This window comes from Enoplosus armatus, chromosome 11 (assembly GCF_043641665.1).
Source record: "Enoplosus armatus isolate fEnoArm2 chromosome 11, fEnoArm2.hap1, whole genome shotgun sequence".
Taxonomy (NCBI): Eukaryota; Metazoa; Chordata; class Actinopteri; order Centrarchiformes; family Enoplosidae; genus Enoplosus; species Enoplosus armatus.
The window spans coordinates 9,982,491-10,051,775 of NC_092190.1; the positions used below are offsets into that span (position 1 = coordinate 9,982,491).

General features: G+C 40.1%; 7 protein-coding genes across 11 annotated transcripts; 3 read left to right on the top strand and 4 right to left on the bottom strand.

Moving 5' to 3' along the window:
* Positions 1–2,717: 2,717 nt before the first annotated feature.
* On the bottom strand, positions 2,718–6,614 carry asb11 (ankyrin repeat and SOCS box containing 11). Its single transcript, XM_070914981.1, has 7 exons — positions 6,518–6,614; positions 5,996–6,075; positions 5,758–5,865; positions 4,523–4,673; positions 4,302–4,436; positions 2,950–3,138; positions 2,718–2,842 (listed from the first exon to the last, which is right to left on the bottom strand). The coding sequence occupies exons 1-7, from the start codon at positions 6,612–6,614 to the stop codon at positions 2,718–2,720; spliced, it is 885 nt and encodes a 294-aa protein (XP_070771082.1).
* Positions 6,615–7,557: 943 nt separating this feature from the next.
* On the bottom strand, positions 7,558–13,743 carry piga (phosphatidylinositol glycan anchor biosynthesis, class A). 2 transcript variants are annotated; one of them, XM_070914914.1, is made up of 7 exons: positions 13,679–13,743; positions 12,369–12,851; positions 11,992–12,262; positions 11,556–11,688; positions 11,262–11,394; positions 9,659–9,865; positions 7,558–8,403 (listed from the first exon to the last, which is right to left on the bottom strand). In XM_070914914.1, exons 2-7 carry the CDS (start codon positions 12,813–12,815, stop codon positions 8,119–8,121), a joined length of 1,476 nt encoding a protein of 491 aa, XP_070771015.1. In that variant the 5' UTR covers positions 12,816–12,851; positions 13,679–13,743; the 3' UTR covers positions 7,558–8,118. The 2 variants fall into 2 exon arrangements, with proteins under 2 accessions (XP_070771015.1, XP_070771016.1); XM_070914915.1 differs by lacking the exon at positions 13,679–13,743 and having other exon boundaries at positions 11,556–11,658; positions 12,369–12,718.
* Positions 13,744–16,635: 2,892 nt separating this feature from the next.
* LOC139292427 (CD276 antigen homolog) lies at positions 16,636–20,932 on the bottom strand. Its single transcript, XM_070914763.1, has 4 exons — positions 20,759–20,932; positions 18,380–18,697; positions 17,957–18,262; positions 16,636–17,773 (listed from the first exon to the last, which is right to left on the bottom strand). The coding sequence occupies exons 1-4, from the start codon at positions 20,799–20,801 to the stop codon at positions 17,661–17,663; spliced, it is 780 nt and encodes a 259-aa protein (XP_070770864.1). The 5' UTR covers positions 20,802–20,932; the 3' UTR covers positions 16,636–17,660.
* A 530-nt stretch (positions 20,933–21,462) lies between these two features.
* On the top strand, positions 21,463–36,122 carry appb (amyloid beta (A4) precursor protein b). Of its 3 annotated transcripts, XM_070915146.1 has the most exons (18): positions 21,463–21,642; positions 24,627–24,794; positions 24,917–25,046; positions 25,137–25,249; positions 25,860–26,050; positions 26,146–26,378; positions 26,561–26,728; positions 28,481–28,614; positions 28,747–28,821; positions 29,899–30,057; positions 30,237–30,365; positions 30,483–30,582; positions 31,733–31,800; positions 32,375–32,513; positions 32,747–32,800; positions 33,506–33,597; positions 33,710–33,856; positions 33,952–36,122. In XM_070915146.1, the coding sequence occupies exons 1-18, from the start codon at positions 21,583–21,585 to the stop codon at positions 34,051–34,053; spliced, it is 2,262 nt and encodes a 753-aa protein (XP_070771247.1). In that variant the 5' UTR covers positions 21,463–21,582; the 3' UTR covers positions 34,054–36,122. The 3 variants fall into 3 exon arrangements, with proteins under 3 accessions (XP_070771247.1, XP_070771248.1, XP_070771250.1); XM_070915147.1 differs by lacking the exon at positions 26,561–26,728; XM_070915149.1 differs by lacking the exon at positions 26,561–26,728 and having other exon boundaries at positions 33,524–33,597.
* gabpa (GA binding protein transcription factor subunit alpha) lies at positions 36,008–42,415 on the bottom strand. Of its 2 annotated transcripts, none has more exons than XM_070915150.1 (10): positions 42,326–42,415; positions 39,956–40,053; positions 39,719–39,863; positions 39,523–39,607; positions 39,192–39,416; positions 38,888–39,082; positions 38,647–38,703; positions 38,146–38,271; positions 37,315–37,507; positions 36,008–37,008 (listed from the first exon to the last, which is right to left on the bottom strand). In XM_070915150.1, exons 2-10 carry the CDS (start codon positions 40,030–40,032, stop codon positions 36,786–36,788), a joined length of 1,326 nt encoding a protein of 441 aa, XP_070771251.1. In that variant the 5' UTR covers positions 40,033–40,053; positions 42,326–42,415; the 3' UTR covers positions 36,008–36,785. The 2 variants fall into 2 exon arrangements, with proteins under 2 accessions (XP_070771251.1, XP_070771252.1); XM_070915151.1 differs by lacking the exon at positions 42,326–42,415 and adding an exon at positions 41,876–42,047.
* A 2,393-nt stretch (positions 42,416–44,808) lies between these two features.
* On the top strand, positions 44,809–50,457 carry u2af1 (U2 small nuclear RNA auxiliary factor 1). Its single transcript, XM_070914520.1, has 8 exons — positions 44,809–44,867; positions 46,123–46,210; positions 47,244–47,310; positions 47,827–47,876; positions 48,493–48,591; positions 48,713–48,846; positions 49,931–50,023; positions 50,127–50,457. Exons 1-8 carry the CDS (start codon positions 44,824–44,826, stop codon positions 50,254–50,256), a joined length of 705 nt encoding a protein of 234 aa, XP_070770621.1. The 5' UTR covers positions 44,809–44,823; the 3' UTR covers positions 50,257–50,457.
* Positions 50,458–53,250: 2,793 nt separating this feature from the next.
* cbsb (cystathionine beta-synthase b) lies at positions 53,251–60,906 on the top strand. The gene is made up of 14 exons (XM_070915001.1): positions 53,251–53,558; positions 53,908–54,014; positions 55,998–56,132; positions 56,288–56,367; positions 56,449–56,653; positions 57,409–57,500; positions 57,831–57,953; positions 58,106–58,190; positions 58,316–58,421; positions 58,595–58,672; positions 58,768–58,902; positions 59,629–59,737; positions 59,864–59,948; positions 60,755–60,906. The coding sequence occupies exons 1-14, from the start codon at positions 53,251–53,253 to the stop codon at positions 60,904–60,906; spliced, it is 1,800 nt and encodes a 599-aa protein (XP_070771102.1).
* The last annotated feature ends 8,379 nt before the right edge of the window (positions 60,907–69,285 follow it).

Consider the following 69,285-nt stretch of genomic DNA (forward strand, 5'->3'; position numbering starts at 1 on the left):
TCGCTCGTCGCAAACACTGTTACAAAACATCTTTTGTTATTGCTTGAGATTTGATGGACATGTTCTCTGACAAATAAATGTGATAGAAGAAAAAAAGTCTTGATAGTTGGTAAGTTTTCTCTGTATTCTAAGTCTGTTTTGGTGTTAAACCCAAAGCCGTGTAGATGAAAAATGATCATGTGTTCTTCAGATTTTAAAGACATCAGCTCTGTTGTGCATATTTCTATCTGTACTCATTTGCTGGAGACAGAGCAGAAGGTCCCCCCTTTGAGGGTTTAATGGTTGTAAAATAGTCAAACTGAACATGGTAACTATTCTTTATACTAGAAATGTTTTATTGGTCACATAAGAGTGTTTGTCAAATGTTAAGTTACTAGAATTGTCAAATGTCACATATTGTGTATATAAAGATGTTTCTGTTAAGTGTTATGTGCTAGTTAATGGTGTGTTGGTTGACTTTAGTTCTGTATACAGTATGTATACATTTCAGCAACTATTTGTTAATTTTTAAAAATGAGTTTAATGTTGATGTGCAATATATAGGGCTGTAACTAACAATTATTTGCATTATTCATTCATCTATTCATTATTTTTATGAATAATCAATTCATTGTTTAGTCTAAAATGTCACAAAACACAATCACAATTTCCCCAAAACCCCAAATATTCAATTTACAGTGAAACAGATAAAAGCAGAATATTTTGACGTCCTGTGAATATTTAGCATTTTTAGCCATGCTAGCAGCTCGGCTCTGTGTGTCGGTCAGTCCAGACTGAAATATCTCAACTCATTTATTGAGTCAGGATGAATTTGGTCCTCTGACTTTTCATCTAGCGCCATCATCAAGTCCAATAATTTTGTTCATGACCAAATATGTGCAAAATGAATGACATTCCCATCAGCCACAACTGTTCTTTGTGTTTAGTGCTAATTAGCAAATGTTGGCATGCTAACACACTATATTAAGACGATAAACATTATGTATATATACTGTATATATTATTATAGATAATAATAAACATTAGCATGTTAGCATTGTCCAAATACACACATCACCAGGTAAACTTAATGTGAGCATGTTAGCATGCTGATAGCATTCAGCTCAAAGCACCACTGTGTGCAGATACAGCCTCACAGAGAAGCCATCGTGGCTAGCAGTGACTCGAAGTCTTGTTTATGGATAAATTACTTATTGAGATTATTGAAATTTAGCAGTTGTACTAACAGTGTAGTCACAAGGTATGACTATTAATTATGTGCAATCTACAGGACTGCAGAGTTAATTTGTTGTTGTTTTGTCTTCACCATGAATATGTGCTGACAATATTTTGATGTTTATATAGAATTAAACTGATGTATGACCCCCTGCATTTTAATGAGGGGCTACTGTGATGGTGAACTGTTAGCTGTTAAACTCAATGAATAAAAATATAAAACCTTTCAATTTGTATCAAAGAGGAGAGTCTGCCTCTCTCTCTGCAGAGTGAAATACTCTGCTGCATAGCTGGCCTTTTCCCATGGAGCAACACAAGTGACTGGAGCTCAAAGCGGAGGTATCAATTAAAAGATACTCTTGGAATTCATCATTTCATTGCACTGGACCTTCTCTTTGTATGTAACCTGGACCCTCAGTGTAAACCCACTAAGAAGTGTGGCTTCACAGAAAATGTCAACATCCATCAAGATTTTCAATGTAATGTGCCCTCTGTGTACAACACTGTCAAAGGTCATCATGTACATGATGGTGACATAAGTGAAAGATTGTGGACATTTTGTTCTAAGTGGAATTATTTTCTGACGGGTACCGCATGTAACCACTGAATCTGGGCACCAGCGGCAGAAAAATCATCAACACACACACACACACACAAATCACAACATGTATCCCTCTTTCAGAACCTCTGCTGAGGGCTGAGGCTTTTCTTTGCTGTTCAGGGTGAAGAAATGTCAATTTATATCAGCTCAAACCAGATTTTTCTGGTCTCTTCTTCGGGCAGATGTGACCTTTTGAATGAATTCCTCTTGAGCAACACCAGCTACAAAACTCAGTGGATTGTATTGTATTGTATGTAGGAAGTGCAGTGAACAGATAACAGGATGAATAAAAATGTTTGTGGTCTACAAAAGAGAACAACAACATATAATATATATGTACAAAATATGGGGATGAACATGACATTCAAAACAATACAGGTATTTACTGTAGCCCTTTAATCCACAAGCAAGCACTGTTATAGCTAGCTTTGACGATAGTCATGGAAGTGTACAAAGAAACCCCTGAAATTGAAAAACTGCACATGAAGTACTGCACATTAGGGGACATGGCTGCAAATTCCTCTACATTATTGTTCATAAAACACAATACAAATATTTAAGGCTAACAACTACAGCACAAAATAGTGACCAGGTGGTGCTCTCCACCCCAATTGGGGAAATAGGAGCCAACTGAGGCTAAAACAGTAAATAACCTCTGATAATCTCTGAAAAACCATGCAAAAAATAACCGTAATTGCTGAATGAATTCATCATGGAAACATGAAGACAACATGTTCATGCTACAATATGAGACCTCCTATAACATTTTCACCAGCTTCGATGCAGTGCAGTCTCTGAATGAATGTTGGTGTCTTTTGTTTGTCAGTGACAAGGCACATGTGAAGGGAAAAAATCAGTCTCTGTGGCAAGCAGAGAGCCATGAGAGCCGGGAAGAGACGTCTCATTGGTAGAGGAGGAAGTCCTTGATACTGTGTGGAAGGAAGAGGCTGGAGGCTCCGTGGAGACGACTCCTTCCCAGACTTCTGCGAATACGTAACCGACAGAGCTGAGACAGCGAGCAGGGACCTGGACAGGCAGGTGAGATAGTGGGTAGAGCTGTTAAGCCTTCTAGAAGATAAATAAATTTGGTTTTGGGTGTTTGTGTAACATGCATGAGTGTGAGTGTCACATACCTCTTTTCTGCAGTGCACTTCTAACTGCGCTGTTTGGCGGCGACAGATCCAGAGGAGTCTTTCCCTCTGCGTTCTTACAACACCCATCAGCCCCGAAGTCCAGCAAAAGATCCACTACATTGACTCCTCCGCCTCGAACTGCAGCATGTAAAGGACTGTCCTGCCCACATCCTATTCGAACATCTGCTCCTACAGGTGCACAACAGAAATGGTTAAACACCTGGCTGAAGTAAAAACACCAAAACCATCCGTGTGTCCTCGCAGACTGTTTGTTCCAGCACTCTGTGGTAAGAATTATTAGGAAACAATAAAGAGTTATGAGCAGAGCTAGGAATCATTTTAAATGATTTGCAGCTGTGTCTGACAGTTCTGCAAATTAGACAAATCTATAATCCAAAAAATGTGTGCTCTGAACTGTGAAAGACCTTTTCAATATTCTCTCTACTAATCCTTTGTTTTGTCTATAAAATGTCAGAAGATAGTGAAAATAATTTCCCGTAGCCCAGGGTGACAACCGGCAGTCCCAAACCCAAAGATATTCGGTTATGTTACTATCATGTATGACAAATAAAAGCCTCTAATCTTCACATTTGAGAGGCTGGAAGCAGAAGATGTTTTGTATTTTTACTTAAAAAATGACAAAATTGTCACTTCTGACTTCTGCCAACATTCATGTAGTGACCACAATGGAAGAACTGCTACATTCATGAATTTATATATATCATAATATATATAATAATATATAATTTATATAAATCTAAAAAATTGTCAGTCTTCCTACTTTGGTTTATGCTACTTGTATACTATCCTTTAACATAGTGTCCCATACGGGAGTGAATGGTCTACCAGGGGCACATGGGTCATTTTGTTGTCTACTGTTCTTATTACCTACTCGGTACAGTATGAAAATGACCCATCTCTTAAAAGCTCTGTTTATTGATTTGATCTTGTTCAATATAATATAATCAAGAATTCGTTGAAAACATATATGGTAGCTCAGGGAGAGGACAATGTATTTTCTTTAGTGAGAAAGGGTTCTTGTTGGAGTTTGGGTGTCCGCATGTTGTAGGCAAGGCAATGAGAAACTCGCCTTTTACTGCTGTGTTTGACTTAATGTCCTGTGCTGTTTTTAGTTCTCTAGGATATTTTTTACTTAATTAAATTAGAAGTATTACTACTAGAAGAAGTCAGAAATGAAACCAACAAAAGGCAACACTAAAAGAACTTGAGGGGTTTAGATGTTCAAGTTTTCCACTCTATAAAATGTCCCTGTTAGGGGGATAAACATCCCTCTGTGACTGGTGATTGTTCCTGACTTTTTGTGACATTGCAGAGTTTGCAGATTACATTACCTGAGTGTAGCAGCACCCCTACACAGGTTGCAGCCCGGGCCACGCAGGCAGAATACAGCGGCGTCCCCACCACTGGCAGCTCCATGTCGATATGACCTCCGTACGACAGCAGCAGCTCCAGACACTCTCTGTGGCCTGATGGAGATACAGCACAGCATGAGAGTCTGTGCACTGACTATGTCTGTCTATACACTCATACCTGTTTACACACACACACACACCTTTCTTGGCGGCCTCGTGGATGGGTGATGCCAGCTGGTAGGGGGTGTGGATGGAGGCACTGTGCTGCAAGATGAGCCTGACACAAGCAGCACTCCCACTGCTGCAGGAGTTGAAGAGAGGTGTGGCGCCATCTGTTGATACAGCCTCCACCTGTGGGGTGGGGGGGGTGGGGGGGGGGGTATGAAAGGAAAGACAATGATGCTACGACCAAAAGAGCTGCACATTAACAGACAGATTAACGTTATACATCAAATCATAAAAGTGTAGTTTCCCCCTGGGGATCAATAAAGTATTTCTGACTCTGACACAATGTACAGACACTGATGGAGAATAAATCAAATCAGTCATGGTGGTGTTGTTAGTTTCTCCAGTTTTCAACTTTCTACCAAAAATACCAGAGTTTATTACAAGAGTACAGAGCGGCTTTGCATCCTATAACACTGAAAAGTAACAAGATCGATGCAGGAGAGCCAGAGAAACAACAGATATTTTTAATTCAACACATTCTTCTTCCTTGTCAAAACCAGGTGCCTACATTGCCCACAATGCAACTCGACCACCGACAGATCAGTCAGAGATTCAGGTGTCATCCTAACCCTAACCCTAGCAGCAGCTAATGTAACCTTGAGCCGCTAGCCCCATGCAGAGATGAGGAGCGGGTTACAGAGGTCTGGTAAGCTTTTTTTTTTTATTTTCAGACTTGTAGTCTTCAGACCGTACTGACACTGACTCAAGTGACGTCACAAAAGGCTTTATATAACTTATTAAAGGTAACAGAAGTTGTTTTTTCAAAAAGGACAGATTTGGGTGTCAAACCTGAGGTTTTTAATAAAATGTGACAATAATGGTGATTTGGCTTTTCATTCAAGACCTTCACTTGCTTGTTTACTATCTCAGTATGCTTGAGGGTGGTTTTACTATTTCAGAGACCAGCTAGTCAAGCAATATTTAAAAGGAGGGAGAATCTTGGCTTGATTTTTTTTTACTGTATCCACAGCTTTATTTACTTGTTTTTAAAAGTAAAACTGTTTCTATAAATATGATTCCCAAATATTTGAACTCATGTACAACCTGAGGTTTCTCTCCCGGGACCTCAGGTTTGACACCCAACTCTGTCCTTTTTGTAAAAACAACTTCTGGTATGACAAAATAAAACTTGAATGGAGTCATTCCTCCAGATCATTTAAATCATAAACACAAGCCCTTAAACTGAAAATAGATGATGTGTTTTTACATTTGCACCACTGTCCAGCAGGAACTTGGTACAAGCATAATGGCCACCAAGGCAAGTTTCATGGAGAGGAGAGACTCTGTCCATGCTGAGTGTGTCTACATGAAAGCCCTGCAGAGGAGATCAGAGAGGATAACACTGTCAGATACATGTGTGTACCATGTGTGTGCTATATATATATATCTATATATATAGATATATATATATGAAGAAAGACCCATATTAAATGTATTAAATGTACCTGAGCGATGAGGCTTCTCAGGTGTAGCAGTCTGCCTTGGTAGGCGGCTTCATGGAGAGGAGTTCTGTCTGACCAGGAGTCTGAGACACAGAGAGTAAGATCAGGAAGGTAGGAAGGTCTCCACATTCAGAAAAACACACAGATACGCTCATGGCCACCTGATTTGGCACTCTGTCCATTGTAATGTTAAGATGACCTCATTTGAATACATGTTTATCTGGTTTTTCCAGGGTCACCCCAACCCTAAACACCAACTGAACAACACACACACAGGGTTTTGTTGGCTCCTGCAGAGCCCAGTAAACAATCTTTACATGCAAAGTTTTCAGGTCTCAACCAATCTGTAATCCTCATTACAAAAATATAACTTTCAAGATCCCAAAAACTAACGCTTAATGCAAAGACATGCAAAGCTAAACCACACAGAAAGTAATAACGAATGTAATCCATTCTTTGACGCTTTCTCTCATAACACAACAAAAATGGGCAGAATGGGCCAAAAAGACAAAGAAAAAAACTTACCAGCCATCAGTGAGTTGCATGCCAACCCCCCGTAGATGTACAAGGGCCTCTGCCAAGGCTGCGAGTGCAGGGAAACCTCTGTTTGAACAGCAGCCATGATGATAAATCAAACAACAGCAGACTCCTCCACGACTGTCCAGGACTCAAGCTCGCCCAGTCGGATACACAAACCTGAAGTCGGCCTTCCTCCCCCTCTTATCTGGGTCCTTGGCCACCTCCCCCACATTGCCACCTCCCGCCCACCCTTGTCCCAGTCCGTGGATATAATCTACAGTATGTGCATGACAATGGTTGTTAGGATGGGCCTGTATTGAAGATACACCTTGAATAAAGTACTTGTGCATACAAACAGATGGCAACAACAACAACACAGGCTAGGATGAGTTTCATACTGCAGATACTTGGGTGAAACAAGAGCAGTTTACTGTATTTCATGAAGTGTGGAGGTGCACTATCTTCTGGTATGACAACATATTTTCAGCTAAATGCACAGTAGACGTTACTATCAAAAGTTATGTGATTGAAATATTCACTACAGGATCTAAATGTAATGATTATTTAAAATAAAAGAGTAGAACACATCTACTTCCTCCAAAATGTGTTCTGAGTTGTCCACAGCAAAGCAAAAACACAGCTCCTTGTAACTCACTAAAATGAAGCTCTCTATGTAGACACATATCTACCGATCTGTTTAGATGTTGCACATTTAATACTTAACAAAGTTCTATGTTTTCAGTTTCAGCTCTCTCTACATGAACTCATATAACAAGATGATGTAATGTTCAAACCTCCAATCACGACGCTATGCAAATCCTCATTGTTAGCCTTGAAGAGCCATGCCTTCCCGTCTCTATCACCTCCTGTTTCACAGCTTCTCTGTGTTTTGTCTGGCACTCTTCATTCCACAGAGCCATCTCTTCTGCAAAACTAATTCTCAGAAAGTAGTCGTCTAATGTCTTCCTAGGCGTACTGTGCTCATGTGCTAGAGGATAAAACTGCTACAATGCTGTAGACAATTTGAATGAAATGACGTGAAAACATTAGAAAGTACGCTTTATTTTCCACAGTGGATTGTCTGGGAGTCACACCATCATCTGAAAAAAACTCCCAGGTTTCATATAAATTTGTAACATCTGAAAATATCAAATAAAGGAGTGGTATTCATGATATCAAAATCAGACAAAAGCTATTTGCACTGATGTACGTCTCTGCATAAACAGTGTCTAAATATGGTATGCATCCAACTGAAAATAGTTCACTGCTGTTTATTTTCCCAGTAAGTGCACAATTATCCAGCCCTTTTCCTCCCTCTGTTCAGTGCAATCGATACTGTGTATAACAAATCAGTGCTTTTTAAAGCCCCAAGGAGTGCCACAGATTCCCATTTCAATCATTAAATATAAAAGAACACTCCTTCCAAGTCTTAGATAAAAGGCTTTCACACAAGGTCCCTTTTGATAAGTAAATGTAAACAATGTTTGGTGTCCCCATGAGTACATTCAGCATTCAGTAGCCATGTTTCAAATGTCAGTTTGCACCATGAAGAGGACATATAACATCATGTAAGCAGCTATTAGTGATGCAGAGGTATAGATTGATTACTATGATGCACTTTCTGGTTCTGCCGGTCCCTTCATGGCACTTTTAGAATGAGCTCCGACTTTACTGCTCGGTTCCCGCCTCCACAGTCCGTGAGGGCCACTGGCGTCCACAGCGACGTCCATGACCTGATCTGGCACCAACCATTGCAGAAGCAGCAGGAAGAGGAAGTCTAAAACAGCCACAAATGCAAAGATGGAGCCAGCCACGGGGCCACAGTGAGCCCTCAGCCTCCGTAACCGTCTGTCCAGGGGAAGCACCTCCTCTCCAGCCACTCGGTCGTACACCTGAGAGGGAACAAACAGTCCAGCATCTATCAGTCAGTGTGAAGCTCAATCACTGAAGCCTCAGCTGTGTGAACTATCAGTGGATTTACATGCACAGAATAAAACTGGTTACTCAGAGAAATCAGGTTACAAAGGAAATCAGAAAACATGTGGTACACACTGTGGTAGCCTGGTTACTGTGTCTATGTTCAGATTCATCAGGTCAGTAATCAGATTGCTCTCCGACCTCATATCATATTTTGAAAGTCTTTCTTCTTGTAAGTGTATTAGTCATACAAGATGCTGTGTTTGTGTGTGTTTTGGAGGGTTGATGTTCTATAGCGAGAACAGTGTCAAAGTGTCTGAATTTTACAAAAACCCAACTGTTCATGTGTGGAAACTGACTTATTTAGACTTCTAGAGGCTACTGAGTGTGTCAGAATTAAATAAAATAAATTAAATAATTTTCAATACAAATATGCATCTTTAAGTGAAATTATGTTTAATTTCATCCCTCCACTCTGCTGTCACAGCGATACTTTCCCTGATTGAGGTGTGTTGTCATATTCTGTACACAAACACTTTGTGTCTTTAGAATTACAAACCTGGTTACATGTAAACATTAGAGCTAGACTGATTAACTGGCCAAGCTGATGTATTGGCCCGTCTAAGCTTATTGTTATATTTTTATCAGTGTATATGTCGGCCAATAAGTAACAAGAAACAGTGTGACCATTACATGGTTTGTCCACCAGATAGTGCTGATAAGTGGATTTTACACTAATGTCCTGCTCAGTATGTATAATGTTCACAGTTCTTTAAAAAAACAAATCTAAAGGGTCCATATCAAGATTGTTTGTTTGTTATGTGTTTATTGTAACAGTCAGAGTTCAGTAAGAAATTACGATCAGCTGATACATTGTCTGCTGATATAAGTCCCAAATATTAATATCAGTATTGTCCTCACAAATCCAGTATTGGTCGGGATACAGTAAACATGGACATTTAAGAAATACGATTTAAGATGACTGTAAACCAGTTACTTAAGTGCATGTCGACACACAGCAAAGCACAGCATAGCCTCTCAATAACCAAACTATGTAAGTCCACATTTTATCAGCATATTTGAATTTACATCCAAAAATCCAAACAAAAGCTTCAGCTGTTGCTAGCTTTGGTCTGTAAAAGAATAAATGCTGGAACAAGAACATACATGCAAATGTACTAACAGGATACGATTGAATGAAACAACATGTTTTGGTGTTGGTGAACCTACCTTTTCAGTCCTCTCTGCAACGTTTCTCCAGGTGTAGAGGTTTTTCACGGAAGCGTGGATAGAGGCGGGGGAGGGGACGGACCCTGAACGCTGCCGGGCAATGACCGTCTCCAGACCAGCACACAACGACCGCACGGTGGGCTCACACAGGGTAATCAAGTCCTCAGGTAACACCTCAGGAATGCCCCCCACACGAGTGCTAACCACCTTAGAAATAAAACAAAAACTGGATTTGTACACCTATTGTATAAAAAACACACACACACAAGTATAAATCCTTCTCAACATGAGAGAACAACTATCTGTTCTAGCATCACTTTCAGGATTTTAAAGTGCTTTTCCTATCATATAAAAAAAGCAAATGGTCTTGCTTCACCACGACAAAAGAGTAAATTAACAGCTGATAAGCAGAACTTCATTGACCTCTAATGGCTAAAAGTTTCTGCATCACTGTTGGGTGTGTCCTCTGTTACATCTGAAAATACCCAACAGTGATGTCAGAGTGCACTGACCACACAGCTAACTGTAGCTAACTGCACAGGGATCCACTACAGTCCATTCTCAGCAGACAGGCCACTTTGTTATCCCAAGAAGTGAACCAAAAAAAGAGCCTTTTCTTACCGCCTAGCCCCCAATGATTTAGAGAAACTTACAGCTGCTGTCAAGGAACACTGTGATTATCAAATCTAGACAAACATTTCTCATCATTAACTTTCTCTGTCCAACAGGTGTAAATAACTTTTAAATATAAATAGGACTGATGTTTAGTTCAGTGGATGGGGCACCATGTTCTCCTAGCATCACATTACATTAATCTGTTATTGTCACTCTACATATATCCTGATAAAGCTGTTTTCTCTTCCTCTCGAGACACATCAGACCCAACTTCCCCTGTCACATGTGAGTCTCTGGCTGCTGTCATTTGCAACTACTATTGTTAACAGTTTCTGTAATTTTTTTCTATATGGCTCCTTTTGTGCCACAAACTGTCCATGGATGTCAAATTCACTTTAAATTGCCTCTCCCATATTTTGTGCTAAGGTTTTTTAAAGCGGTGCTATTAGATGGAGTTGAGCGGCCACCTACGAGAACACACCCACAGGAAATCTGTGACAAGAACACTTCAATATCTTCATCTGCATCCAGCCAACTCTATTCAGTTGAATGGGCTGTTTGGGAAATGGTTCTGTTTGCTTTGAGTTGTGGCATTAATTAAGCTGAATGTTTGGGGCAGAACAGAACAATAACTGTTTCAACGTCAAGTGAATCTGATTTGAATTTTTGAGGAAGTGAGACTGGAACAGAGAGTGAGACACAGAGAGAGGAGAGACTGGAGGAAAGAGGAGAGGGAGGGAGGGAGAGACAGAGAGGTAGTATATCTACTCTTAAAATCTATTAAAAGCTGTAGAATACAGAAAGTAAATGTAAACACAGGAAACGCAGCTTTCACATGTATGTCTTAGATATAGGAAATATTGCACCATGTTCGGTTCAACACATGAGGTGAGTTTAATGATCAATTTACTGGAAGGTGTGTTATCAGTAAGATCACCTGGTTCTTTGCCTGACATGTCCTGGAACTATTGTACGAATAACAACAAACCTGCAGTCCACAGCTGGCTCCTTCTACAATGGCCATGCAGAATGCTTCAGTCAGAGACGTGTTAAGGAAGATGTGACCCTGCACCAGAACTCCACGAACATCTTTATGCTCCAAAGCCCCCAGCAGACGCACCCTGCAGGGACCCAATTCAAAGAAGTAAGGCACATAATAATACTACGTTCACACACTATTTTTCTTTCAAGCCTTGGTCTCATTATGAAATGCTATTACAGAGACCATGTCCTGAAAGAGGTTTAAGTGGCACCTCCCTATCATAACTATTCTCAGCAGTACCTGTCATGCAGTTGGTATTTCTCTCTCACTTCCTCCAGCACAATTCTCTTCGGTCCCTCTCCACCAATAAGGAAATGCAGATCTGGATGTTTGAGGCAGAGCTCTGGGATTATTCCACCAAGAAGATCAATTCCTTAACAGAGGAAGAGACTGTAAACACTTAATACTTAATTAATGCTTATTATAGCTGGACCAATACTGAATATGTGTGGCTGATGCAGATACTGATATTTGAGTGTTTAAATATCAGACATCAGATATTTATATCGGCTAATTTTATCATATCATATCATTTATTAAGTTTATCATAGTGTGCACCCACTGTAAAACATGAGGTGGGCAGTGTCCTATTTGCCATGCCGCCTAAAATCACAGCCTACACTGACCAGCAGAAATATGAACAAATAAGCTAAAATGTTTAACAGCTTCCTCGTACCTTTGCGGTACACAAGACGGCTGACCACAACAATAGTGATCCTGTCGTCTTGGCGCCGGGAGGGGTCAGGGGTGAAATCCGTTGGGTCAACAGCATTGGGAATGACGGACACTATCTCAGGGTTGAGTGTTGCACGGAGCACCGTGTTCTCCTTACTGGTGTATGACACGCACACAATGTGGTTGGTGTCACAGAGCGTCACAGTCAGGAGCTTGTTGGTCAGCACGGAGCTCACATCAGCAAAGCCAAACAGTGAGTGGTCAGTGAACACCTGGAAATGATAACACTCTTTAGGGTTATGTCAGCAGAGTATGTGTAGCATAGGGATAGAAACACATCACGTGATAGTGAGACCTGGCTCATAATAAGTCACATACCGTGTTAAGGCCCATGGTCTTAGCGTGGAACAGTGCATCATGGCCCATGGCAGAGAACGAGCTGTGTGCATGCACCACAGTGATGCGTTCCCTTACAAACACACAGCGCAGCAGTGGGAGACTGTGGAAGCAGGTGGTGGCTGTGGACTGGTTGTACATCACCTGCAGGGGGAGGTAGTAGACCTTCAGTCCGTTTGTCAGGTACCTGACACCCTTCCTCCTGCCATAGGCGTGGGTGGCAATCACCACCTTGTGTCCCTTTTCAATCAAACACTGGGAAAGCTGGTAAATGTGACTTTCTACTCCTCCCATGTTCGGATAAAAGAAGTCAGACACCATGCAGATGTTGTGCTTCCTGCTGGGGACCCTGGCAACATCTGCAGGAGCTCCAGTGACACTCTGAGAGGAAGGGTTAGTCACAGCTGCCGCTCTCCTTCGTTGGCCCATTGTAGATTCCTTGTGTGGCTGTGCACCCTGCGAGTGCTGAAATAATACGTTGATTCATCAGTTAGTTGGTAAACAGAAAATTAATTGATGACAAAAGTAGTACTTAGTATATAAGTAAAATATTCTTTCAAGTAAAATGCCATACATTTAGTACTGAAACGATTAAATCAATTAATTTGTTTATTAAAAAAAGCATTTTGAGAAAAATGCTCATCAAGATCAGCACATTCCTCTTTTTGTTTAACCAACACTTAAAAACTCAAAGATATTTTAGATTACACCATAGCATGATAGTTCCCAGACAATATTTGGTCTCATGTCTTATATAAACATCCACCAGCACTGACGACTCAGCTGTGAAATGATGCTCGGGTATTACAGATTACTGTAAACAGTGGTCCAGAGCGCCGATCTGATCAAACTGCCATGCTAACAAAAGTGCTTTTTGGTGAATCATGAGGATCTTCTCTTATTTTTAATGTTGACCAACATGTACACCTAATGTATCTGTGATAAGCTCATTTTGATGATGTAGGATTTAGAGCTCCCCTATATCCCAATAAAACCCACCTTTGGTGCTGTCATAGTGGCATCTGTTTCACTACTGGATGTAGCAGCTTCTCTCTTGGCAGCAGAAATGATTTATAGTGAATTGTCCCTTTAACTTGCATTCGCTATCCGTTTAACTATGGTGGGATAGTCAAGGTGTAAGGTAACTATTGGCCAACTCTTCTAAGCTACATTAACGTTTTTTGTGCCTCATCTATTTCATTACACATTAGCATCAAGATAACAAACTTTGTTCATATTTAACCGCTTGACTGACATTAAAGCAGACAGTGTCCTTCTCCAGATTACCTTACCGTGAACAAAATGTCAATCTTGTTCCAGGCTGTGAAAACACACGGGACTATTTTTCAGATGTAGATTCATTTCTACTTGCTAGCCCCGAGCTAGCCAGTTAGCCGCCCGTATCACTTCCTGGTGTTTCCGTACGTCACACGCAATGACGCACCGTAGAGCTGTTACTGCCATCTGCTGTGTGTTTGTTTTGTGTGGGAAAAGACGTTTAAGAAATGTAATATAACATTAATTCGTTGTGTTTTACTGTAAATCTCGTACTTTTACAGGGTAAGTTTCACATAAACAAAGCACTGTATGTAAGTCTTCCTCTAATATATATGGCTTTTGGATAGAAATTAACCTCTAGGATACAGGTAAGGCTAGCAAAAAATGTACATTATTGTATTGTGAAGAGTTGTTTGGAGAGTCCCACTAATTGTCTATTTAATATATTTTTAAAAAATCGTTTTCTTGGATTTACATTTTTACTACTATTACTGTTAAATACAGTTTTTAAATTTATTATTGCTTATTTATTTTACATGAACATGAACAGTGTTTATTTACACCGTAGTGCACCATGTATCTGGCTGCTGAAAGATCTGTCTGGTTCAATAAAGAAAAAAAGGGAAATGAAATGTTTTAAAGGGAAATGAGACATGACAGTTTGTCAACCTGCTTTTTCCATTGATTACTTTGCTTAATAATATATCATGAACTTATCTTGAAAATCTTGACAATAGTGGAAATGTATGAATTATGTCTGAGAAGATTTCAGGTAGATAATGAATAAATCTTTTTAATCTCTCCCTCACACACTGTGCACATATTGCTCAATGTTGCAACATTTCCTCCAGCAAGACAAAATAAGTGAATTTGTTCTCTGCTTAAGATCCATTAACAAGTCTCAACATGCCTGAAATCTGTTCAATGACAGTGGTAGCCTGTGGCCATGCCAACAAAGCTTTTAAAGTGTCTTGCAGTTCAGCACGCATCAAAACAATTTACAGAAAGTAAGCACAAGTGGCAATAACAACAGGATACAAAATGATACAAAAGCAACACAAAAACAAAAGATAATGGTACAAAAAGACATAAGGGCTAAAATGGGGTATGTGGGTTAAAGGGTTGTTCAGTTGTTCTTCCCTCAGCAAAGCATTTTCAGGGTATGTTTCATTTTGTCCCTTTGTTGACCTTGAAAAGTCCACACATTCACACTGTCACACAAGTCACCCTCTCTTCCACGTCTTTCACGTTTGCAGCTACAGAAGCAATGCTGCCGACCAAACCCAGAATATGGGACCAGCGGTGGACTGGCCATCTGGATCAATGGTATGTTTCCCCGTTCAGCATCTTTTCAGACTGGAAAAGATAAAAAGGTTTTTTTGGAAAAGTCTCTGGCTGTTTGGTTGTCCAGGTATGGATCATCCGCAGGCATCACTCTTTGGTATTATACCTCTTGAATGTCACCAAACTGTCATGGCGGTTCCCTCCAAACCTTGATGTACTACACTGTGTTCCAAATTATTATGCAAGTAGGATTTCAGTTAAATAAACATTTGTTTTTTTGTTTTTCAATGAAACATTTCGCTTGTTGTTTCTCCTGTCTGTTTAAAACACTGACATCAATTTCAGACAGGTTTGACAATTAATTTGGCAGGTGAGCCTAATTAAAGGGAAACTACTTGAGGAGGTTGTTCCACATTATTAAGCAAGTCACAGGTTTCATGCAATATGGGGAGAAAGAAAGATCCTCCTGCAGATGAAAAGCGGGAAATATTGCAATGCCTTGCAAAAGGTATGAAAACACTGGAAATTTCACGAAAACTTAAGAGAGATCATCGTACTGTGAAAAGATATGTGTGTGATTCAGAGCGCAGACGGGTTCGTTCAGATAAAGGTGTATTGAGGAAGATTTCTGTCAAGCAAATACATAGTATTAAGAGAGCAGCTGTTAAAAAGCCACTGCTGAGCAGCAAACAGGTATTTGAAGCTGCTGGTGCCTCTGGAGTCCCAAGAACCTCTCAATGCAGGATCCTTCAGAGGCTTGCAGTTGTGTATAAAGCTGTATTTCGGCTACCCCTAACCAATGCTCACAAGGAGAAACGTTTGCAGTGGGCTCAGAAATACATGAAGCCAATTTTCAAACAGTTTTATTCACTGATGAATGCCATGCTACACTGGATGGTCCAGATGGATGGAGTTCTGGATGGCTGGTGGATGGCCACCATGTCCCAACAAGGCTGCGACGTCAGCAAGGAGGTGGTGGAGTTATGTTTTGGGCTGGAATAATGGGGAGTGAGCTGGTAGGCCCCTTTAGGATGCCCGAAGGTGTCAAAATGACCTTTGCAAAATATGTGGAGTTCCTAACTGATCATTTCCTGCCATTGTATAAAAAGAAGAACCGTGCCTTCCGGAGTAAAATCATTTTCATGTAAGACAATGCACCATCCCATGCTGCAAAAAACACCACTGAGTCCTTGGCTGCTATGGGCATAAAGGGAGAGAAAATCATGGTGTGGCCGCCATCATCCCCTGACCTCAACCCTATTGAGAACCTGTGGAGCATCCTTAAAAGGAAGACCTATGAGGGTGGGCGGCAGTATACCTCAAACCTCAGGGAGGCAATTCTGGCATACGCAAAAGAAATCCAGGCAGAAACTATACATGGACTGACAAGTTCAATGGGTGGGAGAGTTGTGAAGGTGATATTCAAAAAGGGCTCCTATGTTAATATGTAACTTGACCTGTAAAGATGTTTTTGATTGAAATAGCATTTATTTTGAGAAAAACAGATTTCCGTTTTCAATTCTTTATAAACTATTGAATGCTTTGAAACTCTGTTGTGCATAATAATTTGGAACACTGTATTTTGAGTTATTTAAAAAAGAATACTGTTGTCATCCATCTGAAGTTTTGCTTAATAAAATCCTGATTATAATATAATTGTTGAGGATTAAAAAAAATTGTACTGACTGTCATTTGTATTGACTATTTAGGAAAAACGAACAAAAACAGCATATGCATAATAATTTGGAACACAGTGTATATATTACATATGTGCAGTTATTTACAAAAGTGAAAGAACTCTGGCAAAACAACAACATCCAGCATAACCAGTATACCACAAATGCAGTTACAGAAGAAGGTTACATTTGAACACACCCTAATATAAGAAAAGAAGAGCTTTGTCCAAGGACCTTCACAAGAAAATCACAGTAGATTGTCACCCTTAGACACATACATTTGATACACCTTCCATAAATATGTGTATGAACAATGCATAGTATCAACCCAGAATTCATATTTTTTCATTAAATGGCTCAGTTTTAAGCTATATTTCTGTAATGACGGACGGACTTGAAGACTGGAAGTATGATGCACTGTGGCGATAACCTACATTAAGTATATGGGAACATGTCTGAATCAGTTTAACTTTATTGTGCAATCAGGAAATGTTCCCAAACATTGCCGTTATTCTTGACTTATTTCAATATGAATAGCATCACTCTGTCTCTCTGCACATCCAACAATCTATTTTTATTGTGTGATGATTTCTATATTTTCTGTGCTTTGTTCGTTACTGAGGTGTAACTGATTACATCGAAATGTGTCACTTCATTGAAAGAAAGAATATAAACATTTGCCTGCTAACATCCATAAAAGCTCACAAAATGGCCGTCAGAAACACAACATTCCATGAGTGATGTGAACACAGGATGTAACCTGCCCGTAAACAGTCTACGTGTGGGCATGATGCCACATTCATGACCAATCACAGTTTGATGGGAAGTGATTTGACACTGGAGTTCGTCTTGTGTCTTTTAGCAGTAGGAGTTGTCAGTCTCCACTTCTTTTATCCTCGATAAACTGCTTTATCAAAGACAAAAGACAAGGAACTTCCCCTGAGAGGCCCAGTAACAATGAGCTGGTAGCGGCTTGATTTAACAACTGCAGTAAATGTTGTGCAATTCTGGTTCAACAAGCTTAAACACTTAAAACTTACTGTGAGAATTTCCCACGGCGCCACAAGACCAGGGACAATACAATCACCAAAATAATGGGAATGATTTTGACGTATCTCCAGATACATTTTGGTCCTCCCTGGAAAGGTTCTGTGGTTAAATGAAGGTAAATATAAGTCACAGTAAATAACTGAAGGATTTGTTTTACGACATGATTTGAGGTCACATCCTAAACAAGATTTTACTTTTTAAGGTGTTTTATGATATGTTGTATTATGACTGCTGCTCATTTCGTAATGCTTTCAATGTAAATAAATAAAAACAAATAGTTACCAGTCACAGGCCTGCATCCATAGCTAATTTTAGTTGAAATGCCTTTGGCCTTGACAACACATGTAGGTTCTGGGTTCGTGTTGAGTTCAGTGCCTAGTGTGCTGTGGAAATGGTAGAGGCCAGTAGGAGCGTCCAGGGTGTAAGTGTTCATTATGTTGGTTGTCGATGCATTTGCAAGAAGCTGTCCATCCAAATTCCACTGAATCTCAGTGTCTCGGTAGCGTCCATTTACATCACACTGGAAAACCTTTACGCTTAAATTGCCATTCAGGTTGTTGGCAGAGTCCTGACAAACATTGTAGCTCGCTGGTGAGAGATGACACAAGTTAAAATTGTGCAAGATTGTACTACTACTTCTGTAATTAAAAGGGAGAATGAATGAGTGATCAAATACTGTAGGCATGCATAGAATGAATAACTCACCAGAAACCTTTAGATTCACAAAGAATGCCTTGTATTGGTCTTGACTGTGAAAAGAGCATCTGTATTTCCCCTGGTCCCCCACTGCTATGTTGGTTAGGAGAACAGAGCAGTTATTTTTGGTCTCATTCAGAAATATTTTGGCCCTGCCCTCGTATCTGTCGTCTAAATTTGAAGTGTTCGAGTTGTAATTGAGGACCAGCGTCTTCTTTGGTTCTTCCATCTGCCACTGAAACTCCTTGTCCAAATCTCTCTCTGAGCAGTTGCATGGCAGATGGACACTGTCCTCTAAGACGCCTGTGACCTGTGTCTCCTCATCACCTACAGTAGAAAAGGTAAATTGGATTAGTCCACTTCTCAGACTCTCTTCAAAATATTTGTTTTTAAGAGACATTTCTCAGCACATACACTGTACAACACTCAACTAAGTTTCCCCGCTGCCTTAAAAATATGAGTTAACTGAATTTAGTTCGAAAGTGAGCTTGTAAGTTAAATTTAAAACCAACTGAGTTATGTTCACTAAACCTGAGAACACAAATTCAGCTTTTTAGTCAAATTGACAAATGTTACAGTTTGAGAGGAAAATATTGATACATTTATTTAACAGCAGTGTACAGTTCAGTGTACTTAACTCTCTCTGTATAACAATAATAATCATCATATTTTACCTTCCTTTAAGCATTCAGACACGTAGCTCTGGGCCAGTGACTGGAAACAATAGCATCTTCATTGTTTACATGTTTGCATAGAGGACTTTGAATCATCTTATGATGTCAGGTGGCCCTCTGCCCCTCTTCACTTTCTTTCCACTTACATATTGAATTGATCATATGACGTCATATCATATTAAAGAATAAATAATTCTCTTCATTCTGCTAATACTGTGCATTTTACTGACATGACCTACTTTGATAATTCTGACCCTTTCCTTTGTGCTCTGTTGTTCAAACACAACACCGCAGCCACTCCTAGTAAGAAACAGCAGACTCTCACTTTGTATTTCTCTCCAAGTGCATGAAGAAATAAACCAGACGAAGAGAGTTGTTGAGACCCTATAAACAATGTAGAAACGTTGACCTAAATACTGCTCCATTACTGCATATATCCAACAAATAGTTTGGTTTCAAACAAGGGGAAAAGTCATGTTTTGATGTCATTAAGCAAAATAATGGACAGTCTTGCCATATGCTTTTTCACCGATTCCTTGTGCAGTAGAAAACTCAAGTATCTCAAGTTCATCATAAAGAATTCTAACCTTAATCTTAACCTTCTGTAAAATGTATATTTGTACAATAAAATCCTATCTCTTGGGGATTTAGGCATTGCACCACACAGATACTGATGACTTACGAATTTATTATTTTGTCTCACTTCATTTCAGGGTTGTTGTTTTTTTTGATTTGATGTATGGCTCTATAAACCGATTCAAGGGATAACATGTTGTTAAAGTGAGGACACTTTTTCCCCCCAACATGGTCCAAAGATGTTAAATGACAAACACAAAACATGTAACATGAAATTAAACAATATAATCGTACAAACCAAAATGTAATCAGTGCAAACTTAACCCAAAATAAATACACACCTGAATACAAGAAAAACTGATTGATGGCTCAAGTAAAGTTGCATTAACAACTTGTCACCTTACTCCACAGGTCAGCCCTGACCTTGTTGTTTTAACCCCATATTCATACCGTCTACTGGATTGATGTGGTTGATGCCTAAAAGACTTGCATTGATATGACATTAGTGGCAAACATCTGTTGATTGTAGGGCTATTGCCAGAGCAGCTGCTGGTTCGGTAAACACATTGCGTACAGAACAATATCCAGTTTAAATAGTGTGAGGTAGCCTATATGTTAGATGATCTTTTCAGCTGTCGTTTTGGTGGAATTTACTCAGGTGTTCACAAAAACGTTATGTAAAGTATTCAATAAATCTGACAAATCTTTATGAAAGTCCTTTAATTTACCATTGAATATCTTGAGATGAACCCGCCTGAACTTTTACTAGAGCTGCGTCATGTGTCTTCATTAAGGGGAGTCGGGAATGGCATTGTCACAGCAAAACTTTGCTTATATTTGGCAAATCTTAACAGGCGTAATGATCAACGCCTCCACAGGGATAAACATATAGACAAATAATCAATCAGACAGGAATGAATAAGAACATGCAACATGCCAATCACGCTAAAATATCAACTTTACCAGTATTGCAACACAAGGAAACACTCAAACGCTCCTTGAATGGAATTAGGCAATGTGAATACGAGACGTTTATGTGTGATTATTCAAATATTTGCAATATACTATATTTTCAGAGAAAAAGACAGAGGCAAACTCTACATTACTGTTTAGTGGTTTGAATGATATGAAGGCTTACCTGAGACAATTACCACCATCAATACTCCCAGGAAAGTCCGCATGTTGCGCTCTACGGGGGAAGAAAAGTAATGGATCTGAGGAATGGATCTCGAAGAAGGAATGATTATTATGCTAATCGGCTCCGTGTTATCGTTTTGATTACATTTAAAGATCGATAGGCGTGATAGGTGGTTGAAATCCCAGCCCAGCCCAGAACAGCTCAGCAATCCATACACGTCTGTCTCAAGTTTAAGTCTTGCGAGGAAAAGTGAAACTGAGTAAAGGTCCAACAGCGGCAGTTATTTTGCGTTTCCGGAATAGCTTACCTCATAAATGTATCGTCCAAGTCCGCCTCCCACTGAGGACAATAGAAATATTAACTAAAATTAACAATTTGAGCCCTACAGAGATCAAAAGGCTGATTTATGAATATTACTTTAATAATAATTTTATTATAACAGATTATTAGACAATACCACATTATTTTGTTTAGTATTGCGTCACTACAGACATTTTATTAGGATTTTCTGTGTACACAATCTTATCAAATAAATGGGTGAAGAGGGTCTAGGTCTAATATGTGTTTTATATGTGTTCAATATGTGTTGGCATGAAAGCGCACACACACACGGTCAGACCCACTCCCCCGCCCCCATCCAACACCAAACACATCCAGCCTCACACCGTCACCGTCTGGAGCTAAACAGGGAGGGATCACCGGGATCGGGAACGGAACACTTCAGCCGCCGTGGTGTCGACGCATATCACCACCTGCTTTGACATTTCTTTTTCTAACGGAAAAATCGTGATCATAACGGGGGTGCGGGACATCGGGAGGACGGCATGGGAGAGCACACGGCGTTTCTGCTGTTACTGGTGGCGACCTTGACGCTTTCATCCGAGGTGAGCACAACGGAGAAATCTTCTCAGGCTGAGGGAGAGTGTCGATGAGCCGTTCCTTAGCTGCGCTCTGTGGGCCTGTAGCTACAGCGGGCATCAAACGCACCATAGTGCCAACCGCCGTGTCAAATCTGAATAATGACGTAATAAAATAACGATTAAAATGTAAATGTAACTGACAATACTGTGTAGTTTGTAACGTTCCACTGATGACATGAAGACTATGTAACAGTTAAAACCGTGCTGCTACCAAAGATAACATTATTACGGGGATCTGCCGAGGCCCAGTATTCGTTTGATCCACTAAATAGTTTTTCCTGGACAGTTTTGAACATCTTATTGTATGAATCCATCGATATGCCAGGTCTACAGTGTACACAGATTTACTGCGTAGAATTAGCAAACCAAATAATGCCAGCAATGCTACCAAGGCCTACCGTTAGATGTCAGTGATTGACAGCTTGGCCCTGCCATGTTGGACATGTTTTGGTTCGTCGATGGGTGATTTCTATTCATGGCAGCTCGGTATAATACTCTGTTATAGCAGTCAGATGCTGTTATCTTTTTCTTGCTAATTAGATAGCTAAGTTAAGTCACCTAGCAAGTGCAGTGAATGAGGTCTGGAGAGCTAACGTTAGCTAGTCCCCCCGCTCAGAATATTACACGTATTGGCATGGCAACCGCTATGAGCTACCGTTAACATAACGTTATATGTGTGTTCAGTCAGTTTGTCCTGTTCAAAAGCTTTCAAACAAACCAGTCAAGTCACCAGCTATACCTGACAAATACAATACGAGCAGTTGGGCTTTGATGTGAATATTCTGTACCCTCTGATACCGACGGAGGGTTTTTTTTTGTTTGTTAGCAATGCTAATGTGCAGTGTTACTTGGTGCTGCTGCGCCGAGCTGGCCCACTTGGTCCAGTCCAGCAGCGTTGCAGCTGCAGGGTGGTGATATTGCTGAGGAGAATGGAAAAAGGATGCAGCCTTTTTTAGTTTGACACAAACAAGATGGCGCCTACAGCTTGCTGCTGCTGCTGTGCTGGACCATAGAGAAAGAATACACAGTTTGGGACCAGCTGGAAATAGAACCCGCATTGCATTATGCAAATCAGTAGATGCTTACTGCTGTTTTCTCATTACCATCCTGCATTTAGTATTTTGTTTCTTTAGTGCAGGCTCAATCTAAGAACACTTACCTTTACTTTCCCACCCAAATCAAACCTATGAGCTGTGTGCTGCAGTGAAAAATGTCTCTACAGAAGAGTGCACTATTTAATGTAGAATTCAAGAACTTTCCTCAAGGGTTATCATCACCACATGTCATCCCTGTGCTGTACTGTTTGTAATATCTTTGTAGTATTTTAAGTTTGCTGTTTTTCATAGTCTGGTGAGATGTTTTTTGGTTGTTTTTTTTTTTACAGTCATCCCATTTAATCTAGTTAAATCCATCCATTGTGTTTGCAATGTATTCCATTTCTGTGCTGCATATTTCTTAGGCTGCAGGCTGAGTCATGATAGAAAGAGTCACACAGGTCCTGAAGCAGCAATACCTAGATGTGATAACCTTTCTCATGGCCTGCTGCCACACCCCCTAACAGTCACACGGGAATGTTTTTTAGATTTTTCTTTGATGTAAAACCAGGTCAGACTGGTTATCTCTGTGTAATCCTAGACTAATAAGCACAGGAGCAATTTACTGGTAGCACATGGCTTGATGTGACCATGCCCTGTGGCTTTAATGTCTTTTTATAAGGAATGCGACTTGAAGGACATGAACCAGGGATATGTGGGGTGAACAACTGCACATGGACTGATATACTCAGACTTATGTGATTTGAAACACAAATTGGCAGGTGTTGGGGCTACCATTCTGATTGTCATCTAATTCTACCCATCACATATTCTATATATTAACACCATTTGGATTTATAGTCTGCAGCCTGTAACACACATTACTATAACAGTCCCTGTGTTGGTTCATTCATGACCTGCTTACTGTTTTTGTATTGTACTGTTTTGGTTCAAACAGAATGAGCAACATAGATGTGCCATATGATGCAAGGCACTCAAATTAAAAAAGTCACTTTGGAATAAATGATTGGTAACATTATGCAATGGGCTGATAAGGTGATCCATCCCATCCTGACTCACACAAGGCTAATATTATGCAGCTCTTCACAGGCAAACATAGCATCAAGTCAGAATTAGTCTTAGCCGGCTAGTGTATTGTCAGCAAGCAGCATCCGGTCTTTTTTTTTATGTCTGCCAGAAATATAGAGGGCCCAGAAGGCGAAACACATTGGGACTTCCTCAGATTGTTTCCCCAAATACAAAGGAAGAAGGAAAAACAATATGTGCTTCTACTATCCAACCAGCTTTGGCCTTCTGCTATCCAATAGGACATCGACAGCTATGTCCTATTGGATAGCAGAAGGCCAAAGCTGGTTGAGTTGAAAGAAGAGGTTGTTTGCACCTCATATTAGCTCACTGGAGTTTGGCAGCCTGTGGTTCAATAACTTTCTCTACTCTTTGCTATAACAGGCCATATGGTCTTCCCTACACTCTCATTGCACTTTCTCTAATATAGGAAATGAACAAAACCACATAAAACAGGCTAACAAAGGGCACATGTGCTGCCCCGTGGCTGTAATGCTTAGCTCTCTGGCTTATGGACTCTAAGGGATGAAGGAGTATCTTTCCCTGCTTAGGCTTAAACCAGTAGTAGTTTCATTTATTTATTTATGTTATAACTTAAATGCTCAGTGATATGGAGTAATTTAAAGAGTCCTTATGATTCACTAATCCCTGTACTGCATAGAGAGACAGATGTATGTGCAGGATTGTATGTGAAAGGAAGTAGAATAAACAGAGAGGGACTAAGCACACATAAGCTGCATCAGGAGATATTTGTGGTTAAGCTATACTTGAGCCAGTTTGGTACAATTAATCTTCATCACAGTTCTCTCTTTCCCCATGTCTGTCCAGGTGCCTGCCGATGACTCTGTGGGTTTGCTAACTGAGCCCGAGGTGGCCATGTTCTGTGGGAAGCTCAACATGCACATCAATGTGCAGAGTGGCAAATGGGAGTCTGACCCCTCTGGCACCAAGAGCTGCATCGGCACCAAGGAGGGCATCCTGCAGTACTGCCAAGAGGTATTTAAACAGAGTGAGATGGCAATGAAGAGACAAAGAAACAGAGAGAGAGTGACAGCAAGTAGATAGGAAGGCAGATAATGTAGTAAGAAAGAACATAAAAATCTCTCACTTTTCTCCAGGTGTACCCAGAGTTGCAGATTACAAACGTTGTGGAGGCCAACCAGCCCGTCAGCATCCAGAACTGGTGCAAGGAAGGCCGCAAACAATGCCGCAGTCACACACACATTGTGGTGCCGTACCGCTGCCTGGGTAAACAGTTTTAATGACACAGGTGTATGTTACTGAGCGTGTTTGTGTGTATGGATATACTAACTACTTGAGCAAATTTTTACGTTGCAGTTGGGGAGTTTGTGAGTGACGCCCTGCTCGTTCCTGACAAGTGTAAGTTCCTGCACCAGGAGCGTATGGACCAGTGTGAGAGCCACCTGCACTGGCACACTGTAGCCAAAGAGGTGAGGACAGACAATAAGACAACATTCACTGTCACTGTATGAACTTCATATTGTATGTAAAGCTCCCACAATCCTTATATCTGCTGGTGGCTTTTTCTGTCTACTTCTTCCTTTTCCATCTGGTCTTCTGTTGGCTGAATGACTCAGCACTCCTTAATTTGGTCTAACAAAGGCATGACAGTTTCCTCTTTGTTAAGATGGCAGCATACAGTTTATAGTGTGTTTAAGACACTGATAGGTATATATCCTTTACAATCCACCCTATCCTCTCCTTCCTTTGGGATCTTCTCTGCCACTTTGTTCTGATTTGTGTTCCTTTTATCCTCGTTCCTGTCTGATTGTTCATTAATGTGCAGTCACCCACAAAGACAATTGTCTGTTAAACATTGTTTTGTTTTTTTCTAACCTCTGTTTATAATAAATAATCTGTGCATCAGTGCTGAATTATGAGTGTGGGGCTCCGCTCCTCATCTCCAGTCACCAAGGTCTACCACAATAAGCTCTCACATCCTTTTGATTGAAATTGTTTAGTGGTTTCATTTTGGTTGTTTATGAGTGTTTAAAAGCCACTCAAGCGCAAGTTATGATTAATGTTTGTTATTAAAATTAGTCTTGCGGAGACCGTACCATGAATCTCCATGACTATGGGATGCTGTTGCCATGTGGTATCGACCGTTTCCGAGGGGTGGAGTTTGTCTGCTGTCCCGCAGAGGCGGAACGAGAGGCGGACAGCGTGGAGCTAGAAGGGGAGGAGTCAGACGTCTGGTGGGGCGGAGCTGAGACGGAATACTCCGATAACAGGTATCATCACTCGCACACGCTCATCACCATTCATCCAGTCTCATGGACACACACACTTGTTGATTTGTAGACTGAACCAACCGCTCTCCCTGCAGCATGCCCCGCCCAGCAGACACAGAGCCTGCCACCGCTGAGGATGATGAGGACGAGGACGAAGAGGCGGACACTTTTGAAAGGGATGAGAATGGAGATGGCGATGAAGATGATGATGAGGAGGACGAGGACGACGACGTGACCGATGAACGGGATAGCGATGAGCGCAATGCTAACGTTGCCATGACAACCACCACCACCACCACCACTGAATCGGTTGAGGAAGTCGTTCGAGGTAAGAAATCAAGTGGATACACATCCTTCCTTTACATTTATTCATTTATTGTTTTTCATCATGTGTCGTTTTGTTGATTTATATAACAAGTGTCACTTTTATGTTTTCCATGAAATTCAGAAGCTGACATTTTGCATTCATTTCTATTTGATATTTCATTTGCCTGTGTGTACGTGTCTCAGCCGTTTGTTGGGCTCGTGCTGAGTCAGGCCCGTGTCACGCCATGCTGGAGCGTTGGTTCTTCATGCCTGAGAAGGGCCGCTGTGCCCCCTTCTTGTTTGGGGGCTGTGGGGGCAACAGGAATAACTTTGAGTCGGAGGAGTACTGCCTAGCTGTCTGCAGCAGCTCGTGTAAGTCCCAGGACCCGGAGCCGTGTGAACCCTGATGTGTCCACACTGTGAGGTTGATTCCTGTCCTCAGGCTGCTGCAGATTGTCTCTCTGTCTCATTCGCTTTCTCTGTCTCTCCCTGTCTGCTGGCTCTTAACCACTCGGAGCACTGACAAGTGGATTCGGTTGCTCGTCTTCTAGTCTTGTACTATCAAATTATTTTCTCACCTAGATAAAAATGTGTCTTTTATTACAAAGAAAAAGTAGAGAGGAAGAAGATAAAGGCCCATCTCCCGGGAATAACATATTTTTGTTTGTATTCCTTTCACAAGCAAAGAAAATGTCTTTAAATTTGTGGAAAAGATGAAGCAAACTAGTCCTTGGCTTAGATTATAAGGCTGATGTTTTCTATATTTGTCTTATTGTCAACAAATCCAATGAAAAAACTAAAACCAACAATGCATTCGTCTGTCGCTCAATACCATCAAACTGTCTCTAGATCGCAGTCCCAAGCCCTTCCTTCTTACAAAAGACCTAAATCTTGTTATTGTTTGAAAAGACTCAGCAATTTCCTAAAATAGTTGGGCAGTGTAGTTTTCAGCTAATGTTACATAAACAGGAGTAAATAGAGCATTGAGTTAGTATTTGCAGCAACCAGTACGATGAATGTGGGATTTACTTCCTAAACCATGGTGCCCACGTTCAGTGTACACAAGGATCTACAGTGCGGCTGATGTGTTTTTAATGTTTTTTGGCACAGAGGAATGAGCTACACGGGCTTCGACTACACAGACAATACTTCACTGATGGTTTTGGTCTTTTCATGGGATTTCTTGTCAATAAGATAAAAATAGAATATCACCAGCTGTATGCTTTAAGAAGCTCTGAGACCAGCCATTTACATCAAACGAGTCAGTAGCTTAACTGACGATGTTTGAACAATGTAGTGAAAGAAAAATGAAACAAACAAAAGTGAAGACGAAGCGGATCAAGTGAGTGTCCCTGTTGGAGAGCAGCCGTAGTCATTCACTTAAAAAATAATTAAATTAATAATGTTGTCATTTTCTAACCAGTAACACTAACAGATACTTCTTACAGCATGTGGACGAGGCAGCGTAGATGCTGAACCTCGACTGTCAGAGTGCATCTGCATGCGTTTCTATAGACACACATGTGTTTGCATGCCTTGCAGCGGCGACGTCTTGTGTCTGCTGCTGCAGCTCCGTAGTAGTCTGACCTGGCAGCTGTGGGTCTCTAACGATGTCATCAACATGTCTTAACCAGCTGAGTGTTGCAGTGTGTTGACGGCCAACGTGTGTGTGTGTGTGTGAGAGAGAATGGGGGAGGGGCATTGTGAAAGGTTAATGGGTTGATTTGCTGTTTCCACCCTGTGAAGCACTACACTCCTCAGTGGTGCAGCGTCTGCCCTGACCCTGACTCGGCACTTTTCATCTTATCTCCAGGCTCCCACATTAAATAAAGACGTGGGCACAACACTTGTACTGGGAAACTAATCACCCTTTGTCCCCTGATAACCTGTGTGTCTTTCATACCATTATTTGTGTTCATATCAAAACAATTCTCTGTATGTATCTAACCTATTTTATGTTTTTAACACTCTTGTTGCCTCTATGGAATGCTTTGTGTGTTTCAGACGCACTGAGATCAGTGTTTTTCCTTCATTTACCTTTTTTATGTATCCTCATTAGTTATACTCTTATTATCCTCTGAGTCACTCTGCCTCATATCATACTGTTTCCTCCTACACCTCCAGTGCCCACCATGGCCCCCAGTCCTCCAGACGCCGTGGATCGCTACCTTGAGTCACCCGGGGACGACAACGAACACTCTGACTTCCAGAAGGCCAAAGAAAGCCTGGAGGCCACACACCGTGAAAGGATGTCGCAGGTACGTTTGTGTGTCAGGGGTTAACATTCCTCTCTGGGATTTAGCCCTTTCACGGTGTCCAAAGACAAAGCCTGCATTTGTCAGTATGTAATGGTTTCTTTGGTCCCTGACGTGACATGTCCTTACGTCCAGGTGATGAGGGAGTGGGAAGAGGCTGAGAGGCAGGCCAAGAACCTTCCTCGCGCTGACAAGAAAGTTGTCATCCAGGTAGGACGCACACCACAACCTCTTCTGTATGTGTCTAGATTTTATACCATTTGTAATTGTCAAAGGTGTTTGTTATGAAAATATTTGAATGTCTTTATCTTCACCAAAATCACTGAAAAGTCGATGTACGAGAGGGATTTAAATCCAGTCCTTCAGATTGAATTGGATTGCGTAAAAGTAGGTGTGACAAAGTGAATATGATACGGAGATGTAGTGAGAAATGCAGCAGTGGAGGACTGTTGGCCTTCACCCACACCTCCTTTATCTCTGCTGTTAGATCAGGAGACAGAGGATGAGGATTTTACCAACTGATTTTTTTCCCAAACTTTATTTATTGATTTTCAAAACACATAACAGTCAAGACGTGGCATGTCGAGCTTCAGATTTTTGCCATCTGATTTTCCAACTTATTGCTCTGCTGGCTGCTACGACCCACGAGCCAACGGCCAAGTGTGGTTTTTATTTATCACATTTTATTTACCACTTTTGAATGGATACATTTATGACAATGAGTCAGCAAAACTATTCTCTTGTTTTACAGTACGAGCAAAGCGATTTCTGAAATATATTTTCATGCATTAAGAGATAATTGAACTTTGAATACAGGGACATGTGATTAGAATTTGAAAAATGTCTTTGTTATTTCACAGTGTTTTTAGTATCCATGATTAACTTGATATCACTAAAAACAAGATTAATATCTCAAAGAGAAAAACATGACTATGAAACAAAACCTGCTTTTTTAAATTTCTGATCACATTTTTAAAGAAAACCATGTAGAGGAGTTTATGTCAGAGCAACACGTGCAACTTCAGAAAGGAAATGTTGAACGCAAAACAAAAAATAAATGTGACACTCTTGTATCAAAGTATCAAAATGATTTTAGCTGCTTCCTTCACCATCCTTCATGGCAAATGTGTATTTCCCAGCATGTTGCTATGTGCAACCCACTGTGTGTGGTGAGAAACCCTTATAAAAACTGTAGATATACCATAACTGCTGGTATTTATCATCAGATACGTAGTAAAAATGGGTCATTGTTCTACCTCTTGCATGTAAAATGATCCATATTTGCAGCACTTCCAGGAGAAGGTGGAGGCTCTGGAGCGGGAGGCAGCAGGAGAGAGGCAGCAGCTGGTGGAAACCCACATGGCCCGGGTGGAAGCTCTGCTCAACAGCCGCCGACGTTTGGCTCTGGAAAATTACCTGAGTGCCCTACAGGCCAACCCTCCACGGGTACACACACACACACACACACACACACACACACACACACATGTCCACTCACACCTCTGCACTGGCAAGAAATATAATAAAAGTGTATATAAAATAAAAACAGCACATCATATATGTTTGTATGAGGCGTCCGTAAGTGTAATAATCCTGCTAACTCCACACAACGCTGCCACCTCCAGGCTCGCCAGGTGCTGAGCCTGCTGAAGAAGTACGTCCGAGCAGAGCAGAAGGACCGGCAGCACACGCTGAAACATTACGAGCATGTCCGCACAGTCGACCCCAAGAAGGCTGCACAAATCCGGCCTCAGGTACAGTCAGCTGTAGCAAACCTTTAATGTAATGAAAGGATTTGAAAGTATGTCCTCAAATCATCCCTTGTGGGAAATTATGATTTCAGAACTTCTTCACTTTCTCCTGACCTTTAGGTTTTGACCCACCTACGTGTGATTGACGAGAGGACGAACCAGTCACTGGGTCTCCTCTACAAAGTGCCCAGTGTGGCGAATGAGATCCAAAACCAAGTCTGTAAGTGTCTCCTTCATACTTCTTACTAACTGTATGTATTACATATTCTACATCTTCAGGAGGAGTCACTACTTTGTACCTAAATGCTATTAAACATTACAGCAGCATAAAAATACTCACGTCTCCTCATAACCTCCTTATAAACAGTCTCAAATAAACAAAATGTGCTAGAAGTTGTATTATTGTTCGTTACTAGAAATCTTCACATTAAAACTATATTTCTTGTGTGTGTTTGTGTGTATTAAAATTATATTTCTTCCTAATATTTTAATTACCTTTATTATCATTTCCCTTTTCTTGTATGCAAATAACTAGATTCCATTCAGTGATGACGCATATAGAGAACAATATAACACACAGAAGATTAAAGGAATATACTTATTGTGTTTTACCCCATTTACACTGTATTTTTTTGTAAATGTTTTAATGTTTTTCCCATAAATTCAAGATAGCCAGTCAATATTAGAGCTGAAACAGTTAGTTAATACATTGATTAGTCGATCAATAGAAAATTAATCTGCAGCAATTTTGAAAATAGATCAAACTTTTAAGTTGTTTTTAAGAACAAATGCCAGAAAATCACTAGCTTCAGCCTCTCAAATGTGAATATTTTCTTTGTCTGTTATGATTGTTAACTGAATATCTTTTGGTTTTGGGCTATTGGTCTGACAAGTGAAGACATTTAGAAGATGTTGCCTTTATCACATTTGTCATTGTGACATTTGTTCTGACATTTTATTGACTATTATAGATTTTATGGAAAACCACATTAAGCGGTAATGAAAATGAAGGTTAGTAGCAGCACTCGTCAGTATGCTTCATTTTAATTAACATGCCTTTTATATTCGTCATGTTGTAATCCAGTGTAGGTGTATCACATCAGTCTGGGATCTCTTCATTTTAAAGAGAGATGAGCTCACATTGGAATAACATCTAATTAAAATATGAGACCACCTTCTACTTCTAAGTGGGACTTAATAAAGTAGCTCCACAACCTCTTGTGGTGCTGAGTGAGGATCCAGTGATGAACGGTGTGCTGATGATACAGCATCTCTACTGTTAGTTTGTCTAATCAGGACACTGTATGGACTCCCTCCATCTATCATCATGCTGTCTCTCTCTCTCTCTCTCTCCTTCTTCTTCTTCCTAGCTGTTATAATGCAGAGAGTTCAGTCGGAGCTGTCTCAGCAAGTCTCTTCCCTGCAGAGCGATGGGCGGGTGAGTCGAGTTGCACCCACTCACATATGCATGGAGTCTGTCCTGCACAAACTGCTCTCTCACATATATAAATAGAATCACCCCTGCCTTACAGTGATACAAGACAAAGTCGCACACAACACAGAAAGCCATGCACAGAAAGAAACTGGTGGATTTAATGCAGAAAGAGCACAGTAGGAAATACCAAATGTAATGCAGAGAATAAAATGTTTATTTTGAGACTGATCACAGATAGTGAGGATGGATACAGTGAATGAATAGATGTAGAGAAATCAAACAGATTCATCCAAAAGAAGAAAATTCCACGGAGGATACTGTATCTGAAGGGCAAAAGAGATTTGGACTGTGAGATCACAGTCGTAGAGATGATGAATTGTCAGCTTTACTCAAATCAGCGGATTTGTAGTAATTTGGGAGTGTTTTGGGCACACAATTACATCAGCGAGTTTAAGTCCTGCGGGTGATGTCAGACTTTTAGCAGATAATCATCGGGATTGGATTGCTTTTTCAAAGAAGGCCTCCCTGACTGTCCCACGGCTACACGTCCAGATTGATATTCCTACCGTGTCTGCAGGTGGACGGCAGGGTGAGTTACGGTAACGACGCTCTGATGCCTGATCAGGCCTACAGCTCCGCTCCTATGGACCCTGGCCTGGACGGACTGGGCTTCATCCACCCTGAGAGCTTCAACCAGCCCAACACAGAGAACCATGGTAACACACACACACACACACACACACACACAAACACACACACACACACACACACTCACGCAACATAACCTAGTAGATACTTGTTTCAATATCATAAAATGACATACTCACCGATTAAAAATGATCCAGCTCAAGGAAATTGAAACTAATAGAGTATTAAAACTCATTAGACACTTGGAACAGCAACTATATATATTATTTATATAATATTTTCTTTTTGTGTTTTGTTGTAGTTGAGCCCGTTGATGCTCGTCCAATTCCTGATAGAGGACTCCCCACACGACCTGGTGAGTGTGTGTGTGTGTTTGTGTGTGTGTTTGTGTGTGTTTCGGACTGTTTTTGAGTCCAGTATGGCTGTGAGCACTGAGTACTTCACACAGGACTAGGCCATTAATCAATATTACCTGTGATCATGGCTGCATGTAATTGTTTAATAATATAATCAATAACATAATCCTCATACAAGGATAACAAGTTAAACATGTACCAACATCTGTCATGGCATGAGATCTTAAAGGGGGTTTTCTTGTAAACAAACATTAACAAAACAAAAGTTATGTTTACATTCAGAGTTACTCTTCAAAATGCATTGTGTGTCCTTGAGCTCTAATAAATGTGCTGAATGCATTTACTTCTTCATACATTTTTTTAAAATTGTAAATCATTACTCACATGGTGACACAAACAAAACAAGGACCCACTTGTAAAAACATTGCTCCATGGTGCTACTAGTGGTCAAAAACTCCACAGGGTACCTTAAATTACTGGAGAGCATATTGAAAATTGATAACATAACATCAGTTTACTACTAGTAAGTAAACGTAGTAACATATTCATACCAAGATAAGGCTATGAAAATGATTGCCTTACCTCTAAGTCTGCCATTCAATGTAGTTTAATAGCACATAATACAAATATAACATTGTGAGTGGGACAAACAATTGCTGTTTCACCTCTAAATGTCTTTATACATGTGTCCCCTTTTGCATCAGTATCTGCCCTGAAGCCAGAGGAGATGCCAGAAGTGCGGATGGAGACCGAAGAGAGGCAAAGTGCTGGTTATGAAGTTTACCATCAAAAACTGGTATGAAAAACATCAGAATCCAACACATCACATCATCATGTCATTTATTTTGGTCCTGTGGCGCTCTGTGCTTCGTGCACATAAATATATTTTGGTTTTTTTTTGATGGCAGGTGTTTTTCGCTGAGGATGTGGGGTCAAACAAAGGTGCCATTATCGGACTTATGGTTGGAGGGGTTGTCATAGCAACTGTCATCGTCATTACCTTGGTGATGCTGAGGAAGAAACAATACACTTCTATTCATCACGGTGTAATTGAGGTAAAGAAAGGTCTTAGTGAATAGGTGCTTCCCAGAGTGTTCATTAAAGAGTGTTTTTTTTTTTTTTTTTACTAACTCCCCTTCATCTGTTACAGGTGGATGCAGCGGTGACGCCAGAGGAGCGTCATCTGGCCAAGATGCAGCAGAACGGCTACGAGAATCCCACCTACAAATTCTTTGAGCAGATGCAGAACTAAAGGACTGCTTCTTCAGGCGTATCCCAGCCCCACACTCTCCCTTGTAGGGTCTGTTCCATTCTGGTCCCTTGCCCTCAGCCCCTACACCCTCAGTTTCTCACCCTGTTAGAGGGGGAGGAAAGATGCGAAGAGGAGTACTTTAATGGCTGATTTCTATCTTGTTTGAAAAGTTAGGGTAAGATGAGTGAAATCTTTGCACCAGTGTGTGTCTCAGTCGGGGGTTTAGGCCAAAGGAAAATGACATGGAACAAAGCCTTCTTAATCCCTGATCCCTTGATTGTACAGAGCAACACTTGAGCTTACATTTACCTGCATTTGGTCAGACAAGGGTTCCCTGTTTCACCTGCACATTTCAGCCAATCACAACAAAAACTTCATAGTGTTTGTACTGAAAAACCGACATCAGGTAGACGATTTATATGAAGTCACTGCAGTACAGCGCTCGCAGCTGAGACCAGAAACGCGTAAACCAGAGCTGTTTAATTCCCGGTCACTCCCTCATCGCGCCAACTGTTTGTCCCATTTTCCTCAAACCGTCCCACACATCCCCGCTGTCCTGCTCTCCGATGACAGCTGGGCTGTGTTTGATGACATAACAGCTCTTAGAGCCGGCAATGGGGGGGAGGGGCTCTCAGAGCACCTCTCCGCACGATTAAAGCCCAAGTGTTTCAGGTTTGTTTTTCAAAAAAGGAGGAAAAAAATGCAGAAAAATGATACATAATCAAAATATGTAAAAGTTGAAAATGATTGAATGTTTTGTTTTCTGATTTTTTTATGTGTAATATATTAAGACAGAGATTAGCTGTAAGTATATGTAGTGCATGGCAATATTGATGACAGATACAGTATACTGTATGTTGAGGTCCTCGGGAGCGGTCCTCTTACTAGATATTTTAGCAGGATTGTACATTTCTAGTGTCTTCTTTGTGATCTTGTTATATGAAGAAGAAAAAGAGTATTCAGAATCTGGTCTGCTTTGTCGTCACACAGACTTGCTTTAACTGAATTTTGGCTCGTTATGCTCATCTCCATGCTTCACTGTTGTGTTAGCTGCATGGGCAAAATGCTCTATATGTCATATATGAAGTGTAATAGTGTCTGAAAGGAAGACGATTTTGTTACTGTTTGCGTTCTATGCACTCTGTCATTTTCACCAAATATTATTGCTGTTGACTTGCGCTATCGCTGCACATTGGGTTTTTATTAGAACGAGGATGTCGGTCAAACTTTAGGATGGAGGTTTTCTGAAAGTATCATTCCAGATTTATCATTCCACTGTCCCTCTTGATTGTAAATATTTGGATGAAGGAGATCCGGCTGTCAATGGCCCAGTTTCAATATCAAGCTCACAACCCCCCCCCCCGTTCAGTCTGTCTTTCCAACCCCCCCATTTCCTGTTTGTCCTCTCTTTCTGGGTGTGTCAGCAATATTGTACAGTGCAACTCTTCTATTTGATAAAAAAAAAAAGAAGACAGGACTTGTTGGGCCTACAGAGATCGGAACAGTTTTCTAGGTGGTCCCATCTCCTCTCTCACACACATTCCTTCACCAAATCTCACATACACTTTCTATTTTTCTACATTTCCTGTGTATACATGTACAGTGCTTCTGTTTGTCTTGTGGTGGATATTTCTTTGTCTGCATATCTGTTTTCAATAGTCCTCGTGAAGAGGTGAAGAATTTACCATCAGCCCTGGGAGGATGACCACAACTCACATCAGCATAGAGACACAGTTCCCTCTCCCTTAATTAAGTTATTAACACCACCTCCAGTAAACATGAATGTGACCTGCATATTGTGCATTTATACCATAGAAATACAACACATATCACATCTGTACGCATTATGTCCACACATGTACACACTAACTGAAGCTCTTAATCAGGTGAATGTTTGTATTGATGCTCACTCCAGGTGTCTGTGGAGACTAGTGTTTAAAAAAAAAAAAAAAAATCTCATTGATTCAGTGACCTTCCTCTGTGTGTAGTTAAATGAACCATTCGCTTAGAGTAAGAAAAAGCTTTCTACACTCACTATACCATGAATAAAATTTTGAATGTACATATAACTTTCTGGCTGTTTGGAATCTCTTACTAGGATTTATATAGCAGAGAGAAATATATTTACATTTCAAAGCTCACAGCTGAAATGACTGAATCACAAATGTTAAGAAAAATGCTTGCCACTTTATTCCCCCTAGTGGACAAAAAAGGGTCCAACAATTTAGGGAACAAACACTAGATAAAATACAAAAAAGGTCCTCTATAAATGGAAAATATGAAAATACACTTGTCCTTGTGGCTATCAAAAACATGAAGTACCGGTATATACAGTGGAAACGATCCTACACTACAGACAAGGAGCACATTACACAAAGCTCATAACTGGGTTTTCAGTCGCACATTCAAGCATTCAGTCACATGCACACAAATGCATTTCTCAGTTAATCGCACAGACATTCGCCACCTCTTCCTGAACACGCTTCTCCTCTTGGTTAGAGTTAAAGAAAAGCTAAAAAAAACAGTTTTTACCTGCCTCAGTCTAACTTCAATCAAACTGTAAAGACAATTTCAAAGTTGTTAATCCACAATGATCAGCGACCAGCCTTGCATTTCTGTGCCTAATGAACACAGTTGTGTCAAGAAAAGAAGAAAGTTGATTTGATTTCCATTCAGTGGTGGAGAGAAAAGTTAGCCCGTGGCAGCTGGCGAGTGCTGTAACGGGGCCTCCTTCAACTGTCTTTGTCTAGTGTCGTGGTGGCCAGGGTCACAGTAGTGATAGGCTGACCGATGCCGTGCATCTGCATGCGAGCCAGTTTCTTCTGTTCACACTCGGTCACCAGGTTGTTGAGCTCAGCAGCGCTGTAGCCAATCAGAGTTCTCAGGTCACACACAAACTTGTAGACGAAGCGCTTGCCCTGCACCTTGCTGATCATGTCCCCGTCGTAGTAATACCTAAATGAGAACATGAAAGTCAGAATCTCGCTACGCAAAGACGAAATAAAATTACAATTTATACCACCATAATAGTTTTTTGAAAGATGTTTTCCAAGCAGGGAGGTTGAAAGGAAAGATGCTGTCGAGTTGCATTGTGGGGTATGTAGGATCCAGTGTTTTTCTGGAACTTGACCCCCACTAGGGCCTAAAAATCAGGATGTGCCAGCCTCTGCTGCACTGACTTTGACCATTTTTTAATCTGTCTCTCCAACTTAATGGAAGTGCAATGCTAAGCCACTGCAGCCTTTAGAAGGAGAAACAAACCTGAGGGCTCTGCTGAGTTTCTCATAGTTCATTGTAGGCTTGTTCTTGCGCTGGCCCCATTTTTGTGCCACAAGCTCTGGCTGGTTGAGTTTGAACTCGCCCTCTTCGCCTACCCAGGAGATGCAGTCTCTTGCATCCTTGTCTGTCAGCAGCTCCAGCAGGAACTGCCACAACTGGATCTGACCGTTGTTGCCTAGCACCAGAGAGACACGGCGTTCAATGTAAAATGTTATACATAATCACAAAATTTAGTCACATAAAATAATTGATAATAACATTTGCTGAAAAAAAACACTGCACCACAACACTAGGAATGTAATATCACACGCTTGTGGAACGGTTGGAGTAGGGCTACAACAATGAATTATTATGATGATTATATTATTAATTAATCTGCCAATTATTTTCTCAATTACTCAATTGTTTGGTCTATGAAATGATCGGTAACAATTTTCTAAAGCCCAAGATGATGTCTTCAAATTGCTTATTTTGTCAGTCCAAAACGATAAGATAATTAGTTTATTATCACATTACAGCAAAATCTCACATTTGAGATGCTTTTGGGAGACAAATGACTGAAACAATTAAATGACTTTCAAAATAATTGCCATTGTAGATATCTGTTAATTATTACAGCTTGGAGCTCTGCCCATTTTCACATCTGCACACACCTGGCCAATTGCTGGACAAAAGCAACATTACTGTCAGATTGTCTGCTTTGTAAAATGAAAAAAAATCCTCCCTGGATGCTTTTCAGCTCTTCCAGGCTGTCAGAACAAAGAATGTAAACTGCTTACATACAAATGGCATACGGAGTGCAGTGTGTACTACCTGTGCGGTTGCCAGGCGAGCTACGCTCCTCTCCTCCTGAAATACGGGGAGCTCTGGGTCCGCGGTTCTGCTTCAATACCTTTATGGCAGTGGGTGTGCTCACTTGAGCAGGGATTATCTGCACAGCTGGACACATGGAAAGACACAGACGGAAAAGTTAGAGATTCACAGAATATCAATAATAATAAGAACGACTGCTAGCCTTTTGGATTGGACTTCATTTCATTATCTCTCATTTCTTGTTAAATAGATGGAGTTTGTCCACTATGTTGTAAGTAGAGCTATTCCTGCAAGAAAAGGAGAATTTCCCCTCTCAAATGTCCTAGTTTTGTTATAACTTGTTTCATCAGACCAGAGAACCTGAGCAACTAATGACTTGCCAAATCTAGTCCATAGCCAAGAGTGTCCACAAGGGCATTCTTAGGTTTCATGCAGTTGAGTGTAAAAATGTTCAAAGACCTTTAATTGCCCTTTTGGCAGAGTTCTCATTAAATGACTTACGCTGATCAATGGTGACAGTAGCGTCCCCTCCAGACTGGTCCTGGCTTGCCAACACATCTGAAGTAAATACAAGGGATTAGGGCAAATTCTGTATCAAATTCATCAGGCCATGATTACTGTCCCAGGTACAAACATGATACAATTTCATTTTACCTCGGCTGATTACTTAAAACACACTGTCAACCAACAAACTGGACACATACACTCCTAAAACCTACAACAACTCTATTCGACGACTTACATTTGCGTAGGAGTTCCAGGTGACTCCAGAGTATCTCTCCATTGGGCACTTTCTGAAGGAACTCATCCTGGTTGAATGAGCAGAGGTCTCGACCTGGGATATGAATGCTGCCTATTTCCATCTCATCAATGTTAAACTCCTTCATTACCCACACAGCCCAGTGGATCACCTGGTCAGCTGACCAGAGCACCGGATCTGAGGAGAGAGAGATAAACCTCATACAGTAACAACCACATTTATTTGTCACCACATTAAGGATAGTTTTTCCCACCGTAATGTATTTTTATTAAAAGGTGTTCCTTACCATATGGTATGCCCAGGCGAACCTGCTCTTTGCGGTAGCCTTCAAGTGCTGCGGCCCAGCGTGTAACCTGCTCCGACGTCTCATCAGACAGGCCAGATCGCTCCACAGCAATGAGTTGACCCTCCTCCACCAGAGCTCCCTCCTCTCCTGCTGCATCTGGATCAATCACCACCTCTACTGTTTCTACTGGCTTCACAATTTCCAAGATGTTCAACTTCTCCTCCCCTGGACAAGGGAGAAAACACAAATGAGTGTGTGTATGTGGAAATTTGAATTTGGACACAAATATATGACTGTATGTTTTCTGATCTTTGAAGCATCTTATTAGTACCTGGTTTGGTTATAATCTGCAGGCTGAGCTGCACTGTGCCATCTGTCTTTACTCCCTGATCGAAGAGGCTGTGATCAGGGTGAAGCTACAAAGAAAAACACACCAGACAAGCTGAATCAGAAGTAAAGAGACAGCAACAAAATTATCTAATCACAAAGAGATCTTGATATGCTCCATTTAGGTACATTTATGTTACCTGAATGTCCTGCAAGCAGATCTCATATGCATCAAGAGACATTTGAATACGGGGCTCCAAAAGCTTCTTCAAATTGCCAATTGGTTCATTGATGTCGATATCTTGTTGAATCAAATCTGATGCAGTGATGGCCTGCTCCTCAACACTACAGGTAGGAGAAGAGAGGGAAAAGAACTGTAAATAAATAGTTGCTACATGTGAAAAGTATGCAATTCAAATGATCATAGTCTTGCTTACCCTTCCTCCAGGCATGCCTGTTTCTCCCGTTCATCGATCTCGATCTCTATCATCTCTTCTGGTTCACTTTTAGACATTCTGTTTCATGCAGAGCCAAGCTGTAGGAAAGCAATGGAAGAGATTTTACATATAAAAGACATTACATTACATAAAAGAAAGGAACAATTACACTGTTACTGTTATTGGTGATATTTTTGTTAAACATTTTACAACACAAGCCAAAACCACCATAAACAATTACTTGAAAATGATCAAAACATTTGACAATATATTCACAAAGGCAGTGTTAATTGCGTTGGTGCTGAAACATCATTAAAATGAATCTACAACAATTTTGTCTATCAACTGATCATTTAAGTCATTTATCAAGCAGAAATGTATAACACTTGTTCCTTGCTCTCTGTTTTCTAATTATTGTACATTTAACATTTTCAGGGTTTCAGACTCTTGGTCAGATAAAAACAGCTCATTTAAAGTCGTCACCTTGGGCTCCGGGAAATTGTAATGAGCAACCTTCACCATTTTCAGACATTTCAGAGCCCAAGCAATTAATAAAAAAAATTAAACAATAGATTAACTGATAATGATTCTAACCAATAAATGTTAGTTGCAGCCCAAAATTGTAGAGGTGTTGCCACTGTGTCCACCCAGTAGTACTGGGTCAACTTAAGAGGGCCCTTTTAATTAGATGCTCCTCAATTCTATTCAATACACCACATATATGTAGGTGAAATTATTAATATGTATAGTTTTACAATACATTTTATATATAGCATAAAAGTATCATATACATTTTTTGTCCAGCCAACAGTCCAAAACCCCAAAATATTAATTTACAATAATGAAATGCCAAGAAATGCAGAAAATTGTCACATTTGAAAAGGCATCAAATGGCATTTTCGCTTGAAAAATGACTGAAACAACACATTTTCTGTTGACCAACTAAAAAATTAAGACTTTTTTTTTTTAAATGACTAACACTACAATTTCACCAAATAGCTAGATACACAGATACACAATAGGTCACTGCAAGAAAGAAAATGCAAGTGGTTTTTGTTAATTTATTATTTTGTAACTGGAAGGTTTAGTGGCACAAACAACTAAAAGACACCACAAAGTTTACATAATTGATGTCTCAATAATAAAGAATAGTTCGGCTTCAGTATTTAAATGTGTGACAGTGAGTTAAAGGTCCATGATGTAAATATGAAACAGCAGTTTGGGTGTTTCTATTATAAAGGCCTCTCAGCCCCGACTCCTCATTGGCCGTCAGGGACAGTTCACTCACTGCTCCAACTGCTAACGTTAGCCAACTCGAGGGCGAGGCTTTGCCGTCTAAAGGCCAACTGATAGGCCATTAGTTACCAAAAATAGGGACCAAACATTACTACACATCATTAACGCTTATAGGAAAAACACATAAAACTAAGATTTCTACATTAGGCTACACGTGTCGACACACTGAAGCTGGTCTACAGTGAAGCAAGTTAGCAACAATTTTGCAAGCGAATGCACCGCGGGGCGAGGCAGCCCATACACAACCGTTGGTCCCCGCGTGCTAAAGAACGGTTAAAATATCCTAAAAACGCATTGCGCTTCATAACCAAAACAAATCGTAGTTAAATCACACTTTAACGCTGCACGTAGAAAACTTTTAAAACGGAAATAGAATAAACGGAAACAAAACAGCATAGGGCAAATGGAAAGGAGCCGGAAATCCTGGCTAAGGTTTACAGCGTTGCAAGACTTCCGAGAGCAGCCGTGATAAATACGACACAAGCGTCAAAGGAAAACTAGCATCACAGAATGCCTGCGATGTCGTTAATACACTGAAACAACGCTCAGTTAAACAAAAACTGCAACTATACAGAGAAGTATGGACTAAAAGACAGTTTGTATCGTCTCTGGATGTATACGCACTGTGTTTGAAGCTGGACGGTGATCAGCGACGCGGTAGCAGGGAGACTCTCCGCTTCACTGCGACTGCTCAGCTTTACTGTTAGCAACTCAGCTAACACTGGACTGGTATAACTGAGTTTGTCATAAGAAAACTAACGTTATTTCTATTTTCCAGATAACTAGAAAGCACGAGGAGCAGCCGTCGAAGCTGTGCCAGTAGCCAGTGTTAGCCTAACTTTAGGGGAAGTTGGCTCATGCTCTCTGAGCGTGATTTTATGACTTGCTTGAAGGTAGGCGGCCTCTTCCCATTAAGCTAAATAGGAATCAACAACAGCTAGCTAGCTAGTGCTAGTGAGCTACAAAATAGCGGGAAGAGTCCAAGCACGACAAACAGACCCCTTACATGACCACAATTTAGTACACTTTCTTCAGAACAAGCACATATATCCCCGACATATATACACCTCTTACCATTCAGGCCTTGAAAGATGTTGAAATATGTTCAACTGTGGTAGATAAGCAGCCAAATTTTACACACAGTCGTATCATGCAAGTTTTTGGTCAACTACAGACACACTCAGAGGAGGGGCGGAGACTAACTGGCAAGACAGTTACCCTAAAACTTAAATGGAAAATACAAAAGGTTTAGATTCCTCCGATTTTTAGCGTGGACTTCATTGATGTTATCATTATTTTGGATCGCGTTCTTGGTACACGTGTGTCCAGCATAATTTGGTGTTTTAATAAAGTAGGCCTACATGATTTCCCATCAGCTTTAAACGTCATGGTAGTCCTCCATTTAAATTGATTTACCCACTCTTTAGTTCTTTAATAAAAATATTCTCATTAATTCCACCAACTAACTAACATGCTGCCTCCATCGACTTCAGTGATTTTTATTTTGAAGTTCCTCGTGTCTCCTACAAGCTGTTTAGTGAATTAGTAAAATTAAAATATGAGGAGGATCTGTAAAACTAGGTCAGTAGTTTTAGAATCAACAATTTTAAATATTTGCAATAGGCTGGGATTAGCCTGGTAGTGGACCCTGGGGCAAAAAATTAGCTTTGTGCCCCAATTCATACTCCCTATTAACACATGTTCACGCCACATAATTTGCCCAGAGTCCCAGGAACCAATCAGTTTTCCTTGGTTTAAGAACATGCACCTAAGCATAACATTAAAGGTATACAAAACTTTAATACTAGGTAAAAATGGCCACATTAGGGCCCCTACCATTTCAGTAAATGCCATATACACACAGACAACCTGGTCTCTTCAGGGCTGAGGGACTAGCTATGGAGCCCTGGGGCAGTTGTCCTTTATTATAGCGTGGTAATTATAGTGTGGTAGTCTGGTTCTTAATCCAGCCTTGGTCTGAAATACTAAGGTTTTTGTGTCTAAATGTGTTGGGTAAAGGAAATGGGATGGTTGTATTAATGCACATTAATATGGCTGGTTGCTTTGTTTTTGAAGACTTGTAAAGAATAGGCTAGGCAAATATTCATATTCAGTGACATGTTTTTAACAATGACTAAACTAATAGTGCCTGTCAACCACCAAGCTCTTCATTTCTTTTAATATACAGTATTACTCCTGAACTTACTGAATCACAATTGTCAAGTTTGCTCAATAAACTTACCTTGATGAAACCAAAGTGGTATTGTTTGTGGCCGTAATAATCTGACAAAGGGTATTACATGGTTACATGTCTCATTTTCATGTTTGTCCAAATGTTGCTCCCTGGGGGTCACTGGAATTTCTGTACTTACACTGTAGCTCCCCCAATAACTCAGGATAAAGTTAGCTTTTTATTTGCATTTATATACAATCACACTTTGTGGTCTTCTCAATACAACAACGGAAAATTAACATAAGAAAATGTAAACAGTCTAAAAGGACCTTGTTTTGGTGCCACTGCTTGAAAACAGACCCCTACAGAAAAGGAACAGTTTTAGCCAACATGAATGCTGTACCTCGGACAAGTTAAAATCTCCACGTTAAAATGCAGAATTGTAACTAATAATTTACTACATGGTTTAACAGTTTTGGACGTACTTAAGGATGATACACTGATAGTAAATTATTTATCCATGTTTATTTTTAAGGGTTACCTTTATACATCATGAGTCATATTTTAATTGCTGTCCGTTCAACTCCAGCAAACAGGCTATTTGTTCAAATATAATCGATATATTTTTTGACTGTATGTACAGTATGAAAGCAACTCTTGTTTCGAAAGTCACGGTCGAGACGGAAATTACCGATATTGTCGGTTTGGATGTCTTGCCTTCAAAATAAAGACGGTCATTTTACTGTTTTAAAGTAATGTAAATGCACAGATGAAAAAGATATGTGAAAAATACTTTGACACTTTAACTCCAGAGTCTCTACATAAAAAGACTGTGAATAAGCAGTTTTTCTTAAACCTTTATAATTTTAATGATAGCTTGAGGATAACTGACACAGATTAATTTTCATAGATGAATTATATCGTGGACACTTAAAAATATCACTATTGCTTAGTCGGCTAACTTTTGTCCTATAGTTTATTTTTCTTTAATATAAACAGATTAAATTAAAGTGTGACGGTAGAAAAGGCTAGTAGGGGTGTTTGACATATATTTGTGCATGAACCAAATAATACCTGTACAGTGGTAAGACTCAAAATCTAACTACTGTACGAGGTTTGGCTGAGTTTGAGGGCCCATATTTTCTTTTTTACTACAGTTTAAATGATAATATGAAAATATAACAGTAGTAGTAGTGCTCATACCATTTATTGTAAGGATATCTATATTTGATTAGATCACCTATGTGTGCCTAATTATCTGTTAAATGTTAATATAATTTGTGCCAAAATCCAGATATTGTCAGTAACTATATATTTGTGGTGATCACACATTTATTCTGAAGGAGGTGGAACGGAAGTCTTGTCACTGTTGCTGCCCGTTGAACACAGGCAAGCCAAGATGGCAGAGTACCTGGCGTCCATTTTTGGGACAGAGAAAGATAAGTAAGTAATTAACGTTGATTTAGTTCATTGTTAAGCATTTGTTCGTTAACTATTTCCTCTAGAGTCTGCTTTGACTAGTAACACTATATAGAGTGGTGTTCACAGTCTGTAGCTGGTAACGTTACTCTGGCTTTAGCAACCAACCGCTAGTGCTAGCAAGCTAACGTTAGCTAACGTTAGTAAAATACCACGCCGCGACTGCTAGCTCCTGCAACGTCTTGGTGCTGAACAGAGCTGGGATAGTCAGGAAAAAAAGCAGTCACAATGAGGCACTTTTTCTGAATCAAAATATAAACACTTTACTAATTTAACCCCGGTTAAAGTGATACACTAATTTACCATCTAGTATTGCGTTAGCTCGCTAACGCTAGTTACTTTCGGAAACCCATAGAAGTCTTTGTTACAGCGGGAAATACACGAATGGACACCAACTAGCTAATCAAGCTTCTCACTGTGTTATTAAGCAAGTAAATTGTTCCCCAACCCCTTAATCTCACAGTGTAACTTATCCTTTTGGGAAGTTCATTCAAAGTAACGTCAATGAATGAATTCAGGCGTATATGCACTACCCATTGCATCTTGTAACGACGTTATGCTAATTTCAACCCTATTTTATTCCAACCTCTACCGAGCACTCGTCTCTCTTCTTTCGCTAACGGCAGCTGTTGCTAGGCGACAGTTCATGCCGTGCCCCTAATAAAATATACACTAGGAAAAATGAAAACCCTATTTAAAACAATTTGAAAAGCTTTTTATCCTTAGCGGAGTATTTGCCCTATGATAATCGTTCATATTGATATTGGTCAACCCTTTATTTAAATTATGATAGGTAAGCATATTTTTAAAACATACATATATTTTTTAAAATTAATCTCAAGAGGAGAACTTTGGGTGTTTATAAAGACATAACATTTCTGTTTAATTTCAGGTTGCATATTTACCTAGATGCATATGATGTATACATGATTGTGCCAAACATTGTCAGAAGAGATGTTTGTAAGCCTGCCAGAGTGCCGACGTTCCCGGCTCTTTTAACTCATTGCAATTGAGCCCACAATGGAAAATGTACTTTGCACAGTTTGTCTCAATCGAAAATTGTGTTTGTGGTATTAAGAGATAATTGCGTCTAAATGGAGAAATAATTTAGACGCTTGCCCAAACATCAAGGCTATCTTATTTTTCAAACAATGACAAAGTCTAGAGTATTTGTTATGTTTACCATATTGCATCTTCATTGTTGTCTCTTTTTCCTCAGGGTCAACTGTTCTTTTTATTTTAAAATTGGTGCCTGTCGACATGGCGACCGCTGCTCCAGATTACACAATAAGCCGACATTCAGCCAGGTAAGATCATTCTTTTTCTGTTCCAAAAGGTCCTAATATAGATGAACTACTAAGGGACAGCAAAACAATATTTTCTCATGTCAAATGGAAATAATGGGGAGATTTAGATCTGAAAGAGGCATATCTACTATTTAATGTTTAGTGTTAGGGTTTTACAAATATAATTGACTTGACATCACTTTAGCTAGTTGCACGTTTTATTTGTGGTCTCTACATCCTAGTCATATGTCATACCTATCTTTGAACCCTACTACGACAGACAACAGGACAGGGATGATACTCAGGTATTGCACCCTAGTAATATTTATAAAAGTGAAGCACTGAAACGTTGCTTCTTCTAGTGGCCCTTATTGTTTGCAATTTGTGTGTACTATTTTATTCCTCAGACTTGACATGCATTTTATGGATGAAAAATATTTAATCATGCTGCCAAACCATATCAGCACAGCCAGCCTTTGGCGTGTTTTATCTGTTACATAATTTATTATAAAGACATTCAAGGCAATATTTTACACATGTACGCTTGTACAACCATGTGGTTTATAAACACAGAGGTATTCTAAACATAGTTTAAGAAGAAAGACTCTTAAGAAAAATAAAAAATGATGTTGGAGGGCTTTTTTATTATATCTAATGTATATTTTGCAAGGTTATTGTAGACATAATATATAGAAAAAACAATCAATACAGTGTTTTAAATCTGGTCCCATGGCTTCACTCAGGTGTGAAATACACATTCAGTATCTTGATTGTTTGCTTTACTTTTGAATCAGTAGGTTTTAGATAATTTTGTATTAAAACAATAGGACCAATCGATGGTATAAAATGACGAATTTGTCTTGTTCTTATTTTATGTGTGTGTTGTTGTCTGGTTGCATTTGAAAAAAAACATTTGTTTATTTTCTTGTAATTATTGTTATTCGACAGATTTTGATTACCTGTGCTATTGACATATTTTGGTCAACGAAAAAGCACTGAGGTTCAATACCCAGCCCTAATAACGAATCATCCCAAAAACATTTTTGTGTTTCAGACGATTGCCCTCTTGAACATTTACCGGAACCCTCAAAACAGTGCCCAGTCTGCTGATGGTCTGACCTGTAAGTGTTTCAACCCTTGACGGGGATCTGTGGCCCTCCAGAAATGAAATTTTCTCTGATCATACACTCATGTTTTCTCTGTCTCCCATCACCCCTATGTAGGCAGCAGTAGAGTTTCATCAGGCATAATGAAACTGCACAGGCAGCTTGTAATAATTCTGGTAGAGAGCTGTATTTACCAGAAATTAGTTTATTAAACAAATCAATATGTCACCTATCATGTCACAATTAAGATGTCAGTTAAAGTTCTAGATATACACTGACATTAAGGTACTGCCAGGCTGAGCTTGGTGAGGGAGACGGAGCTGCCTTGGTCTGGTTTTAACTGTGCAGGCCAAAGCTCCACCTAAGTGACCACATGCCACTGAACCAATCATTCACCCTTCTGAAAACAGCACCTCATGTCCAGCATTTGTGTTTTTCTCAGTTTTGTTTAATTTATTGCAGAAACCATAAATTATGTCCATGTTTAATTGTTTTGTTTTTCCTGTTATCATTCTCTCTTGTAACCACTAGGTGCCATCAGTGACATGGAGATGCAAGAGCACTATGACGAGTTTTTTGAGGTAACATATGCTATTCTGAATATTGTCTCATGTCGTGCCGGCCTGCCTCAAACTTATTCAAGAATCCTAATTCATAATTTGCTAAAACTAAATATAGTAAGTAGTTGTTGATGACATAATAATAGCTGGGCCATTTAACGAAATCTTATAAATAAACATCAGGGAATCACATAAGGACGGTGGTGCTATTTTGCATATGTGAACAAACCATATTTTGTTTAGTTAATAAGTAGTTAATAAACAAATGTAAACAGAAAATACGTGGTTAATTTTTGTGTTTCTGGATGTGTTTAAGTTTGTGATATGTCCATTAAACAATACATGTCACAAAAAGCAGAAGGTGTTAGTACATAGTTAAAGGAATAGTTGATTTCTTGTGGAGTTAAATGAGAAGATTTATACCACTCACATATCTGTACAGTGAATGTGAACCAGCAGACCGTTAGCTTAACAGCTAGCCTGGCTCTATCCAACGGTATCAACCTTCTCCGCCAGGAAGTGAAGAAGCGTATTTCCCAAAATGTCAAACTATTCTTTTTAATGGATTATAACTCAAGATTGCAAAGAGCACTCAAATACATAAGTCACACTTCATTTTTCTCTCCCACCCTCGCAGGAGGTCTTCACAGAGATGGAAGAAAAGTACGGAGAGGTGGAGGAAATGAACGTATGTGACAACCTCGGGGACCACCTAGTAGGGAATGTGTATGTGAAGGTGGGTATCAGGTCTAAAAGCTGCATATACTTCTGTAATGCCATGGTTTTTTAGCTTGGATCCAGAGTTGATGATTTTTCTCAACTACAGTCTGTCTGTCTCTTGATGGTCCTTTTTGTAGTTCCGTTATGAAGAGGACGCCGAGAAGGCCGTGATTGACCTGAACAATCGGTGGTTTAATGGACAGCCCATCCATGCTGAGCTCTCTCCCGTCACAGACTTCAGAGAAGCCTGCTGTCGCCAGTATGAAATGGGGTGAGTGCATCATGATAGGATAGGTAGAATGTGAAGAGAATAATCAATAATAAGCCAATAACAGATTGTGGGAGGGCAGGTTTAAGCCAGAATAAACAATGTGCTCAATGAAACACTCAGGCATTCATTTAGCAAGATTAAAGTTGGGTGTTTTGATAGTTCAAGGAGGAAGTTCCACACAGTTCCACAATAACACCCTTAAAAGAACAAAATGTCCTGTCACTACAACCATCCTGCGCCCAATTATACTCCATAAAATAAAGGACGGGATCAATGCTTTTAGCATTGAATCCACTGCATCATTTATTTTGTGTTAGCCAAACTACAAAATGAATCTGTTGGCTGTTGCAACCGTGCATCACAACACATCCAATGTCGGTCTGCCAAAGATGTTTATTAGGGAGTGAAATGCCACTCAATCGTTTTGATGTTTAAAAAGTTAGTGTGGATTGTGAGTTCTGTTCACAAAGAGTCTGTCTGTCATAAATGATATAGCTACCTGCCTGTCTTTGGTAGTGACTTAATTTAGGATCCTAGTGGCCTGAGGGTAGGAGCTCTTCCTTGGTGTATCCGGTACGTTCTTCCTGCCCGTGGCAGGGAGAAAAGGCTGTTATCCCGGTGGTTGGGATCCTTAATGATTTTCCAAGCCTTATTCTTGCAGCGCCTGGTGTAAAGTACGTAGCAGTCTCACTAAAACGGCACGTTTCAATGTAATGGTTAGAATAACGGAGTATCCCAGTAATGTAGTTATCGTCACTACATGGGAACTGCAGTAAACTGGTTCTGGGTCTATAGGTTATACAGTATTGTTTACTGCCCAATCCTGTCTCAAACATTGCCTGTTATCACATCGTCATTGATTTATAGGTTCCGACCTAAAGCTTTTGTTCAAAGTTAACCTTGTTCCTACAGTATGTAGCACACATTTTTTGTTGATGTCTCTTCACATCCGCATGCCTAAGCTTGTCTCTTGCAGCAGCTGTGTGAAACCTTTTCATTCATTGACAATCCAACACCTCAGATGTGATTCTTCTGCCATGCGTTTTTACTTGTCTCTGCTCTAACTGTGGCCCTCTCGCCACAGGGAATGCACCCGTGGTGGCTTCTGTAACTTCATGCATCTGAAGCCCATCTCGCGTGAACTGAGGAGAGAGCTCTATGGACGTCGGAGGAAGGGGTACAAACATATCTATTACCTTTACAGTCACGCACTGAAGCAAACCTGCCTGTGTAGTTTTTTTTTTTAGCAATTCATAATCGCTCCTTCTTTACTTCCACAGCCGCCATAGGTCTCGGTCTCGATCGAGAGAGAGGCGATCCCGCTCAAGGGACAGAGGTCGAGGAGGTGGAGGTGGCCGTGACCACGAGAGACGTCGCTCCAGAGACAGAGAGCGTTCAGGACGATTCTGAACCACAAGCCATGACTACTTGTCCTTCCCTCCCCGTATCCATCCTCAGTCTTTTTTTTTTTTAAGTTTGTACCCTTTCAGATATATTCTAGGACTAATAGAAAGGTACCTGATTTTGAAGCTGTGACAGCATTGATGAACTTGTTTTTTCTTGATTTCTGAAAATGACTTTCACCACATTAAATTGAACATTTTTACTTAACGTGACTGATTCATGAATCTTTCTTGTTATCACATAGCATAAATCTCCAATTATGATGGCAGCTCTTTTCTTATACTTCACCAATGTACTCGTGATGGAGTACAGTAAGGACTAAATGTACAAACTGGTGATTATTAAACCTAGTTTATTTGCTGTTCAACTCATTTCACTGCTCAGAGGTCACTTTTTATAATGATTATCCTGATAATGTCATCCAATACAGATAACACTTTGAGGTCCTGGACTCTAACCTCACAGTCGCTTAAAACAGAAGCCAACTAAAAGATTAATTTCTGTTGGTCTTAGCACTTTTGAAAAGCACTAGTAGGTTCAAACACATCTTTATAATCTTAACAGCATGTGGATATACACAAAGCAAATTAAGTTGCCATAAAACCCCTATGATAAAGAACTGATTGTTTTAGTTGAAATTGGCGCACATGGTTAAATAAACATTTATTTTTTATGAAGGAAATTCTTTTAATTTTTAATTTCCCTCCGGGGATCAATAAAGTATTTCTGATTCTGATTCTGATTGAGTGCTGATAATAATGTTTAGGTCAAAGCAGGACTTAAACTTGTAATGGAGTACTTCCACACTTTATAATTGCTATTTTTATTTAAGTAGGCTAAGGGAGCTGAAAACCTCTTCCAGCCCTGGTGATTTCCCTGGTGATAAGTGGTTTATCTGAAGACATTTTATAATGTCTCCTCACTGCAGGCTATTGGACAAAAGGTGGGGGCCAGACAAATGGGTGGGTGCTGATTGAAATAAAGCGTGGAGACGGCCCCACCTCTGCAGCAGAGGTTGTTTTAAACTGAGATGTAGGCTGGTCCGTTCTGTCTGTGCTCATAGCACCGGGGCTTGTTCAGTGTTTTGTGAACTCAGCTGCTGGTGTCTTGTCTGACGGACAGGCGAGTGCACGGCTCTTTAAAAAAGGTGATTCAGCTCCTTTGCCACAGTAAGATTGCATTGTTTTTGATTTATATGTAGCTTGTATTCTATTTAAAGTAACAAATGATGATGACTAACCAGCCGTAATATGTGGCAGGGCTGTCAGAGAGTGATTTACCTCAAATAGACATGTTACAGGTTATTGCATTGTTTTCATTTGTCACTTGGATCTGGTTATGTCTGCGACGAAACATCCAAAACATTTTTTAAATTTATGTTGCAATTGAAAATGTGAATGCATTTAGCTAAATATAAAATAAAACGTCCTTTTGTCCAATCTGTCAAATGATGTTAAATGAAAATACATTCAATATATACAGTGGGGTCCAAAAGTCTGAGACCACATTGAAAATGTCAAATATTTTCACGTAAACCTGGAAATAATCACAAAGTTTGAGGATTCAGAAACATTTAAAAACACAATCGGCAATCAAATTTAAGCAAATTTGTGGCATTGACCAACTTAACTCCTTCGTACAAAAGGTCAGATTTTGAGTTGTATACTTTCCATCGAAGCATGCGTTCAGATGACACTCAGGTGGACTTGATCTGAGGCTTGTTTAATTAACTCAGCTTGCAGCCAATGTTTACCTGTTATAAATATGGCTGTGCCTCAAGTTTCCGGCAGATCATTGCTTACTAAGTAGCATTGTGATAGCGGGAAACATGGCAACCGAACTAAGTGAAAGTGTCAGAAGTCAAATTGTTTTTTTAAAGACTAAACGTTTCTAAGGGGGCTGTTCATGGAACTCTAAAAAGCTTTGCAGAAATGGGATCAGTTCAGGGATCAGTATCAGTTAATCTGTCAGTTATTTTCTTGTTGTCCATAAAATGTCAGAAAAAGTATAAAAATGACCATTTGTTATATCCTACCAAAGATATTGAGCTTAATGTCCTAGAAGACTGAGAAAAGCAGCAAATATTCATATTTGAGAAGCTGGAACTGGTGAGTTTTTGGCATTTTATGCTTAATGATGATCTATTAGTAAAATAGTTGCATTTTAACATGTCACAGAAGGAAAATCACAGATGTATATAATTAGATTGATGATGGCTGAGTTCCATTCAGCTGCTTCAGTTTCAGTGTCCTTGTATTGTGAATACTGGCTCACTGTCATGTCTTACTGGGACACTTGAACAGGACAGAGCCATTGTTAATGTTATTAGTAACACCTGTGATTTTCATGTTATGACAAGTCAAAATGTCTGCTGTGATAAAAGCCTTTTGTGTCTCCTGGTTTAGCCCATTTAAACATGTCAGGCACAAGAACGGGAGTCACTTTCATTAACCTCCAAAGTAGCACCTCTAAGTTTACCTACCTGCAGGACACCAAATAAAAAACACCTTTTTGATTCTGGTAAAATTCACTGGATGACTTTTTATTTGGCCTTAATTATTTGATTATTATTAAATCATTGTTTGTTTTTTATTGGTATGTGGGTTTCTCTCTCCGGAAGACCTCAACCATCCACAACTCTTTATTGTGTCTTTATTGTGTTATCTGAGTGTTAGAGATACAAACAAATCTGATCTCACCCTCAGTGACTTTTCCAATCAGCTGTGTTTATGGTAGGCTATTGGTATCTGCAGCAGTACACTGAGTGAGGAGCTGTGATATCTGTTAATACTTAATGTGGGAAAAAGGACTGTTTTCCTAAAATCTGTTGAAAAGTAATTTACTTCTTGAACAAACCAACAACCCTCAGATGTATAATACATGTAATGTTTAGCCAGATTCAAGCAGAACAAGAGTGCGGTTTATTCATTCAAGTTTGAAAGGTTTTGTTGATGTGCATGTGTGATTGTAACACCTGTCCCATCTCCCTGCAGGTGAACCATGCCATCTGTTTCTGACAGCACCTGTTTGGAAGGTGTTCCTACTCTTTGCCCACACACTGCTAGGCTGTTAAATGCAGATATCGCTCAGGGTCAAAAGTCTTCCAGTGTGGATGGGAATGCTGTAATTGTCCCCGGTGGCCACAGATTATCTGCAAATAGAGAACAGGACTGTTTCAAGGTTGAGGATGAATCATACGCAGACGTGACAGCTGATCAGGGGAACTGGATCCGCCCTGATCTGCTCAGCAGGTGTACCTGGAGGCTGGGTGCACCTATTTCAGAGTCACCTCATAGCCACCCAGCACGGTAAGAATCATATTAATGAAACCTCAGCAAATAAATCAGTGGTCATTGTTGAATTAATTAATGCTGGAAGGAGGGGTAAAGTATAAGCATGGACAAATTATTAGACAATGGGCTCCTGGGTACAGATATGTAAAGGGGGCCCCATCCCTCCTACATAGGAGTAAAACATTTAGACTGAAAGAGGCATAAAACAACTACAAACTGCTGCAGATACTCAATATTAAAATAAACAAGCCTCATATTTCCACCAAACGGTCATTCGGTAGAGGTGACCATGCATTGTATTTACAGACAGCTGATGGTGAATTGTTTTATATTCGTATCGTATTTTCTCTTCTACCCATCACAGCACCAATGCCCCCAGCATCCTCCCCAACATCCTTGAGAAAATTGGACAAACGCCTCTAGTTCGTTTGAACAAAATCCCAAAGGAGTTTGGCCTCAAGTGTGATGTTTGTGAGTAAAAGCTTTCATGTAATTCCTGCAAAGCTAACGTATGGCCCACATATGCATGCATATCAGTTACAACAAAATGCATTGCTGAGAAAACACTGGCACATCCACATCTTTGCACAAAGTTATTTGAACTATGTACCTTTTTTAGTATACACCCTTGAAAGGTCAGAACCTGCAAGAAAGAAATGGGAAGTTGGTGGTAAACCTGTTTATCAGTTGCAAGAGGATTTCATATAATTTCCAAACCACTGTCTATGAATTTGTATGAATCTGTATTTTGTCCACCCTTGTATTCATGAGAGTAGTTGATATAGAGAGTCGTCAGTTTAACTCTTACAGGTTGTGCAGAAGCTTGATTAGTCTGCACACTTATGCTGATAACTAGAGATGTAAATGGTACAGTGGTGATGAACAGGACTGCAGAGTAAGATTTTGTTTTCCCCTTTCAGAAAAGGAGACACTAACTCCTTACAACAGCATTATTGTTCTTCTTCCAGGAAAAACCCAGAAAGTTGAGAAGTTTCAGTGTTCAGTAGGACAGAAAAAAGTGCTGGCTGGATGTGATTGTGGCTCAGCAGCAGTAGATTAGAGAATGAAGTCTAACCTGGTATACGGTCTCTGGGTTCACGGCTAAGAAAGACTTCTTTCAGGGACACACATATTAAATTGGTATGTGCAAGCGGAAGAGCTGACACTGCTTTCATCAAAGGGCTGTTGATACGGCTGCGTCTCTGTTGGCTTCCTGAAGAAACTGCTGTTTAGAAGGGAACATTTAGGTATCATATCACAAAGCATTGTGGTCTTATGTTGCCCTCTGTGTGACGTGGATGTGGGGAGGTGAAAACGAAAGTTGTTCTTTCGGCCAACAGAGCAAAGCACAGCTAAAACAACTAAAATAAACTTAAAAACATTAAGGGTGTCAGAGTGAATTTCTGTCTTCAGCTGCACCGCCTTGTACTGGCGGCCCGGGGAGGTTTTTGGGTTCAGTGAGGATGAAACCTGTCAGAGGCATCAGTTTAAGCCTCCTAAGAAAAGCCCTTAAACTGATGAAAGTGAAGTAGTTTGTTCCCATGGCTTAATGAGACAAAGGACCTTACACTCGATACTTAACACGGTTTTCACGTGACACGGATTACTTCTCTAGTTCACTCCAGCTTTAATTGTAGCCGCCCCAAATTTGTAGTAGTTGGCAGCCGTGTTGGTGACGGAGAGACCTTCGGACGACCCCACACTCCCCAAATAAAATGTCCAAAATTAGTTCATTTCAGTCTGTTTCTTCCATAATCTGCTTTACTCTGGTCTGTTTCACTGTCACAGTGTAGAGGCTGTTTTCACAGCAGACATTTTGAGTTGTCATAGCAGGAAAAGCACAGGTGTTACTAATAACATTAATGATGGCTCTGTTCTATTCAAGTGTCCCAGACATGATAGTCCAGCATGCACACTACCAGGACCCTAAAACTGAACTTATTCATTTTATTATTTACACCTGTGTTTTTTCCTACTGTGACATGTCAAAATGTCTGCTGTGAAAAAGGCCTAAACAGTAGTAGTGTCACACGTAAGTATGCTGATATGCTGAACTTTTGTGTCGTGCTGCCATCACATATAAAGGGCAGTGGATGTTGAAGAAGCCGATCTGTAGGCAGGAGCATGTGCACAAAAGTCCAACTGTAATCACATTTTTTGTAGAATTAATGTAAAACTAGGGGACACAAAAAATACACCCCCCCTTAACAGAAAATAAAACTACACTAATTAAACAAGGTTGTGTTCTATTATTTTATAACCTCACTGATAAATTAGCAGATTAACTGAAACACTGAACTGAAATTAATGATTTAACACACAGAAAAAATGGTGACGTTGGGAAGGAAGGAAGCAACTGTTAACTTGGTGGATTTCTGTCCTAGCTGTTTCAGACTCTAAATCAAACCAAAACACACCCAGTGACAGCCTTTTCTCATGTGTGACTGTGTTTAGTGGCCAAGTGCGAGTTCTTCAACGCAGGAGGCAGCGTGAAAGACAGGATCGGCCTGCGGATGGTGGAAGATGCTGAGAGAGCCGGGATCCTCAAACCAGGAGACACAATCATCGAGCCCACCTCTGGCAACACAGGTACCTTTTTATAAAAGGGAAACATGCAGGATGTGTTAAGAAAAAAAACGGCAGCCATTTCATCTCAAGATGTATAAGCAGGTTGTTCTCTGGGCAAGATAGCAAAAGACTAAAACTGTGCCGATGAGAACTCCTCCTCCTCTGGCTGCCTGCAGGTATCGGCCTCGCCCTGACAGCTGCAGTGAAAGGCTACCGCTGCATCATTACCATGCCTGAGAAGATGAGCATGGAGAAGGTGCGCAGCTCTTTTCATAATCACTTCTCATTTGTTCATTATGGGACGTTTGGCTGAATTGAAATTACTGTGTGTTTTTAGGTGGACGTGTTGAGGGCTCTCGGGGCAGAAATAGTGCGCACACCTACCTCTGCAGCTTTTGATTCACCAGAGTCTCATTTTGGTGTGGCTTGGCGTCTTAAGAATGAGATCCCCAACTCGCACATCCTCGACCAATATCGTAATGCCAGCAACCCTCTGGCTCACTACGATACCACAGCTGAGGAGATCCTGGAGCAGTGTGATGGTTTGTTTCTATCGTAGCTTAGTGACACATTTGGGTTGGGAGTTTTTACTTCAGCAGCACATTTAATTTGAAATAAAACACTGACAATGAGGTAAGAAGTACTAAGCTTTAACTTTAATTGGAGGGTGTTCACATTAACATGAGGAAGAGTTGCAGTTTACATTTCTTGCCTTTTAGTTCATCAACAGGGAAAGAAAGAGAAAAATAATACAAACATGACTTGTTTAATCTTTAATCCCCATTAGCTTCCACGAAGTGGTCGCTAGTCTTCCTCGTGTCTATACAAAAAAAAACAAAAAACACACAGTATCAATAAAACAAGAAAAGGCAAAACAAGCCAAATATAAATAAGTCATTTAGAAAATAAGTGAAGTAACTCTTCGTATGAAAAGACAATATAAAAACCATATTGTCTAAAGATTCATCAACTTCAACCTCAGTTGTCTCCTACAACCACTGTTGCTCTGACCACCTTCTACCTACGGATGAGGGCATATTTCCTCTTTAAAATGATCCTTTTAGCTCCTCGGACAGCATGTATACGAGCACATCATCCACTCTGAGAGGCAGTCTGGCTGTACAGGAGCTTCTGTCTGTCGATTAAACTTTGAGGACTTTGTAAATGTAGAAATGATGAGTCTGTGTTCGACATACTGTGCTGTCTTTTATTCTAGCCTGTGTAGCTCGATTTCGCTAGCTTTAGAAGGCAGTGTCTTTGCTCCAATAATGAAAGAAAATGTGTTTTTTCCTTTCAGGCAAACTGGACATGTTTGTGGCCGGAGCCGGCACAGGCGGTACACTTACTGGTGTTGCTCGGAAGTTGAAGGAGAGGTGCCCCAATGTCAAGGCAAGACACACTGTTGTGATTAAGAAGGTCTTTGAACGTGTTTTGTTTTGCTAAATCAAATCAATGGACGTGAATAGAGGGAGATTTGTATGGAGACCATGTGATGTACAGATGAGGTTCAGGGCAGTCTATTCGAAGTCAGGAAGAGGATTCAACTGCAACTAATATAGTACTAGTGTTTCTTTCTAATAATCCAGACACTACATTCGCTGAGTACATCAGTGGAGCCATGCACGTATTTACTGCTCATTCAAACATTACTAAGCCTGGTAGTGCTGCCTTTTTAATCTTCATTTCAGCCTTAAGTCTGTTGTCTCTCTTTGTTTTCAGATAGTCGCTGTGGACCCTGAGGGCTCCATTCTGACTGAATCAAAAGAGAAGAACGAACAGAAGACTTCTTTTGAAGTGGAGGGCATTGGTTACGACTTCATCCCCACAGTGTTAGACAGATCTGTGAGTGTGTTTGTGCATGCGTACATTTGAACAACATGCAGGTTTTGGTTTGTTCTGCACACTGAGCTTCTGGTAATTGAGCTATAATCATGTGTTTTGTGACATATCTTAAACAACTGCTGTGTTGCCCTCTCCCTTATAAATCTGTGCAGCTTGTTGACATGTGGTATAAATCAACTGACATGGAAACCTTCACCATGTCACGCAAGCTGATCAGAGAGGAGGGTCTTCTGTGCGGTGAGTTCACCGGCCAAGTGATACCGTTCAGGTTGTCTTGGTATTATAAATTTTACTGCACTACCATGTGGAGGTTTATAGCAGCCCTCTAATGATGATTTAATAATTAGCCTGTTTTACTGCAGGTGGCAGCTCTGGCGCAGCCATGGCAGCAGCGATGAAGATGGCTCAGCAGCTTGAGGAGGGGCAGCGCTGTGTGGTCATCCTGGCCGACTCCGTCCGCAACTACATGTAAGAGACAGATTTACTGAACTCTTGGACCATTATTTACAATAACATGTCACAACTGTTCAACAGCCAAGTTACATGGTGCTAAATCTACTACACTTGATTATTGATCCCATGCTATCAAATATACTAGCGCTGATATATGGTGTAATATATAGAATCTGTTTTGCCTCCAGGTCAAAGTTCCTGAGTGACAAGTGGATGTGTGAGAAGGGCTTCCTCAACCTGGAGTCTCCGATGGACCTCAAACCCAGGTAAGTAAGTCAACAATTAGGACATAACAGGACAACTAATCCAAACCACAGATTAGTGTTAAGTAAACTAATTTATCGCTCTCTTTCTCTTTAAGCTGGTGGAACACGACGGTCCGCTGTCTAAACCTGTCTGCCCCCCTCACTGTGTTACCGTCTGTGTCCTGCCAGAAAACCATTGAGATCCTGAAGGAGAAAGCGTTCGACCAAGCCCCAGTCGTTGATGAGTCAGGGTATGTCTCCTCAAGAAATTCTGTATATTAGTACTTCTTCAGTATTAAAACTGATCTAGACTGTTGTCTGTACCATACGAACAGGAACTGCTAAGTGCCAAAGCAGCAGGACTTTCCATGATGCAGATTTGCCAAAATGCAAACAAAAAGTGTAAACACTGAGGTGTTCTCCTGCTTTCTTTGTGCGGGATGAAGCTCAACAGATGTTCCTCAGGTGTTATTTTTACCTCATGATCCGATATTGAAGAAAAAAGTGCATACAAAGCAGAGCTTTTCAAATTTTTGTTAATGGCATTCCCATTTTTCACACTTCAGACCGACATTCATCTGGACCTACTTTCATTATAAACACAACCTCAATTTTTTAAAGACAGATAAAATGGAAAATGCAATTGTAACTTGTAGTTTCTGACTGTTAAAACCTCAGAGTCGACTTCTAATGTTCATTTATATCATTAACAGTTACACAGCTTTTCTTTAGACTCAGGTTAGACTTACTTTTTGTTCTTTTTTTGAAGGTGAGGTTCAAATACAAATCCTGTTTCATTATTGGATTAATAGCACATAAAAAATATGATGTTATTTTGTATATTTTGTTGGTAGCTGAACTATTTTTGTACAGATACAGACAGCAGCTTTGCGTTACACTCCTATTGTACTATTGCTAATAATTGTTGCCTCTATCTATGTGTGTGTGTGTGTGTGTGTGTGTGTGTGTTTTCACAGTGTGATCCTGGGGATGGTGACTCTGGGAACCATTCTGTCCTCTGTGTCGACTGGGAAAGTCCAACCTTTAGATGCTGTCATCGAGGTGCTCTGCAAGCATTTCAAACAGGTCAGTCAGTAGAAACAGAGGGAGTGCATGGTCACATGGATGGTAAATATTCACACTATACATTAGATGCATTCAAAGTTAACATATTTACATGCTTGTCTAATCTCCCTATGCTTGTGCTTTCAGGTGCACCCGACAGACAACCTGGGGAGTCTGTGCCGTGTCCTTGAAACAGACCAGTTTGCCCTGGTGGTGCATGATCACATCCAGTGTAAGAGACTTTACTTATAGCATTTCCTTTGCATTTATTTGATTGAAGATAGTACACAGGTGTCAGGAAATGAGAGGAGAGAGGGGAGGGATGACATGCAACAAAAGTCCCCAGCTGAACAGAAGAAGTCAATATACGGTAGTCAGGATAAATCATGATAAAGCTGCTGCTGTTTGCAAGTGTTGATGTACATCAGTGTTGGGAAATAGGACAGTGGCTTGTCCTTGATGCGGCTGGTTGTGAGACAATCATTTTATTTATCCTTAATAATCCCTTCATTAGGACTGCAACTAAAAATTACTTTCATTTCGGATTTATATGCATATTATTTTCTCAATTAAATGTTTGGTCTACAAAATGTCAGAAAATATTTCCCAGAGCCCAAAGTGAAGTCTTCATCTTTCTTGTTTTGTTCGAGCAACAGTTGGGGGGACGTGAACAGTCAAATTGTTGTTTTCACACTTTTCACACACTCACACAAACAAGATATAATGTGTTAATTATTGAGCTTTAGAGGTGCTGGTAGACATATTTTGTTACCGTTGGACATAGCTGGGCTAGCTGTTTCCAGACTTTGTGCTAAGCTAAGCTAGCCAGCTGCTGGGGGCTACATTCAATGGACAAATATGAATATATGGTATTGATCTTCTCCGCAAGAAAGTACATTTCCCAAAATGTTGAACTTTGGCTTTAAGGAAAGGGAAAGACGTGTTTTAGCTTCCCAAATACAGTGGCTCTTTTTCTGTTTTCTTTGATGTTCAGCCAGTAATGTCAGTGTGACTACAGTCCACTCTCTCTCTCTCCAGATAAGGCTGATGGCTCAGCCTTTCAGAGGCCGATGGTGTTTGGCATTGTAACAGCGATTGACCTCCTCAACTACATCACCTCAGATGAGAGGCACGATCGTTCGTCGTCTGAATGCTCGCTGTCGGACGAAATGTCACAAATTTCTGTTTAAGACGTGGACCATTGCCCAGAGGCAGCAGTTTAGTCTAAATCATGTTTCTTTTCAGTGTTTTTGAGGGCTACATCTTTGACTTTGGTACCATATAAGCAACAGGCCCTATGTAGTATTAATATAACATTCAGAAATCACATTTAAAGGAGAAGTTTGGCAATATTCTACATTTTTTTCTCATGGTCAACAAATCCCATGAAAAGATGAAGAAAACCCACATCAGTGAGCCACACTGTTGCACTGGACGACATGTTCCTTCATCACCATGAACATGGACTCTGTAGTTTAGTTATAATCCAATACCATGTACACTGCCCTGCTGAAATGTGCTGCAAATGTGGAGTAATCTGCAGCTGAAAATAGTCCCAAACAAATGCACTAGTTACTCTACTCGTGTAACGTTTTAAAGCCTTCTAAAACATTCAACTGTATATTTGTGATCTGTTTTAAAAGATTTACATCCTCAGTAGAAACAAATGAGTTTAGGGGCTGAGTGCCACAGACAGAGTGGGGAAGCCAGAAAGTACTGAGAGACCAACACATTGTTAGTTTGGTATTTTTATGGGATTTGTTGACAATAAGGACAATATAGAAAAGCACCAGTCTTACCCTTTAAAAGACTTAATTTGTCCAGACTTGCTTACTGAATGTAATTAGATCATCAGGAGTACATTATTTTCTATGGTATTAACCATTAAAAATGCTTTTTAAGTTAAGTTGTATGGTTTTACATGCTGTTTACCTTTTAGCTTTACTGGGGTTAGTAAGGCCAGACTGAAGGAAGGATCCAAAAACTTGGACTGAATGTTCACTTACAAGCTTTTACCGGATGGTCTCTAGTGTAAGATGTGGATGACCTCCTTGATCTTTCTCCTGCTGTTCACTGACTTCTGGTCGATGATTTTGATCCCTTCCCAGCAGTGATTGGTTTTGGTCTGATGTTTGTATATGGGGTCATATGAGTGTTAAAGCTTTTTTATGGATTTGATGGAAACCTGTTTCTTCATTTTCCCCCCCTAGTTTGTGGTTAAGCTTGTAGCTCAGTGCAGGCAGGCGGATGAAGCCCGCCACCTGGTGGCTGAAAATCTCAAACCAGGCAAACTTGTAACTGCATACTTAGACATGAAAAGTTGACAGCCTTTTTGTTGCAGAAAATATTTGCGCACTTTTAAATTTGTATCTGGATCTATGTGTGCCTTAAAATACACATAATATAGACAATTTTTTGGTTAGACTTTTTCATTTAAAGTCCCCCTCCTCTCAAAGGGGGAGAGGACTAGAGGACTGCTTTTACATTAATCTGCTGAAGGGGGAAAGTTTCTCTGTGCTCACCTGAGTACGATTTTCTGACATCACAGCTAGTTTTGACGCGTGATGTGGAAACTTGAAACCTCAAGGTCACAAACACTGAGAGTGGACATTTCAGTGAAAGAGGAGACATCTGGCGTCAAATAGTTCAACATTTCAAATAAAAAATATTTGCAAATTCATAGATCCTGGATTTTTCAATGAGGGACTTTCTAACAAAATAATTAAACTTTTTTCTGGAGAAACTATGTTAGATAGGAATTATTTTTTTTATAAATGTCTTCAAAGAAGTCTGGAGGGGATTTGTAAGTAAATGCAGTATGATGGAACAGTAACATGTTCAAAAATGCCCTTTCTTGAAAAAAAAAAAAATTCCTGATCACATATTAATATTATTCTTTGACTCGTCTTCATTTGGCCTGTGTTTACTGAGTGTAGTGTCCCAGTAGACCAGAGGGAGGCAGTACTGACACACTCCAGGGACACAGGCAGTATATGTAGAAGACTGTGTTACATTATGTGCAATGACAGTACAGCTCTCTACTTAAACTGACTGTATATTGAGTTCAGAGGAACTTAAAGGGCCGTGCTGTTTTCAGACTGTAATACCATTTATTCTTTATTCAAGTACTACTCGATGCCGTGGTTTTAGCACCTCATAGGAACAGGACAGGAAATGGAAGATTATTTATAAAACGTTCTAATTATGGAGATTCTTAATGTGAAAACAGATTAAAGAAGTAAAAGACTTAAAATATTCCCACATGAAAGACACATTTTAATGAAGGAAAATGTAAAAACGAAATGTAACTTAATTTGGCTTAATGATCTTTCCTCATATAAAACAAATATTTTAACGAGATGTTGAGAGTAACAGTATTCAACTGAGAAGTCACATCACAGCATTTCCTCCTAATATTATTATTTTTTGACTAAGTATCATTAGATGAGTAAGTGAACCACATTTCTGAATTCATTCCATTTGTTGTGTTGTGATTCATTTTTTTCAGTTTACTGATTTCACACCAAATGGTAGCTTTTGAAGATTTTGTGAAAAATGTATTTCTCTTTCTATAGTCTGTAAATTTAGCTTCACATGTGACAAATATCTGTAATTTGATTTCTTTTACACCACATAGGTCCCTTTTTGTTCCAATATTTCACATTTTTTCCACAAAGCTTTTACTTTTTCTTATGCTATTTTCACATTCAAGTCCTTAAGAACCTTAATCGCCTAATTAGCATGGCATTGATAAACTATGTTAGTTAGAGACTTTAGAGTGAAACTATATGTAACTAAAAACAAATTAAAAGTTAAAGATGCAGCTTCCTCAATTCAATACACTGCGGCTACAGCCTGACTTGATCTAGTATGTCCAGTAGCTAATGTGGGCTAATGTTAGCTAACTCACTGCATTTGTTGTTTGTTTTGTTCATCATGAAAATAAAAACTCCAGCAAATGATACCATCATTGATTGTTGAGCTATCTCTTCCATCAAGTCAAACTGCTTTTTTTTCATTGTAACATTGTTGAGTAATTTCTTCACATCTTGTGTCAAAAAATAATCAAAAAACAGTGGCTCTTTCTAATTCAGCATAATTCCTGATGAGTAAAAAATGAAAACCGTTTCAAATTACTTAACAGCTCCAATGTCACTGAATATTGACTTCACATGGAGGTGACACTCAGTATGCCCAACTAGAAGCTGTAACCATCAACTTCATTATTAAACAGGGCCACTACAACAGGGCAAACTAGTCATATAGCACAACCACTTTTACAGCCGATGGAAAACGGCAGACAACACATCATACTGTCCTTGGCTGCTCTCTGCGCGTGGTCTTCTGATCTGTCAACATCAGCAGGCAGAGACACCCAGGACGATGCTGGGCTCTCACTCATCAACACGGGACTGCATTCACAAAAGTACTTAAATGTAGATTTTCAGTAAACTATCTCAGCAGGCATTTTTGGATGTGATTAAGTAGCCTCCTCAGTGATGGGAATAGCCTTCAAATCCTTTACTTAAAGCAGCTCTAATCAATATTTCCAGTTCAGCAATGGATCACATGATTACTTGTTTAGGAAAGCGGTTCCCTATACTAACAAACCCACAGATGATTATCACCCAACTCTGCAGCGCCCTTCCCTATAGCGAACACGATGCTCTGAGAGCCGTGAGAGTGAACCAAAACAGTAAAGTTGGAGGACGGAAAACCAAAACAATGAGCTGAAAGACACTTTAAAGCTCTACAGAGCTGAGGGGAACTGCAGAGGCGGGTAATTATTCCTGCAATGAGTGACCCCTTTCATATTACACATTGTCATTTGATCCATTGTTAATATGAAAATATTGATTATAACCACTTTATGTGAAAGTAGCACAACCACAATGGACAAATACTCCAGTAAGGTCAGTAAGTATTAGCAGTAAAATTAACTCATTATGAAGAAGATTAGAGATTTAAAAAATGAACAAAAATCCTCAGAATTTGTCATTTTGAAATAATAAGATAAAGCTCACAGATCACCACCTGCCAGCACTCCTGCCCCTCATTTCCCCTAATCAGCCACTTGGTATATATTTATGTTTCTGCTCTAAATCAGTAGTCGTCGGTTGTGCTCTTATACCCACAGTGGTGCAGCCTCGGTTCTTTCAATGATTAGTTTGCCTCCGCTGATTTATTCCCTGTCAATCTGCTTTGATCCAATTTGCTCATTTTAACTTTATTTTAGTCTTACTGAACATCTACCAGGCAGCTGTCTGTGAAGATTGAGAAAAAGATCCAAAAACTCTTCAGATATTGTTTGAAATGCAGATTAGCCTCATCTCTTTGAAACTTCTCCTTTCATTCGTCGACCCTCGTCAGACCCCACCGGCCACATAAAAGCCCAGAGAGGCCTAAAGATGGCGTCACCTCATTACATTCTTGTACTTATTAACTCACAGTAATAATGGTATCTCTCAGTCTGACAGGACATCAAACTCAGTAGACAGCTGCTTCCCTTTGTTGTGAAAACAATCACATGAATTGTGATGTTTGAGTCTTCGCTCAGTAAGTGACTCACATGAGCGGTGTTTCGGAAACTTGTGGTATTTTCTATTTAAAGTCCTAAAACAATGTATTACTCATGGTCTGATTTTAGTATAATTGGCATATGACATATACTAAAGTAAAATCTCAAGTATGTCATCTGATGAAGGTAAATATAAAATGTAAGTTGTACAAAACCTTATTGTCAAGACCTTTTTAAATAAGCGGTCATCACATTTCTGTCTTGCAACCCTTTAAAGTGACACGATGTTTATTCATGACCGCTTGTCACAGGTTGACTAATGTTGAGCGATGTTGCCTTTTCAGATAGTTTGATGAAAACAATAAGCAACTGTGCAAAGATATTAATATTCTAACATTTTATGTGGATTATATATCCAGTACATATCCTCACTGATATTTACATGAACTGTGTTACACAAGCATATCGCAAGGCCAAGCACACCTGTGTCCTATATACTGTATAATCACGTAACCTCTATTTGTACCTCATGCATGCATCCAACCATCCATCCATGCATCCATTGTTTAAATACTTTATTGAGCATTTTGCATTGAAAAGGGATCACAGAGTCAGACCTGTCAAGTGCTACCCAAGTAAAATACAACATTACAGTCAAATTACAGTTTGGCCTAGCAGCCAGCGACCTTATCTTAGCACAAAGACTAAAAACAGATTGAAACAGCTAGCCTAGCTCTGACCAGAAGTAACAAAATCTGCCTACCAGCTCCCCTAAATCTCACTAATTAACATATTGTATTTCAACAAAGTGTAAAAACAACACATTGTGTTCTTATGGGGTTTGTTTTCCATGTGTTCTATTTTTTGGCTGGGAGCAGTTGCCAGGCAACTGAGACTCCTGGAAGTGACATAACCCCCTGTAAAATGGCAAATTGTAGTTTTTACACTTTGTTGGAGACCAAAAAAAAAAGAGGAATACAATAGGAAAATTCCTGCACACTGGAATCTGAGCTTAGCTTTTATTAGCAACGTTTTTAATTGATCAAATCAGCCTGTCAAACTTTACACAGGCCACATTCAGTTTCCTCACAGCTTTAACATGTCTGCAGCCCTTTTTCTCTTCTCTTCTTCTGCATTTTCCATCCTGGTCTTTCTTACGCCTCCCTCCCCCCGTTTGGTCATCAACCCTCAGTCCACAGGCTCTGGGAAACCACTGAGCCTGACCCTTAATGCTGGCTGACCACTTTACAAGCACATGCAGCAGCTGTTCAAACAGTGTTCAAACAGCAGCTACATACAAGAACACACAACCCTGTTTGAACCACTTTGAAAAGGATATACACATCTATATACAAATAATGTATACACACACGCACCCACAGATATGTGTACAAAGTACCAGTCAAGCACAACATGAGTTATATTCATCCACCACTTTGGTCCAGACTCAGATATCTCAGCAACTGTTGGATGAATTAAGATGACATTTTGTGACATTCATGGTCCACAGAGGATGAATCCTACTAACTTTGATGATCCTCTGACTTTTCCTCTAGCGCCACCAGCAGGTCAAATCTTTCACTTATCTTAACATCTACTCAATGGATTGGCACAAAATGTTGAACACATGTTCATGTTTCCCATATGACGAGTTCTAGTGACTTTTCTGATCCTCTGACTTTTCCTCCAGTGCCATCAACAGCCGTTCATGTTTCCTTCAGGATGACTTCTGATAACTTCCTGTCGTCTCATTTAGCGCCATCATCAGGTCAAATTGTGTCCCTTGGTTTATGACCAAATACCTGTAAAACTAATGGCATTTCCATCACCCTCAGCTAAAACGCAACACTAAGATGTGTCATTGTTCTAAAGTACAGCCTCACAGAGCTGCTAGCCTGTATGCCTGTAGACTCTTAATCTTGTTACAGCTGCATACTGTACATGCTGAGATTCTTACATATTATTCTTTCTACAGGATATGGCATTTGTATCCCCAATTATGACGGAAGATTGTGCAGTTATTAGACTAGAGTTAGTGTCTAGTTGCTCTTTAGTGTGCATGAAATCAGATGAGGGCTGCTGATATCCGCAGGAAAGACGTAATAGATGTGCCTGTCAACACTCGCTTGACAGTGACACACACACACACACATACAACACACACTGTGGCGTGAATGACATGTCCCCGTCTAAGTGGCGCAAATTGAACCACATCAGTTTCTAAGCCAGTACACAGCTACTGGCAGTGACGGAGGACCCTCGTCACTGGGCTGTTGCCTGCGGTTATGCCACCAAGTTAGACTCAGGCCTCTTCTCCCTCGGTGCCCCTGCCAGTGTCAGTAGCAGCCCTGCTGGTACAGCCCATCACACCTCCCGGCCACCATTATCTAACTCACTTGTGCGGACTCACTGGGTCATGGCACCTACTGTTACGACCCCTCGTCTAGAAAGTTACACTTGCGTCAGCACTACAAATGGTTCTCTGAGCTATTATTATTCCTCTCTAGGAAATCAATAGGGTTGAAAATAGCACAGTTCAGTGTTTAATGACGAAGACTACACCCTGTCCAGTGAGCTACTCAGGCGTCTGTATCGCCTGCATACTTAACAATAAACTGTGTGTTCTGTGCTCAAGTCCCCACAGGTTTGTTTGCGCTGTATAAAAAAATATTTAAAAGCTGCGAGCAAAGTTCAACAAGGAGTTCAAAGCTGCTTAAAGTAAACAAACGCAGAGAGATGAAAATCTTAAAGAAAAGAAGAAATGTGTTCCAGAGGGAATCTTTGACGTTTTTCCTGTGTCGGCCATAGGTGTAAATGTATTGACTCCTTGAAGAACAGCATGGTTGTGGCCTGAGAAATCATTAAAGGATATAAAGATAGTTTTTTATGAAAAGTTCTATTAAGTTTTCACCTTTTAGTATAGAATAGAAGCAAAGAAAGGCCATAATAATTGGAATTTGATAAGCAACTAAATACTGAATACTTAATGTTGAAATTAAAATACCACAATACCAGAATTTATATCATGTGACCAACAGAAACTAACCTTATAGCACTGTTAGCATGCTAACACCCTAAATTAAGATGGTAAATTACCTGTTAAACATCAGCATGTTGTTGTGAGCATATTAGCATGCTGATGCTAGCATTTAGCTCAAAGCACCCCAATGCCTAAGTGCAGCCTGTCGTGGGATACACAGCCTATGGATGTATTAAAATAACAGGATATGGGTTCAAAGTTGGCGCCCGTTCATTCCTATTAAATCTGCTGACTGGGTGCATACAGCGAAAAAGTTTTTGTGTGCATCATGTGAACATGCAGTACAGAGTATGGCTACTACTCCAAAATTGCCTCACTGCCCAGCGCTGTTCCTGGGGGCTTGGTACAGACTCACAGAGCCACTAGTGTGACTGTGAATCGTGTTTGAATGTTGAACACTTGAATTTTCTACCTGTGTTTTTACATAAATACATTTTTTGAGTTTTTGAGATTGCAAAAATCGAAATGATCTACTGGAAATGACAAAGAATTCAGACCACATTAATTAAGATCGTTTTCAAAGTAAAATATTTCAGTGTTTCTTTCTACTTTTGTTCTCTATAATTTCTACATTTAGTATTCAGTTGTGATTAAATTTCAGTTAGGTGTTTTATACAATGGTAAGTAGAGGAGATCCTGCAGCATCCTCCTCTAATCTTGACCTTTTCATCACGTTCACATCCCACGCCTTCTACGTTACAAAGCTCCTGCCCAAGGTACATCACATTACGGAGCAGCTGTTTATGAAGTATTTATGGAGTATTTTCCTTTTTAATGGTGTGAGTAATCTTTCTGTGTAGCTGCACCTGGTGAACAGAACAACTCTGATTTGTACTCAGATGACTTTCCCCTTAAGGAACATACATGGGGTTGATTTCTGAGAGGAAATGCCTCTTTAGCCAACAGGAACACAGCACAATGGAGAACATTGTGAAGAATCACAGGGTTTTTATGAGGCCGGGAAGTGGGGGAAGGAGGCAGCGGAGAGGAAGAACACGTCCTGGTTTTAAT

Excerpts from the sequence above, each read along its gene's own strand:
- u2af1 (XM_070914520.1), top strand. The coding sequence starts at position 44,824 with ATGGCAGAGTACCTGGCGTCCATTTTTGGGACAGAGAAAGATAA. Across the intron at positions 47,311-47,826 it reads GTCTGCTGATGGTCTGACCT|GTGCCATCAGTGACATGGAG; the intron begins GTAAGTGTTTCA and ends TGTAACCACTAG. Across the intron at positions 48,592-48,712 it reads TAGGGAATGTGTATGTGAAG|TTCCGTTATGAAGAGGACGC; the intron begins GTGGGTATCAGG and ends TCCTTTTTGTAG.
- piga (XM_070914914.1), bottom strand. The coding sequence starts at position 12,815 with ATGGGCCAACGAAGGAGAGCGGCAGCTGTGACTAACCCTTCCTCTCAG. Across the intron at positions 12,263-12,368 it reads AGACCATGGGCCTTAACACG|GTGTTCACTGACCACTCACT; the intron begins GTATGTGACTTA and ends TATCATTTCCAG. Across the intron at positions 9,866-11,261 it reads GAGCCAGCTGTGGACTGCAG|GTGGTTAGCACTCGTGTGGG; the intron begins GTTTGTTGTTAT and ends TTTATTTCTAAG.
- LOC139292427 (XM_070914763.1), bottom strand. The coding sequence starts at position 20,801 with ATGCGGACTTTCCTGGGAGTATTGATGGTGGTAATTGTCTCAG. Across the intron at positions 18,698-20,758 it reads GATGGTGGTAATTGTCTCAG|GTGATGAGGAGACACAGGTC; the intron begins GTAAGCCTTCAT and ends TTTCTACTGTAG. Across the intron at positions 18,263-18,379 it reads TGTGAATCTAAAGGTTTCTG|CGAGCTACAATGTTTGTCAG; the intron begins GTGAGTTATTCA and ends ATCTCTCACCAG.
- gabpa (XM_070915150.1), bottom strand. The coding sequence starts at position 40,032 with ATGTCTAAAAGTGAACCAGAAGAGATGATAGAGATCGAGATCGATGAA. Across the intron at positions 37,508-38,145 it reads CTCGCCTGGCAACCGCACAG|GCAACAACGGTCAGATCCAG; the intron begins GTAGTACACACT and ends CTCTGGTGCTAG. Across the intron at positions 37,009-37,314 it reads AAACTCAGCAGAGCCCTCAG|GTATTACTACGACGGGGACA; the intron begins GTTTGTTTCTCC and ends GTTCTCATTTAG.
- cbsb (XM_070915001.1), top strand. The coding sequence starts at position 53,251 with ATGCCATCTGTTTCTGACAGCACCTGTTTGGAAGGTGTTCCTACTCTT. Across the intron at positions 56,368-56,448 it reads AGAAGATGAGCATGGAGAAG|GTGGACGTGTTGAGGGCTCT; the intron begins GTGCGCAGCTCT and ends GTGTGTTTTTAG. Across the intron at positions 58,191-58,315 it reads AGAGGAGGGTCTTCTGTGCG|GTGGCAGCTCTGGCGCAGCC; the intron begins GTGAGTTCACCG and ends GTTTTACTGCAG.
- appb (XM_070915146.1), top strand. The coding sequence starts at position 21,583 with ATGGGAGAGCACACGGCGTTTCTGCTGTTACTGGTGGCGACCTTGACG. Across the intron at positions 25,250-25,859 it reads GGCACACTGTAGCCAAAGAG|TCTTGCGGAGACCGTACCAT; the intron begins GTGAGGACAGAC and ends TATTAAAATTAG. Across the intron at positions 30,058-30,236 it reads TACAGGCCAACCCTCCACGG|GCTCGCCAGGTGCTGAGCCT; the intron begins GTACACACACAC and ends TGCCACCTCCAG.
- asb11 (XM_070914981.1), bottom strand. The coding sequence starts at position 6,614 with ATGGCTGCTGTTCAAACAGAGGTTTCCCTGCACTCGCAGCCTTGGCAG. Across the intron at positions 4,674-5,757 it reads TGCTGGACAGTGGTGCAAAT|GTGGAGGCTGTATCAACAGA; the intron begins GTAAAAACACAT and ends CCCACCCCACAG. Across the intron at positions 3,139-4,301 it reads AGGGGTGCTGCTACACTCAG|GAGCAGATGTTCGAATAGGA; the intron begins GTAATGTAATCT and ends GTGCACCTGTAG.